Here is a 72,089-nt window from a genome sequence, read left to right as displayed (position 1 = left end):
AGAACATGCATGCATCCTGCAAGGATCTTAAGAAACACATTGTGTTCTGCAGGACCAATTTGTTTCCAATTTCGAAATAGTTCAAATTGATACTTCTTACTGTCAAAAAAATGTGCAAGTTTAACAAGACATTTTAAGCTCATGTGTGGAGTGAGTGATAGCAAGAGTGGTTGTTATTGATCTGTTTGACCTGCTCAAGACACCTGGGATTTTTTTAAGATTGGTAATAGAGATCAGCAGGTCTTCCGATGTAGACAGCAACTCTACAATCTTGAATAAGATAAAGGTGTACAAAAAAAACCTAATTAATGTAACAGAACATTAGGGCTCATGCTTTGGTTATAGATTCAACATCTCACACTGTCCAGACAATACCTTCGAAAGTAAGCACGTTGCTATGGTTCGAAGTATTTTAAGCAAGCTGAATCTGTCTTTGAACAAAATGTGTTTGCAAATTGATAAATGAAAATAACTAATTAACAATTATTCTGATCAATGAAGCGCATTCAGAACTGTCAGCCCAGCTGTTATGCAGCCAGATGCAAACATTGATGGCAAAACGTCATTAATCGATTCACTGTATCTACCCTGCAATCCTTCACATGACGTAAGTCAGCTTCTCTGACAACCTCATATACAGATACAAATAAGCAATACAGTGAGATAAGCAGCAGAAAAATTGCCCAGCTTTGAATGTGCTTGGCTAAATCTACATACACAATAATATCACAATGTTGGCATTGCACGCAGGCCAAGATAGAAATGGGGAAGACTCTAGTGGCGAAAGGTGATGAAGTTTATGAAGAAAGGGCAGTGACAAGTAGAGAATAACACATTGTCAGTGTTGCACTGGCTGTAGAGGGGAGCAAAACAAAACAAAAATGGCTGAATGTTGGTGTGTAAGTGTAATTGTGTACAAGAGGTCACAGCAGTAATTGTACACTTTTTCTTGTAAAATCCTAACAACTTAAACTGTCACCTTGTACGGCACTCAAAATGCACTAGATGAGGATTTGCTTGTATAAATTTAGCAGTAACAAGGCTCAGGTTGTTTTGGCTAATGAGATTCTAACTATAGATGTTCATTATGAGGTAATTCTTAACTACAACAAATACACAGTTTTGGCCTGCAAAATAGTTTGTTTTTGTTTTTTTTCTAGTTCATTAAAATGTTCCCTGGCAGATTGTTTATCCTCCTGAAATTGGCTGTTGACCTGCTCTGGGTGCTGATGTGGCCTGCCTTCACAGCTACAACTACATTGCTGCACCAAACATTTTTGAGTGCCTTCTTTGCATAACTCAGCCTGTCTATCTTACATTTGGTATTGTTGACCTCAAGCTACTGTCAGAACTGATTTGATTCTCAGAAGATACCTCAAATTCATGGGTGATGTTTAACATTTCTGTGATGAAAAATGGAACAATACCTCTACTCCCATCAGGGCAGAGATTTGCGTTATTTCCTCCCAGTGGTGCAGAAAAGTAGTCTGTCAGATAATTTATGAATGATTTTTTGAACTAAGATAATTGCAAGGCAGGCAGGGTTAAATGCAAGTCAAACTTTCAAGACACATACAGTAGGTAGACATTAACCGTTTTTGCACAGTAAGTTTGCTGAAGTAGTCGCTTTACTTAGACTGACAGCTACAGTGCACATGGCTGCTGTGTTTCCTGTGTATTGTTAGGATGTTAATTGGAATGTTTTATTGCTGTGACAAAAATTTAGAAAATTACACTTTTTAATTTTCTCCTTTTTCATAAAGAGGAAAAAGCATTTTGGAAAAATATTTTTTTATGTTGTTTCAGTTTTTTCAGTTTCTCTTGGGCAGGTCCAAATTCTTTGATTATGTCTCTTGTTTCCAGAATGTTAATAAACATTTCCATGTTATTGCTAAATTAAATCAAAGATAGCCATGCAAAAACATTGGTAGGCTCAGGTAACACAAGAGCTCCTAATAAAATGATGCTTTCATCTCAATATGATTCATTTAGTTTACTTTCACAATCTTTCAAGTTTATAATAACATTTTACCCATAATATTTCTATAATCCTTTTAAATGAGTTTTCCAATAACTTTGTATCCATTATGATGCAATAAACTCACTTGTAATTCTAGTGATTATTCTAATTGCAATATTTTGCTGCTGTTTACAGAGTTGGATCCGTTGCTTCTAATCCCATTTCCTAAAAACAGGTGTTTTTGGAGTGACACATTATTAATACACTCCATATATTTGTGTTTACTTTTGTATTTATTGCATTATTTAAGTATATTTAAGTATAAGTTTAAAGAGTTTTATTTACTAGATTGAACATTCAAATTAGAACAAACATATTTTGAAATGTGGCTGATATTGTCAAGGTTTGTGGAGCTGTGTGGACCCAAATGCAGGACGGAGAGGCAGGAGGCAGACCAAATGCAGGAAAAAGGTTTTTAAACTAAACTTAACAAAAAATCAGGACAGAGACAAAACAGGCAACTACAGATGAGCTAACACAACACAATGATTGAGCAAGTGGGAAAAGAAACTCATTCATTCACTAGAATTGTGCTGTTATTACATAGCAGCAAGTGTGAATGCGATAATGCGTAATTACTGATGTACAATGCAAAATAGCTAAGGATGTTACTGAAGTTTGTGAAAAACCTGTACATTTTCAAGTGGTGAAAACTAAGATGAATTTGTCATGGATGGCATGATGTGATAGTTTTAGGGTGATCTAGTGGCAATTTAAGGGAGCACTTTTAATTTTTTGAACTGCTCATAGAGCATTGGTGCAGCTTATTGAAATTATGGTGTGGAATTGTAATTTTTTATTATGATATGATTGTTTTAGGTGTGTAGAAAGCACAGCATAATTTTATTATCACCACCGTTGTACGGTAAATGAACCACCTTATACATAAAGAATCTCTGGATGTGCTTCCTTCTGACAGAGGACACTGCAGCATCCCATGCCAGCAGCTAGCAGACATGCAGTATTTTTTCCAATCTGATAAAGTATTACAAATAAATCGAAAGAATGAAAAAGTGAAGTAATAAAAATGTACAGAGAAGAATGCTTTCATAAAGATTAAAAAGAGAAAGGAGGTGGGAAGTTGTATTGAGCAGACATATTAGGCATATTGTGGAATTTGAACCTGTGACTTCCAAAGCCATAGTCCTGTCCCATTACCACTAGGCCACCTCCTATAACATGTATTTACGAATGGGAAAAGATACAAATCTTCTACTGGGAAGAGGATTCATTCTATATTAGTGCATGTGGAGATATCGTAGAAAAAAAAAAGAAAATTTGAATATAATGCAAAGGAGAACTAAAGACAGTTAAATTATTTGCAGAAATAATCATCATCATCATCTAATCTAATGAACGTCATCTAATCATAGAATTATTATGTTTGAATGTTGCATCAACCATTTGCCACACACTATTTAACTTGAGCTACTACAGAGACAGATCTGTTGATCAACAGAAAAGCGCCATAGACTGAAGAGCACGCAGTTTCATTTGATTTCTGGTCTTGGAGAGCCATCTAGTGGTTATATAAGGGAACACTTTTCAATTGTAGGAAGGAGCCAAAGTGTTGCAAAAAAGACAACTAAGTCAGACCATGATGTACCAGATACTGAGAAAAGGTCTTGGCTGCAGCCTGGAGAATGAGGCGGGGCTGGATATTGGGCAAGGTTGGACATCTAACCTGCCTCCTTCAACGTTTTGATTGGATTAATCCTAAACATATTGCTAACCCTAACCATTCCCATTCGGCATCCAACTCTGCCCATTTGACATCCAACTATGCCCACTGGACCTCCAAGCCCACCCAATATCCCACCCTGCCCCATTCTACAAGCTGCAGCCAGGGGTTATTGGATACTGAAGGTGGTAAGTTGCTACAGCATATTAGGTAAAAGAGCTACAAATTTTTAAGTGTTGCAAACTACGAATTTCTTAAGAATTGGCAGCAGGTATGATGTCACAACAGTTGTAGGGCAGATCTACGATCAAGGCTTAAACACTCCCCTCTGGCCCACAGTCTTACTTAACCTCCAGGCCACTAACATTCAGATAAAAAAAATTTACCACAGAATATTTGATTTTTTTTTTAAATTGTCTTCATTTTTCACCTTGAGTGAAACACTCTTGGTTTTGCAAATATTATCCACATTGGTTTGGAACTATGAAGACTTTGTCTTACTTATGCAGTTTTTCAGACTTTGCTCAATGCAGCACAGGTGCAGGCGATAAAGTAAACAAAGACACGTGCAGTGCTCTGTATGGCCTTTCTTTTTTTTAAATAATTTGCAAAAAGACTTAGCTGACACCAGCTATGCTCATTTAGATAGTAATAAACAGACACTGCTGGTTGAAGAACTCAGCTGGGAGCAATCATCTAACTTGACATAGTGTGAATGGAAGCAGCTTCAAAAAAAAAAAAAAAAGTGGAGTTCCACCATGAATTTATAGATAACTTGCTGGTTTCAAAGCAGCACAGATGAGAGTTAGAGGTAGGATCATCTCTATTTGTACATGGTTGTTGTGAGACCCTGCCACAGAGGCACAAGCTGAAAGTAGTCAATGTTATATGGCTGCAATGTCCCGGATACTGGAAACTGGTGCAAACAGCAAGAGAATCCACAAGGCATGCTGGGAAGCTACACCCATCAATCCCTAACAGGCTACCACTGAACTGACTTGACTTCTTCCTTAAATTGCAAATTGCAAAATCTTTGCTGATACTAATTATGCTGATGTTTACAACAGTAACAAACGGATTCTGCTGCAGCTCCCAGCTGGGAGCAATTAGCGCAACCATGCAACTTCAATATAACAGAAATACCACCATGAATTTATGGGAAACTTGCTGGTTTCAATGCAGCCCAGACAAACATATGTAAGAACTTCTCCATGTGTACATGAATGTCATGAGACACTTCCACAAAGGTACAAATAGAAGGTTTTCAGTATTAACAGGGCTGCCATGTACTGGACACTGGTGCAGAGCTCTGAACCCTGCTGAAGCCCTTTGCAGCTTGTGATGCAAAAACTGACCATTGGCAGAGCTTTGAAGACTTGTCATCCAATCACAAGTTTTTGTTTTTTTTTTATAAAATGTTAAATATCTATAAAAAAAATAAAAAAAAATTAAAAAAAACACACACACACACTACAAAAGTTTGCAATGACAAAAGTCAGAGCATAATTCTCCTGAATGTACTAAAGAGAATATTATTTGGATGGCTGAATTGGCACAAACGGTTGAAGAGGAGTTAAGTGCCAAAAGATCTCCAGTGGTGCTTTAGATCTGAGTTACTTGTGGCTAAACAAAGTGTTGAATTCTTAAAGTCTCTGACCAGCCTGTTGCACAGGAGGACCACAAACTGTGTTTATTGGGTCCCAGCTCCCAGTTGCTGGCTATCTACCAGATGCAAAATAAATACAGGGAAACAGAACACGACACAGGTGTATTGAATGAACTAATTGAGTCCAGGTGAACTTAATGAGTGGGAAGGCAAAACAGGAAACATGACGTGAGGGAACTTAACAAGGAAAACTATTAAATAAAACCAGAAACCGGAACTAAAGGGACAAAACAAACACAACATCATGCCATAAGTTTTTGTCTTTGGTCTAAAACCTTTCAAATATGATGCTGCTTTTATTGAAACCTTACAGCCCCTGTTAACCACATATAATGTAACATGCATTATTTTATCTTTAATTGCTGATAAAAAAAATTTTTAGTAAGAATTTTAGAAAAGTAAAAAGTCTTAGTTTGTAATGAGGTATTGAGTTTTTTTTTTTTTTTTTTTTTTTTGAGTCCTAGGATGACATCAGCTGTTCCTCTTATGGTCATATTATCTTTTTAAAGGCAATATTAACTTTTTAAATTGAATAAAATAATTCATTAACGACAATGCAATGAGCAACACTACTAAACTTTAGCAGCGTTTCACTCTTTGGCATCCTGTAATTCTACATGTTTCTTGCATCCTGTCTCTTCTCTCAACTCTACAAGTCAGTCCAATGTTGACTTATCACCTTCCCTCAAAGTTTTGATTTCTTTTCTTTTCTTTTCAGGACTATCATGCATGAATGTCAGTATGCCATCAAATAAATTTGAATAACAGTTGTATGGTCAGAAACTTACATAGTCTTCCTTAAAATAAGGATTTACAAGAACCGTACATCATCTCATTACTGTCTTTGGTTTCTTCATTTTTGCATTTTCTTTTTGTTTGTATAGTTGATGAAGAAATCCTCAGCTTCATGTGTGTTATTCAGCGATGGAATACAGACTTTTTGGCTTTTTGCATATCCAGCACTTGGAATTTGTGTTGTGAAAATCTTACAAAGTTTTTTGTAGAGGCATTTTAGTAGATATTTTAATCTTGATCAAGTTCTGTGATTTTAAAAAGTACAACACTGCAAAGTGCGATCAAAACCAAGAGGGGAGGAACGTGCATTGCTGAAATACTTAATGTTCTTGAAACACGAGTAGATGACTATGACACACCTGAGTAGCATGTGAATGTTGCCATGACAATACTGTGTGCAAATCCACAAGGGTAAATTAACCTTGAATTACATAACTGGCCTCTGTCTGTTGAAACACCCTGCACATCATCTTTAAGATCAAATCAGTGAAGTCAAAGCAGGAAAAGGCCTTCAATAGCTTGAAGGACAAATGTAAAAACCAGCATCACGTTTTTGTTATGAAGCTGAGTTTGAATGAACCCTGCTGGAAAAACTGGATATTAATTTAGCAATTACTAGGAGCTAAACAGGATGAAACAGGCGTATATGACAATTATAAGAAATGAGAAAATAAATGTGCTTGTGTATGCTCACAATGTCTTCTTGCATTACTGTATGATCTCATTATACACACAAGCTTGCATTTGCATGTGCCATGTGTTGCCTTTGTGCATACAGATTGTTTGCCTGCATCACCCAGGTGTTTCAACACCTGTCCCCCCGGGTTACATGTAAAGATGAGAGACAGCATTGAAGACAGAAGCAGAGTTGTCTATTCCCGTCACAACCAGCCATTCCATCTGACATGACTTTACAGACTTAGAGAGCCCATCAAACAAACACAAGATACACGTGGCTTTCCCCCACCAGCGTTTGAAGGGAGATATTTTGAGGTTGCTCTAAAATTCCTTTGATCTAGTCGGGAGCTGCCCAAAATAAAGAGGAGACATAACAACATGGATAGGAGAGGAGACATGTGGGAGGAGGAGTGGAAGAGGAGATAAGGGATGTCTGAGTGTGGGAAACAAGAGTTGAGAAATACAAAACCCAGCTTGATGCCAATCACTTCATAAAAGTGGATCGCCTTTGTTTTCCAGACATGGCTCAATATTGGTTGTGTATTTTGGATTTATAAAGATAGATACTGGTTGGTTCATGACCTGGGCACTTTTCTTTGTTTTTGAGTAAAAATTTGACACACACAAACATTTAAAAAAAAGGTTCCAGGATGGTTTTTGTGTTGTATCTAAAAGAGGAGGTTCACGCCTTACCATAAAAAAAAATTTAAAAAAAACTTATTTTCCTGCAGTGTGTAATTTTAATATGAATGGAAAAACCCCAGCTACAAACCCTTCTAAAGTTTCACAGTACGCTGCAGCAGGCAGGCCTGCTTAACATTTGATATTAAACACTATCCTTGGGTTCATTCTGTATTTTGCCAGGAACAAAGCAATTCAAGGCATACAGAGTGTGATCCCGGCTCATCCTGAAAGTGAAATGATGAAAGAACTTTCATTCATCACTGAGACCGAAGCTGATCTAATCAGCACCTCTGCTGTACTGCATGATACAGACTCACACACAGCAGCCCACAAATGTGCACAGGGTGAGAATGCAGTGTGTGAGAAGTCGGAAAACAAATGAATGATTCTCTCTCTGCTGACTGTGGTGAGCTTGTTTCTATCAGAGCTGCAGATCAGCTGCAGATCAGCAGCAGCTCTTGCTGCGTGCAACCACATGGAACAGAGGAGTACCACTTGTGTTTTATCTATATGTTTGGATGTCTATCTGTAGATAATTACCATTCTATTGCTTTTTTGCTTTTTCATGTATCGTATGACAGTAGTCTAGAACTTGGTTTTTGTTGTCCCAGTGCCTGTGCCAGTTATGCTGTCATTTGTATCTTCTGTTGAACCATCTTTTTGCTTCTATGTCAGCCTGGGGCAGTGATAAGCATGAAGTCATATAATCATATACTCAATATACACTTTTAGGTGTTTCATTGATCCACATTTGTCATGTGACAATGTTGTTATCTGACACTCACACACTGATTAGGACAAAAAAGACCCCTCATTAACAACAAGGTTAGGGAAGTCCAATTCTTCAACTCTGTTGTGTAACCTTTGTTTGCTTCTCTGTCTGTAGTTATTTTTCAACTTCACTCTCACTTTATGACAGTCAAGACTTAGTAATCCACATTGTGGGCTGTTACGCTACTTGACACACAACCTTTCAAGTCTGGATCATTTAAAGTTACTACATTTGGAACATTTATTTCCACTAATTTTAGGCCATTTTTTATCTTTTTTTTCATTGATAGTCATTTGATTCTGGTTTTCATCTAAAATACTGTGTGTTATTCGAAAAAAAAATCTTGTTTTCTTGTTATTCCCCTATCTGTGGGTTAACAGAAGGTTGGGAACTGCAGTGTCTGTTGTTGAATAACCAATACTTCTAGACAACAAAGCATGTCACCAAAAATGCTTTAACCCTATCAGTTTCTCTAAGTACAGAAACATGTCTGTGACTAGTGACACTTGTACCATAGATGGAAGGATTTACTTGCAGCCATAGCAGCAGATACATCTTCACTATTAAATTAAATTAACCAAAGTTATCATTTTACTATCCCTACATCTCACTCAAAATCTGGTTCTACTTTATGAATACAACACAATCAAGTGATTTTACCTCCTCCAATTATTATTAAATTTAGTGGCAATTTCCTTTTCTCCTGTTGTATTTTATCTGTGCAACTGCATTACTATTATATAAATATAGTTAATGTCCAAGACTTCTTTTTAAATTTTGTAAATCCTTCAAATTTTCTCTAACTTTATCTACAAGTAAATACTGCACTCTTCGATGCAGCAAATATGAGTTCATGCTAAGCGCACATCACTTCACATGAGAGTGTGGGCCTGACAGCTATGAATATAAAATGTAGTTCATGCAGTTGCAAAGCATTGTGTACACTTTTGTGTGTGTGTTTGGGATACATTGTGTCATGCTTTCATGCATCCAGGGTCAGTATGTGGACGCACTTGCTTTAACCTTACAGTCACATCAGTATGGATGTCAGTGTATCAGTCAGGGTATCAGCAACAGAAGACACTGTTGTGGACACAAATATGTCTGTCTGTCCCCTCCTTATATTTAACAGGAACAAAATTTATTTGATAGATAGATGGGTGGATAGAGTTAGATAGATAGATAGATAGATAGATAGACAGACAGACAGACAGACAGACAGACAGACAGACAGACAGACAGACAGACAGACAGACAGACAGACAGACAGACAGACAGACAGACAGATAGATAGATAGATAGATAGATAGATAGATAGATAGATAGATAGATAGATAGATAGATAGGCGAGAACTCCTGATGAGCACCTCTGCAGACCATACCATCCTTTGCAGCGACTTCCTGTCTGAAGCCCTGTAGCTGCCAAACCAGATGGAGATGCGTCTGGTCAGCACGCTCTCTATTGTGCCTCGGTAGAAAGTGGAGAGGATGGAAGGGGACAGCTGTGCTTTTCTTATCTGTTATAGGAAGCGTAAGGGCTGCTGAGCATGTTTGACCAGAGATGACGTCTGTCGCAACAAGTCGACACTATCTGTTATGTGAACCCCCAGAAATTTGGTACCTCTGTTCTCCTCTACACCTCTACTGTTTATAAAGAGTGGTGAATGGCCGAGCTGAATCCCTCTGAAGTTGATGATATTTTCCTTGGTCTTGCTGGTATTCAGGACCAGGACTATGGACCAGGATCATGCATGGTGTAATACAAGCTGATTGAATCTTCCTTCAGCTGAAAATGTCATTATTTTAATAATGGTAATATAGATCAACTTAGTTGTGTTTTTGGCATCTTCCACAGACTTCTCATGAGATATCAAGTAAACTTGAACAAAGTTTGTCATATCATTACAGTCTACTTTCTAAAAATAGCAAACATGTTTCTTATAGAGTATTAATAATCTAAAAGCCAATTAATCGCTGTCTTTTTATTCCCTAAGAATAAGTACTGATATCAATTTGCACTGCAGGGGCTCCTCCAAGTGAAAACAGCCACATTACTGTTATAAAACACAAAGAGATGAACAGTACTGTTCCGAGGGTGATGAAGAGAAGAAACACAGATGAACTGAGGCATTTATGCCAGTTCAGAGAATTGTGTGGAACTTTAGTCTTTTTATTTTTCCAAAGATCATTTAGAAATAGACGTATTTTTTCTGAAGTGCTGCTGTCTAATTGGGCTTGTCCAAACAAGGATTTTTGCCTGTCTTAACAAGCATAACTTCTACAGTAAGTTGGTGAGACAAATCCAGACAGTGCTATTGATGGAGGTTCTGTAACTGTTTTATCAATACTGAGGACTTAGTGGCCAAAATTGAAAAACAGCAAAGAGCGAGGAGACTGGATTTAGCACCAAGTGCAGATATTTTTTCGAATTTTTGCAGCAGGTTGTGTCCACATTTGGTGCCCTGCATGAACATCTTCAACATATATACCTGAATATATAAAAATCTGGCAACATAAGACAGTGTGCTCACAGTGTTTGTGACAGGGTTGATATCTCAAACACGATCTAGATGTGACTCCTTTTTTAGACTATTCCTATAAGAGCAGAGCATTCCAGTACTGATGTATAGATTTAAAGAAAGAAACTGATGTTGGGATTCAGCTTTGTTGTGCCACAGATCAAATGTAATTGTTTTCCCATAATTTAATCTTAGCTTGGCAGTCCTGCACTGTTTATACCAGCTCCCTATTCAAACAACAGAAATGGCAACCATGTATAAAAAAAATTGAACTACTGATCTTTCTCTGCAAGAGGCTACACAGTAAATGTAAAGAAGGTAAATGATGGGAAAACAGCAGCATCCATTAGGGATGCATTTCTTAATAGTTTCTGATTCTTTTATTGTAGTTCTCCTATTTTTAACTGTACTTGAACATTGATGCATTTACTAACATAAAGCAGTTGTGAGTAAGCAAGAAATAAACAATGATGCAGCAACGATGAGCACATTTAGGACAAGGTGAAGCCCTGACAGTTGTCAAAGATGTGTTTTTTTTGTTTTTTGTTTTTTTAATAGTTCTCAGCCCAGGTCACATGAACGCTGGCTGCTTCTCATTATTTAAAACATACAGCCAGAACCGCATTCTCAAGAGGACATGAACTACAATTCAGGCATTGCATGAGATCAGTCTAAATGAGAGCACAGTGATGGAAAACGAAGTGAAACAAAGGTCTGTTTAAAAGCTCACTTGCTTATATTTGCACAGCATGCAGTGAGGCAGGCAGTCTGCTATTGCTAAAGGGACAAAGCGTTTTCAAAGCCCACACAAAATCGAGAGGCGACTCTCATTTGCTGTCTCAAGCACACTTACACACACAGACAGGTCGTAGTATATGACAGCACTTTGCGTTTTCACACAGCAACTCGCAGATGTTTCTCACACATTTCATACTGCAGCTAATTGTCCATGTTATGTGTTTCAAAGGATTCCGAGGGTTTCCGGAAAATATTGAAAAAGCAGATAGCACTTCAACAAGCTGATGACACTTCAAAGTATTGCATTAAGGAATCTGTTAGAATGTGGATTACTAAAACACAAATCCTGTGTTTCACATGTGGTTTAAAGAACATCTCCTCCAGTTATTGCCTTTGCCTCATATGCTCCTCTCAGCCTGACATCAACTCCTCCTTAATTGATCCCACAATGTGGCTTCTGACAGGCAGCCGACACATGGTAATGTGAGACTAGCTGGAAGCCAACCCACTGAGTCATCACACCCGTAGAGAGCTTGTGGGGTTGCTAGCGAGGGAGTGAGGTGATGTCATCTTTACAAGCCAACCTATTGTGCTATCAGAGAAAGGAAAGGCTTAAGCTCCCAACCTTTCAACTTTGAATATTATTGTAGTAAATACAAGTGTGAGAAAACCGCAATCCACTGCTAAACATCCACTGAACTACAACCAATTGTTTCAAAGATTTATGCATGCAGGATTCATCCCAGGGAAGTCTGTAAACCTGATGATAGTCTGTAGAAATCTGGTACCAATCCATCAGGATGGATTTAGGGAGCAGAAGTTTCTCTGTGGAAGTGAAAACTTGGATCTGTTCGCAAGATTAAATGTCCCAGTATGCAAACCTTTATATAAGTCATTTAAAGGTTAATTCAATTCATTGGTAGTGAACTGTTAAACACTTAAGGATGAATTTTTTCCCAAGTGCAACCTGTTAAAGTTGCTTTGTGAGCGCCACAACAGCTGGCTGCGAAATACAGCACAAAGCAACTAAACTATTTATTAAGTTAATCATTTTTATATCATAATGGACACAGAGGGGATGTTTTTTTTATTTTTTATGAAGACTATCTTATTTGAATTGCATTTGTGCTGGTGTTATGGGTAATCGTACATCTACTATTGAGATTAATCATTTATTACAAGAGATTAGAATTATGATCCAGGTTAAGATGCCCTGGCAGTGCAGCTTTTAACAAACTCCAGATTCAAATATATAAATAATCTTAAAATCTAAAGTCAGTAATTAATAGTCTAATACTGATCTGCTCTCAGAAATGATCCGCAATTAAAAAAAAAAAAACAGAGAAAATAGTTTGAATCTTATCATATTTTTTTTTTTAACATACAGAGTAAAGAAATGTGTGTTTGGTTGATTATTTCTCTCTTGTTACAATTTTTTTGACAATAAATCCTATACCCTGATGTAAAGAAAAATATTTGCCGGATAAGCAGCAGATTTGAGTTTTTGTATATGAAAAAAATGCTTATTCTGTTGTTGCTGCCACCAAATTCATGCTTGGTGCCATTTAATTGATTCCATGAGTGAAGTCTGAATATGCAAATCAAATAGGCAATTGCTACATTTCACAAAAATAGGTCTCAGTAGCCTGTGAAAGAACCATACACAGCCTCTTCATACTGCTTACAAGCTTGGTCACACATTGCTGTGGGATAACATCTCACTGCAGTATGTGTCGCAAGTCAGCCAATGTGGCTAAGTTGGTCCGTGCCCAAGTATTATCCTTCATTTAAACAATCAAATGTGGCAAAAAAAAGTATTGAGTTAAAACTGGTTAAAACTGTTTGTTTGGATTTAAAATAAATGCTGTTTTAAAACCAAGATATAATCAATACATGTAGAAATAACCACTGAATATACTTTATTCTGTCCGCCAATATTTAAGCCCACATGTTACAGTTTTAGCAGCAGCAACAGTCTTCCCTTTCTATTTTTTAATACCTTTTTGTGTTGCCTCATCCTTAAATAAAAACTTCTCCCTACAACTGAGTAAAATAACTAGCTTTTTGTCAGTGGTTGCCATGGTAAATTCAGGTATGAGGGCTCCATAGATGATGGCTTTTTGGTGTTCTTAACTCTGGGTAACGATACTCAGAGTTGACTGGACCAACTCAAGGCAGCTGATCTGAAACTGAAAACTCAGTGTTGTTCATCTCAGAGTGAGTTAACCCAGAGTTTCTGAATAAACTCAGAGTTTGTTAAATCTCCTTTCTGGAACAGGCCCCTGGTTTCTGTCATGGGAATTGAATCCTATGCAGACCTCTTCTTTGTTGCTTGATTGGCCCTTATGTGTCCTTTTGTAAATAAATATTGGATTCAAACAAATTGAAAATTACTTCATTTTTATTTTATTTAAGTTTTTTAGATGTTTTGTAGATATTTTGTATATTTATGTTTTTTATCTGTCAGAAAAAAATATTTATATTTAGATTTATTTTCCCATCATTTCACTCACCTCTGTGATTAACTGTTTATTCAGAAATCCCAATCATTCATATTCTCCATGGTGAATATGGAAACCATCCCTTTTCATTTATTAGAATTCTACAGGCAGTTCTCCACTTTAGAGAGGTGATGGGGTTAAAGCAGAAGTGACACATGCAATATGAATTAAGTCATTTAGGGAAGACACATCACCAAATGTCATTAAACAAACTATGGTAATCCAAATTGTTTAGAAAAGCTTCGTTTTTTTTTAGATTAAGAAGCAGCTTTTTTTTTTTTTATTATTAATTTACTGACATGGTGCCATGGATAATATCTGACACTCTGGGCTACGTGGTATTTAGGAACATTATGTTTGGATGGTTTGGACACTTTACAAAGCATGGAAACAAAATCAGCTTTAAAACTGAAGAAACATTGTGACATCTGGTGGGAGTTGATAGGGAGGTGATTTTGAGAGGAGTTCAGGATATACCCCTTTTGGTTACACATCATGCATATGCATGTTTATAAACTAAGCATATGGAAATAATGCAAACTGTGTAGTAGAAACAGACTGAGGAAACATTATACATCATTACAGGATAAACAGATCTAGTTACGCCAAATCTTGATCCTTTAATCATCACATGAACCCACATGCTCACTATTATTACCCACTGAGGCCTTCTCTGTATACTGTCTCATTTATACTCAAATTCAGGGGATACAGCCTTCTGAATAACACATCCAATATTTATTTTTGACTGAATATTTGAGTATTTGGATGGTTTTAGGGGGACTGTATGATTGTAGCTGAATTTTTACATTCTCAGACATATAGATAAGAATTGGTTATACTGAAATGTCGCAGCAATAATTAAAAAAAAATACAAGTATTTTGAACACAGGACTTCTTGTGGTTTCCTTTAGACTTATGTCTTAATATCCTAACACATTGATTTGCACTCAGTCCATATGATTGTGTTACAACACTGCAGTTTCAGGTGAATATTTTTCTTTGTTTCCACCTTCTAACTGTAACACAGCAACAACTCATTTAGCTAATTAACATAAACCCATCAATAGATTGACTAAGTTTATCTTTAATCTCTGTGCCTCACATTTCATTCTTTTACACTCTTAGTCTGAGTGAGATTTTACTCAGAGCTTGCTGCATAATCACCCAACAGCATTTGCTCACACAAACTGAGCTAAGCATTGTATGTGCTGTGTATATTAATGCATATAAATACAGTGCAACATAAACGGGGTTATGGCATCTTCCTACACCATAGACAGAATTCACAACTAACTCTGAGAAGTTTTCCAAACACTCCCACACAAACTGCACTGGCTGACAGAATTATATCCCCATTAAAATGTGGAGATCTAAAAATATTTGGGGAAATAAATGGAAGGTTAGTTTTAGTTGTCCACTATGTATCTCTACACTGAGCCTGTTTTGAGAAAAACCAAATGTTATTGTTTGATTTAAAAATTTTAATATCCAATTCCAGTCAAGACAATGAAACATTGATCATCTTTGTTTATTCTAACATATACTTGAATAAAATTCAACCTGAATTTAAATAATTTTTGCTTTCCATCTTTGTGAATGAGGAAAAAAAAAGTCAGAGGAGACTAGAGTTTCATGTTTCACTCATTATTTGGTTCTTAGTGCATCTGTCTGCACACATCTGTCCAATGTCCCACCGGCATGACATAAGGAAGCAGAATCCTTGTTAGATGGCAAGAAAGGATAAGACAGTCTTTTTTTTCCCTGCTGCCTCTCCCCCCTTCCCACCTCTCTCTCTCTCTTCTTTTTTTTTTTTTTTTTGCACATTCATTCTTCAGTGTTCAGTTCATTGAAATACTGACTCATACATATTCCAGAAATGCCTTATAGTTTAGTTTTCTTTTATGCAATTTGTGTTAGAAGCTGAGATTACACACATACAGCTTCTTTGTCTGCATGACAGAGAATATTATTATTCTCTACCTATGTCTGTGGTTCTCACACACCCTTTCTATACACACTCAGAAAGAAAGAGAGAGGACAACATTTGCATTTAACCTGCAACTCTACAGACTCGCACAAAAAAATACAACAGAAACATGCCAGATGTGGGGACATAATTTCACATTTACAGCTTCCTCCTGAGAAGTTCTGTCAACCCAACCAGTACTGAACCAGTCGATGGGAGGAGCAGCTTCCTGCATGGGACCAGGCTATCATGCTGTCCTTTTCTAGCAATTTCTGCTGCTTGCTATAGGGTGCTCTGCAGCATCCTCCTCAGCTTGTGAATCAACCTCCCTCCTTAGTCTCCTCGAGTCCACTCCCTCCCGGACCAGTCTCACTCTGCCCAGTATTTATACAACAGCTCTACAAAACAACCCCCTACACTCTGCCTTCTCAATGAATTATTCACAGCCAGATCCACAATTTACCCCCGTTTCTTTAAGGGTAAAGAATAAACGCTGCGGAATGCATTCAGAAAAAAGGGGCTGCAATGGGAGGCAGTAGCAGCTATAAATACCTCCAGCCCCCCCTCCCTCTCCATTCAGCACCCCTCCCTCTTTCTCTCCCTCCTCCCCAGTGAAAAAAGCGCATCAGCTAGGACAGCACTGCAGGGCCTTTCCGCTGGATTGTTGTGCACTTTCTCTCTCTCTCTCTCTCTCTCTCTCTCTCTCTCTCTCTCTCTCTCTCTCTCTCTCTCTCTCTCTCGTTTTTCACAATGCAAGGCAGGGACACCAGTTATGTCATCGCCCCACCATTCGTGCCCGCTTGCTGATGCAATGAGAATGCTGCTATTCATTGACTTCCCCTGCACGCTGTTTGTAGCACATGTGCGCGAGCTACTGCAGTCTACAGTATGCTGCTGTGGGCATACGCTGAAGCCGTACTGCACATACCAATAAAGTCTGCACACACACACATGCGCGCACACACACACACACACACACACACACACACCGATGTTTACAAGCTTCACCAGCTGCAGAAGCATGTCCGGGAGATCAGGGGTTCATTTATCTGAATGGGGGTAATAGTCATTATTTGTCTTTGAAAATATATCAATAACTTAAAAAAATAAAATAAATTAAACAGAGTGATATGCTTAGGAGACAAAGATCTGGGAGCTCTCTATTGTTTTGTTTGGACTTTATTCTTTGCTTTCAGGAGACTTGAGAACGAGAAACTATTCCTGGTGCTGAACTTTCAAACATAAGGAACACGAGGTCATCAGATGCAACTGCACAACTCTCAATCAATTTAACTTTTACAACCCTGCACTTGTGTCATTATTGCTCAAAATAAGCTCCTGCAGACACTACGGGGACTGTATCAAAACGGATATTGCAAAGCAAAAGCAGAATGTAGGTGCCGCTATTGACTGTTGGATCAGGGAATGTAGGCCTAAAAGGAAACACAACCCTCTCTACCCACCTTACACAACTGAAAGTTTTCTGATATTAGCGTCTCCTGGACATCGATTTCCTTGGGAGTCGGCGCCGCGGTGGGAGTCCCAGCTGCGCTGCCGCACGATGGAGATCCAATAGTCCCTCCCGGGGAGGAGGTGGTCAAACCGTCCAAAACCTTCCGAAACTTTTTCATCTTTTATTGTTCTGTTCTATCTTTTAAGTGATGAGATGGAATGAAAGTGGATAAATATACTTTCTCTGTTTTCCCCTGTGCCCACTTAAGTGCAAAAATCCCAACTCGTTTTGAAAGCTAAAGGCAAACAAAATCGCTTCACTTCACGCAGAAGCAGCAGAGTTAAAGAACAAAAAAGGTGACAAAAAAAAAAGAATAGACCAACTGTCCCTTTTAGGTGCAATTTAAAAAGTCACATCGGCACCTCATCTTGAGCTCTGGCTGTTTACTCCCAAGAAATGAATGCGTCCGATCCACGTTGATCCGAGGATTTCAGCCAACGTTGCAGTTGCAGCTCGTCTATCTCATATCAGAACATGCACCAAAAGCTACTGAAACTACTCAACTTCATCTTCCACCTGCATCCTGAAGTAGCATCCTCTCCTGAGCTTGGCAGAAGAAGCCCACACTTCAACATAGTCCAGGAACGAAGCAGCGATGTTGAAGCAAACACATGGGAAGTGGACGACGAGGGGGAGAAAAAAAAGAAAAGAAGAAAGGGATGAAAAAGAACTTAGAGTGGCTGAATCCACTCTTCCCTCCGACAAAAGCACTTTCAGATCACTGTGGCTGTAAGTAACAGGAGCAGAATGAGGAGCCAACAGAGGCAGAGCTGCAGAGGCAATGCAGTTGAAGGAGGTTGGACTTCTTAGTCAGGCCACAAAACGAGACAACTCAAACCATCCAGAAAAAGGAGGAGGGGGTGAATGAGCGGGAGAGGAGGTGTGCGCGTACGGTGTGAACTCGGAGTTAATCTACGGAAAGATGAGTCGGTTTTTAATGCGATCCAGCGATGTCTGTCCGTCGCTTCCGTGCAGTCCACGTTGAAGTGAAGGGAGCTGTCCGCGGTGCTGAAAAACCATAACCAGGCAGACCCGCGCACCGCCCCGCCTCCCACCCACTACACACACACACACACACACACACTCTCTCTCGCTGTTTCTCCTCCTCTCTTCTCCTCAGCGATTGGTTACAAAGCTCTAAATCAGAAGAACGGGGAGATGAAGGTATGAAACAAATGGTACTGCAATAAAGGAGTAATTCAGCTCAACATGAATAGAAATTGGCTGCACGGTGGCGCAGTGGTTAGCACTGTGGCCTCACAGCAAGAAGGTCACTGGTTCAATCCTTGGCTGGTTTGGTCAGTGGCCTTTCTGTGTGGAGTTTGCATGTTCTCCCCGTGTATGCGTGGGTTCTCTCCGAGTACTCCGGCTTCCGCCCGCCATCCAAACACATGCGTGATAGATTAATTGGTCACTCTAAAATGCCCCTAGGCATGAGTGTGAGCATGAGTGGTTGTTCGTCTCTCTGTGTGGCCCTGCGATGGACTGGCGAGCTGTCCAGGGTGTCGCCCAAAGCCAGCTGGGATAGGCTCCAGCTTCCCCGCGACTCTGACTTGGAATAAGCGGTTCGGAAAATGAATGAATGAATGAATGAATAGAAATTGGTTCACCATCCAAACATGGAGAACTGTATGAGCAATGGGTCGGAAAGGAGGACTACAAACACCTAAGTGGGGTATTGTAAGTCATGTCTTTATTATTTTTCTTATGTGTTTCCTTGCCAATGTTTTGGAGACTTCTGCTCTTAGAAAAAGTAGATCCTCAAGCAAAGAAAAGAGTTCTGGATTGTCCCAAACCACTGAAGCTGTTTTCAGAAAGAATAGAAACACATTTACTTGTTAAAACACTTGGATTGGAGAAGGAAAAGATATAGGCCATATTTTCATTTTAAGCAGAATCATCAAATTTAACAGTTTTCCCTTTAAATGGTCATATTTAGCTTATTTCATAGCCCTCCCTTCAAACTTAATTAAATGTGGGGTTCTGAGCATCAAAGTAAGTGCTGTATATTGTCAAGTAAGGTCACTTTTGCCAAATATCCCCCTGATGTTTTTAACTGACACTGAGGGCATGAGACATGTACTTCTTTCTGTCTAAGACTCTGAAAACACTGAATTATTCTGCTCCTGGCAATATGAACAATATAATTTTTATCACTCTATCATTTATTCATTCTTAGAACCCATGAAATCAAATGTGGGGTTCCTCAAGGATCAGTTTTAGGCCCAGTATTTTTAGTTTGTACATGCTACCTCTTGGGGACATCATCAGATGACATGGAGTTGCTTTTCACAACTATGCTGATGATACGCAGCTTTACATCACTGTGTCTCCTGATAACCTAGACCCCATTAGTACCCTTTCAACTGCATTTTAGATATGAAGTCATGGATGGTAGAAAATTTCTTACAGCTCAATCAGGACAAAACTGAGGTTTTAATTATTGGTCCTGAAGACAAGAGAGAGAGATTGTTTCACGTAAAACTTTAAACCTTCTAACTCTGTGAGAAATCTGGGTGTTTTATTTGACTCTGAGCTTAATTTTATTCCACGCATCAGAAGTGTCACAAAAACTGGATTTTATCATCTAAAATCCATCACCAGAGTCCACCCATTTCTCTCTCTTGCCAGCACAAGAATGCTGATGCATGTATTAATTTCTAGTAGATTAGATTTTTGTAATGCCCTGCTCTATGGTCTTCAAGCCTAGAATTACTCCAGAACTCAGCGGCAGGAGTTCTGACAGGGAGCAGAGGGCGGGAACACATTACTCCAGTTTTAAAATCACTGCATTAGGCTTCATGCTCCGAAAGTGAGAACCAATACTTACGGCAAGGCCTCTTTCTTCACTATGGAACAGCCTGCCAGAGAACTTCAGGGCTGCAGAGACTATTGATGTTTTAAAAAAGAGGCTCAAGATCCACCTTTTTAGTTTGGATTTTAGGTGATTTTATCAGGTTTTTAGTTGATGTAAGGATTATTTATCTATTGTTGTTGTTCTTCTTATTGTTGTTCTATTGTTATTCACTTGTTTATTTTTACCTTATTTTATCCCTTTATTATTTAAATATGTTATTCTTATGTTTAATTCAACTTATTTGTTCAGTTTTTTTGTTTGTTTGTTTGTTTTTTTGTTCTTAGCTGTTGTTTGTAGGTCTTAGTCTTGTTTATTCTTTTAAGTTTTGTTATTCCAGTGTTTTCCTCAAGAGGAGCCTTTACACTGAGGGCTATGCCTACTAATTTTGCTGGGTCGTTGCCATGGTGACAGCCATTTACAGGTTGACCCTTGCATTGCAGCCATTTGGCTGTGGTGAGGATTTGGGCCAATCCTGAGTCATAGCCGTTCCAGTGGTGACGCTGTCCATGGCTGAGATAGCCCCTGGTATGAAAGGATCCCCAGCATCATCTTTCTTCACAGTTTGCCAAGCCAGATGCTTATTCTTTTATTATTATTATTATTATTATTATTATTATTATTAATATATATATATATATATATATATATATATATATATATATATATATATATATATATATATATATATATATATATATATATATATATATATATATATATATATATATATATACATACATAAAGCACTTTGCGCTACTTTATGTATGAAAGGTTCTGTACATATGAATTTTGGTTTGATTTGATTTGATTACACTATACTCTTCTGGCTTTTTATACTATACTATACTATACTATACTATACTATACTATACTATACTGTAGTATTGCCTGAATGGATGACATCATCTAGAAGGTCATAGAAGTGTGCTTGTGCATTCAAGCATTCATTGAAATCATTTAGTAAAGTGTCCTTGGCTTAATCTCAGCTTCATTCAAAGGGAAACATGTTTCAACAAGAACATCACATAAGATATGGTAGAGGTGGGTTATGGCCAGAAAGTCAGACAAACAGATATAAATTCTACAGCTAACTAAAGGAGGTGTGTACCTTTTCTTTCTGTCAACAGAGCAAGTAGATTTAGTCTGTTGCGTCTTTTCTTGAATCTTTGATGTGTATATCAAAAGTAATCACAGATATCAAAAACAATGTACAGAACACAACACCTGAATATTAATCATTCTAAGAAAACTTGACAATTAGGTGCAGCTTATTAATTAAAACAAAATGTAAAAAAGTAATATCCTGCACCTCTAAACCTTGAATAATTAAAGAAATTGATTTTTAAAACTCAAATGAAGATTAAGGACCTCAGGTTTTTACAGCACTCAGTATCTTGTATTTATAACGGGAGACATGGGTAATGGTATAAAGTGTTCTCCACTAAACTCCAGCGTGTCAGTGGGGTTCAAATCTGGACTCTGCGTTGGTCAGTCCATGTGTGAAAATGAAGTCTCAAGCTCCATGTACTGCAGCTTTTGCTGGATGAATCCTGGCACTGTCCTCTTGAAATGCATTTGCGCAATTGTGTGAAAAAACAGGGAAAAAAATCTGCTGATGCAAAAATTGGTTATTCCATCTATCCATCCATCCATCCATTCATCTATCCATCCATCCATCTATTTTCAACACTAATATGGATCTGAAGAAACAAAGAAACCTCAGATAATTAACAGCTTGATGACCCTTTTAGCCATACTGTTTGGTGTGGTGGTTTCCTCTTTCACTTTGTAGTTTTTTGTGTTTAGCCTTGTTTCTGTTAGTTTACATGGGTTCATTTATTTCAACCATTTCACCTATGTCTTGTTGTGTTCTCTGTATTTATTCCCCTCAGTTGCAGTTCTGAGTTGCTGGTTCATTATGTTGTTGTTGCCTTCCTTGGTTTGTTTATTAAAACAAGATTCTCAGCACCTACTCTGCATCCTGACTCCCATCTCTGCATTTGGGTCTCTACATCTCCATGGTCCCCTTGACACACACAGTGTACTTTTATTCTAAGTTAGATGTGTATGGACACATTCAGGCACAGTTTGATGGAACATCTACTACAGCTGCGCTTGAGTTTGAAGAAAACTGATCAAAATGATTGGCTTGTATGGACTGGTCAAACTAATATAAAGCAAGCATGATTATGGGTGCAGAAATGGTTTTCCAAGTTTGTGTAGTTCTAAAAACACTTCACATATTCTAAATCAAGTCTGCTCCTTGAGCTCTACAACTATTGCAACTTGTAGATGCATTTCTTCTCCAAAATACCTCATTCAAACAGCTGAATTCATTTTCTGCATGTCATCCAGCTCTGCGGAAGCCTGCTATTGAGACATTCATTTGATTCAGGTGTGTTGGACAAAGGTTGCATTTAAAGGTTGCAGGATGGTAGATGGTAGGATTGTTTTCAAGGACCAAACTTGGGCACCCCTGTTCTAAATAGTTCTGACACTGCATTATATTAACTTTACATTCACTTATTAACAAAGATTGCATTTGTTATTTCCCATGCAGGTGTTTTTTGTTTTTTTTTATCTTTCTGAACACAACAGAGATTTAATCTTTAAATATTGCATTTCAAAAAGTATTGACTATGAAATTTAAGAATGTTTCTCAACTCTCTACCAAGTTTCCTCAAGTTTTTCTTTTTGATTTTCGTTTAGTTATGCAAAAAAATAGATGGGCAGTAAACAAACATGCTGCAGTGATCGCATACCTGTGCATCTGCTCGAGCCTCAGAGGAGGAACGAAACATCAACCATACTTACCTCACTCAAATGTTCAAGACCAGTAGTGTTGCATAAGCACTTACATCACCAGCCACTGCCTGCAGGCTATACTTGATATTATAGTCAGAGCGCAGCGCACGTGGTTGAGCAGCTATAGTCTCTAATCAAAGGCTGGGAAATAAATATCCGGCATTGTGTGCACATTCTGCAGATGTGACACAATTTTGTAAAGGAACAGTCCTAGCTTTAAGATAGTTTTGAGTTTTGAGTCCATTCTGCCTATTTTTTTTAATCACAATATTGTAGAACACTTTGCGCCATATAGATGAAAATGGCAAAGGTTTGGTTTTGCTGAGATAGAAAATTGATTTGCTTTCAGATGCAAAAAAATGGGATTCCTATAGTTGTCAAGCATAGTTATAAAACTCTCAAGAGATTTCGCTCCGCTGTAAACTGTAGTTGTTTCAAGGTGCTGAAGCAGATCCATCCTAGGTATATATACCAAATGATGTTAATTCTAAATCCAGTGTAAATGACTAAATAATCTTTTAACTGTACTCAAACTTAGCCGACAATCAAAAGTGGTGCAAAAAGGCAAAACTAAATAAAGTGATAAAATTCTTCATCACACCAGCAAAATTCAAAACCAGTGCACAGAACTGCTAACCAGCATAAACACCTTTAACAGCAGCAATTCTGCAAACTTGTAGACATCATTAATATTCTGCAGTGTCTAATTCATGAAGTATGTTTTATCAATGAGAAAAGATTAATCACTAAATGACAGGAGCATTTTTTTTTTTTTTTAATCAAGATGAATGATAAGTGTCCTTAACGTTGCCAGTCCCCTGTTAAGAAGGGGGGGGGGGGAACACTGCTAAAAGGGCTATTTAAAAAGAGTTATGTGATGGACCAAGCAGTGAATAGACAGTCAGGCACAGACTATGGTTAAAAACAAAAAAAACTGACCTCTCATTGTGAGACAAGGGGGGAATCTTGAATGGTGGCTGATCAGCACAGAAAATACAAAAGGGGTAAAAGGTTAAAACACGCAAAAACCTGAATGACACTAACACAAACACAATCTCCTCCATGATGTTGAGCTTTGGTATGGTCCAGTTTCCTGTTTCATCATGTAGGCCCTGCTCCACCTCTTTGTCACCTTTTAGTCAGACAAGGTTCTGGAGCGACTGCAGCTAATGTAACAAAAAAAGAGAACTAATAATTTAAACAATTACCTTAAATATGACAAAGTAAACTAAATTGTGTGCACTTAGCCAAATCCAATTATTCATTGTGCGCAAACACAAATTCTTTCTTTATTGCACGGGTGCCCAAAGTCGGTCCTCGAGGGCCGATGTCCTGTGATTTTTGATGTATCTTTGGCCAATGAAGTTCTGCACAATGAGTGATTAGTTTGAGTCAGGTGTTAAATATTGTTTATTGCAGATGTGATGTTTGATGTGAGTTACCACAATCATGTGGCTGTTGATGCAGCGTGTACAACTTCCTGAGCATGTGCAGACATGAAAATGCACTACTAGGCTTTGTTTATAGTATTCTGAATAGATATGAGGTGCAGGGTTGATGTTTTTTATGTGTCTGCATGTATCTTGAGATGTCTTGGACAGCTACATAAACATACCAGTCCATTACATATGTTCCATATTAGCTTAACTCCAATGGGACACAACATCAGGGGGTCTTTTCAAGTGGGATTCAGATTTGTCCATTTCGACTCATTGTGAGTGAGGTAAAGAAATACAAAGTGTTTCTGGGTGCAACATGATTGTGTCCTGTTTATAAAGCCTCTAGCGATGGGAAGTGATTGTGCGGTAGGTTCAAAGACAATAGAGTACACAAACATGCACCCACAGAGAGATTGGTTTTGGATGCTGCTGGTAATTAGACTGCTTGCTAATTAAGGGTCAGGGATAATTTGCAGCCTTCTAAAAAGATGACAGGAAAAAAAACATAAACATACAATGGGATTACTTATTATCTTGTTTAGGAAACGATGACAAATAGGCTGGAAATTGTCCCATTACAACATTACCTTTTCTTTCTCTTCCCAACGTGATGTATGGCTGCTATCAACAGCCATCAAAGGGTATCTAAAAGACCTTTATGGTAATTATAACCCAGTGCCCACTGAGCAAAAAGGGCAACTCTGAACAATGATTCCACGCTTGGCTTCTGTATTATTGAGAATATTGCCCTCGTGTTCAGTCAGCTTCACCTCAGAGATGATTTGTCGAGGCTGATTAATTTTGAGGAGCAGATGTAATTAAAAGTCAGTCCAAGTAATTTTAGCTTCAACAGAAATTGGGCAAGTTCACACGTGAATGCACACGCAAACACTCACACACAATATACAAGGCCAAGAATAGAATAATGACTATTGATTAAGGCCAACTTGTTTGGTGATCGCATATGACAGATACGCAGCTGATAAAGCAATGTGTGGGAGACCAAATACTTTGCACAGAATATGTGAGGTTACAGTATTTTTAATTTTTTAATTATTTATTTTTTGTAATCTTTTCTTATTAAATTGAAACTTAAAGACAGGTGGGGAAAGTACAATTAAGCAAACTAACTGCCTGCTGTGACTCCAAGTGACTTGGAGCAGTGATCAGACATACATAGAGCCACCATGAGGTTGGTGTATACAGTTGTGAGTGAAACTGGCACATGTCCCAGTCCTGTCTACACAGCTGACTTTATTTTTGACCTCACTAAACAAGTCCTCCTTGACATTTAATTTTATGACATTGCATTTCAAAAACGATGGATGAATTTATCTAACAATATGAGCGTGTGGGCTCTGCTGGAAACATTCCCCATCAAGCCACATAGAGGACTCCCAGAATGAGACTGTCGCTGTTCACTGTGATGGCCAGCACAGTGCGGCAACTTTAAAGTAGATTGGCACAAATTGTTAAGAGGGCATAAGGGATTGGAATGGAATCTGATTGAATTATTTATGTTTGTTTTCATGATGAATTGTGGGGACTTTGCTGAGTAAATTACTTTTATTGTAGCACCACTACAGGGTCAATATATATATATATATGTGTGTGTGTATATAATATGTCACATGTATGCCAGGAGTATAAACCTGCTATAAGACTCCTATTAACCAATCAGTTGTTTTCTTTTATTTTTTGTTTATTTTTTTTTTTGTTTTTAGTTAGATATATATAACAGATAAGCATTGACATTTTAATCATTGGCAAGTTTAAACAAAGGTCAGAGCAAACTCATTTTCTGCATAGCAACTTTGATATAAGCTTGTTCAGTGTAAATTCATTCCACAGCTTTTTTTATTTTATCTATGTTTAATATCCCAATACCTCAAATGTCCTAATTGGAGAATGAAACAAAGGACTGATCTTTTTGTTTTTTTTTCCTCAGGGCAAGCACTCATAACATCATTGCAGCTATCACCAGAGCTTGTACTTTATACTATGAGGCCCATAGTATATGAACACATTTATTGTTATTGATTCTATCAAAGGTTTGTCTGTGAAGTAAAGGATGCATTGGTATTTTTGAAGTGATAGCTTTTTCCACCACTGTGTTTTAAATTTTTGATTATAGGCAGGGCTGACCTTTGGTTTACATTTGGATCACAGATTGAATCTTTTAATTATTTATGTCTTAACCTGTATGCGGCATTTTAATTTTGCCTTTGTGGTACTAAAGCTAAACTAGCTTGGACAATGTTAGCACACTGTGTCACAGAAATTTTTATTTTTTTTGTGAGATCACATAATGCATTTTTATTAACATAAAAGTGACAAGAAGTTTTCTATAAATATAACATAAGAGCTTTAAATGTACTTTTTTTTTTATACACACTTAAAGTGTAAGAGTTCAGCATAAAATATGTGTTATCTGTCACTATGATACAGAAACCAAATGGTGGTACGTGTCATCTAACTCAGACAGGATGTTTTCAGATCTCTTCCTCGTTGACTCAACCTCCCATGTGCTGTTCATTCATGTTTGCGTTTGGACATCATAACTATTTGTCCACCTGTCATCCATGATTCCCCTCACAAGGCTCTACTAGTGCAAACAATGTTTGTGAAACTGGTGACTGCAACATACAACATCACTGAGTGCAGTTTAAAGAAATACCAGGTAGGTTTGCAAATCTCAAAAGTGTTTTCTTCAACTTTTTTTGTACAGAATAAAATGACAACTCCAGGCCTGAAACTGGCCTGGAGCACTTTGGGGGCGGATACATCAAAGTTTACAACATCCCAATGTTTTCCTTGTGTGGTACCACACTACTTACTAACATAACCAGATAAACTAAAACAGCAAAAGAAACAAAGGAAAATGGAATGAACAAGCAAGACAAGACTGGATTAAACAATAGATTAGATTAAACTGCTACAGATAGCTCAGTAAGGAAGGAAAATAAAGATATGGCTGCAGAGCTTTGTTGTTAATACTATGTAATTACTAATCTTCTTTCCTGTTCCTGGTCTCATTTGATTGGCTTGCCTTGTTTATAAATGAGTTGATGCATAGGTTTAAAATCTAAATTTGACCATAATTGTTTTTCCCATTTGTAAATTATACAATAGAAGGGATTGTAGCTGCTGATTTGAAACTATTTAAACTAGTTAACACACTCAGACTTGTAGTATACTAATCTGTATCATGCCTGTCAGGAAATTACACATTACAGCAGCATCATGTTTATTATTTATCAGAGATTAAACATGATATAAAACTTTATTGTTATCATGTCTGCCTCACAAAGCCTCCGTTTCTTGCTTCAGTCCATGAATTTTGTGCCTTTGCAAAGCTTGTTGGCTCATTTGCATTGCATGACATTGTAATCTATACAAAGGGAATATTTCAAATGTATTAACACATTTGCCCTACTCAAAAGCATCAAACATAAAGAGTAAGTCAGTACTGAAACCAGGACAATTGTCTTTTTCTTTTTTATCATGCAAAATTCAGCACAGTACTCTGGGTAGATCTGAAGAGCCCATCTCATGTAAAGCTTTGTTTGACAGAGAACTTTTTCAACAACCAAAAAAATGTATTGTAAACATTTTAAATAAAATATCATTTATTTTTTGTGGTGGAAAAAAGAATATTTGGTCATTTCAGCTCATTTTGTTCGATTTTATCGAACAAAATGTGAAACAGCATTTGACAGATTGTTACACAGAAGGTCCCTGGTGGGTAAAAGACCCCTCTACTTGTTCTCCTTTAGACTTAGACAGCACAGACAGAAAACAATCATACATCATGCAGATATAAAGTGATTTATTTTTGTTTTGGTTTTTGTTTAAATGTTTTGCTTTATTCATCAAAATTTGGACTAGTTTGCATCTCTTAGTTATTAATATTTCTTATTCACATGAGTCTCGAACCATAAAGTTTTCCTAAAGCAAACAAACAGCATGTCAAGACAGTTGTAAACTATAAAAGTACAGCTCATTATGATGACATTTTAAAAACTCGCCCATCACACCTACATCACTTTTTCCCTGTGATTGGTGGTATCCGCCAGCATTCTTACATAATTAATTCCTTGTTGCATGTTTGTGCACAATGAATGGCTCGGATACCTGCTTGAACTTGTACCTTATGTCTGTGCTGAGACACCAGCTTATTGTTTTACGATCAAAGGATATGTTGTTGAATCCAGTAGTTTAAAGCCATTATGACAGATTTCTTCCCTGGTTTGAACAGTTTTGTGTGCTTCATTGACACTCCTCCCTCACCCCATCTCACTTCCACAACCACCTACCAGTCCACTGAGTTACTTTAGTCCAATTAATACCTGCTGGGTGATTTGATAAAAGAGCACAGGAGCAGAGTTTGGAGGCAAAGTGCAGCTGCGTAAAGTTGTTTCTTAAATCAATTTCCAATTAAAAAGCTTCCCTATCTGTATGGCCACTTGTAATTGAGTTGAGGTGGAGGAAGTGAAGGCTTGGGATGTGGCGCTGATCCTGCAGGGATTTTTCATTTCCATATAAATGAGCTGCTAAATGCACACCTGATTTTCAAGATTCATTATTGACCAATAGACGAATATAGGTAATGACCACTTTCCGTTTTTTACTTTAGCACTAATTTTTTAGATTTCAAAGCTGTTAAAGTCCCGTTTGATGTTTCTCTTGAGCAGTATGTTAATGGTGCTTGGCTTATACCGAAGCTAATGCGATGCAGTTATTCACCACCCCTAAGCAAACAAAAACCTTTATGGAAGAGATAACGAGTCACCATGGTTCTCAGGACCCAGTGGCATTTCCTCGTACGAGCCATCACGTTAAATGAGTGTCAAGACATTTCCTCATTTCTCAGCTCGATGGTTTATTCTAAATATTAGTCAAAATGCACACTGTGTTCGTTAGATGACCATTTCCAACAATTGATTAACCATCTCTATATCTATCTCTGCATCAAAAATGATACTGTTATTCTAACCCTGCTTACTCTCTAAATAACATGTGAGTTTTAAAAAAAACAAAAAAACAAAAAACGTTTTTCATCAAATACACAGTGCAATATACCTCGTATTATTTCATTTTCTATAATCATATTTTCATAAGTGTGGTTTTTTTTTTCCTTTAACCTGGTTCTAGTTTTTTATTGTGATAATTTTATGTGAGCTGCGTACATGAAACATTGTTCAACAAATGCATTTGATGTTTTTCACGGAATGACAATAAAGGTTTCTGATTCTTTTGCTGCTTTTAGGTGCCTCTGAAGTACCGTGTCTGAGTGCAGCCAATCAAACACCACATGAGGTCTTATTGACATCTTTCTCCCTTGGAATTGCTTCTAGATTAAGTACATTGTGGGTCTTCAAAGCCAAAAATTCTGGGGTTCCAGCTATGGGCAACTGAAGCGCAGTATAATGATTTTTGTATTTTATCTTATTGTGGATTAAATGAGAACAAGTTTCAAACCTAAACTACTTTGACTCCATTTATATATGTCCTGAAAATCCATGTCAACAAGGAATGTTTCTAGTTAGTTACACTTTCATTTTGAAACAATGCCATTTTGTTTGTGCGTATAAAGGAAACAGATGTGTGTACCTGCCGTAACAACAATGTTGACTTAACTGGTGACTAAGGTCAAAGTCACAACAACTAGAGGTTGTTCTTTTCAATTCAATTCAACTTTATTTGTATAGCGCCACTTCACAACAATGTTGTCACAGGGCACTTTACATACACGAATCAACATACACATTATTTCGAGCCAATTCATACATATCCTATAATAGAAACCAACTGATTGCATCGAGTCATGACTTCGATCCAATCCCCCATCCTGAGCTGCACGTGGCGACAGTGGGAAGGAAAAAACTCCCCTTTAACAGGAAGAAAACCTCTGGCAGAACCCGGCTCAGGGAGGGCAGCCATCTGCCTCGACTGGTTGGGGCGAAGAGGACAGGAAAGACAGATCAACATGTACAATTGCACTTAATCAGGAAGACCTGCTGAAAAAAGGAGAAATAAGTTAGAGATGGCAATATTGGCATATATTTATACATGAATATATTAGAGAAATAGAGCGAGGTACTTCTCGGTGCATCAGGTAACATCCCCATTGCTACATGAGTAAAGGTTGGCTAGACTATCCATAACTATAAGAGCAAAGAGCATAACCTGGATAGTTGGGTCCCGTACATGTAGACTCCAACTCAGGAGATGCTCATATCCTAACTATGAGAATCATGAAAAAGGAAGGTTTTCAGCTTGATCTTAAAGGTATGGAGGGAGTCTGCCTCCCACGGTGGGAGCTGGTTCCATAAGAGAGGAGCCTGATAGCTAAAGGCCCTTCCTCCCATAGTCCTCTTTGAGACTCTAGGAACCACCAGTAAACCTGCAGTCTGAGAGCAAAGTGCTCTATTTGGAATATATGGAACTATAAGATCTTTTAAGTACAATAGAGCTTGGTCATGGAGCGCTTTATATGTGAGGAGAAGAATTTTAAACTTTATCCTGGATTTAACAGGGAGCCAGTGTAGAGAGGCTAAAACTGGTGAAATATATCTCTCCTGCTAGTCCTCATCAGAACCCTCGCTGCAGCATTTTGGATCAGCTGGAGACTTTTCAGGGCATATTTGGAACAACCCATAAATCAGGATGATCATGGGTCACTGTTACAGCAGAAACGAAGGACCCATCAAGTCATATCTGATGGGATAGCAGCCAGATGAGACAGTTGATGCTGCATTATCTGCAGAAGAGAAATTATTTATTAACACAAAAAGCGCAAAATACTGGAACCAAAAACATTCAGGTCACATATGACACATATTAGGACTCCTGGTTTTACTGAACATAGAAAAAATGAGTGTTTCAACTTGACTGATGAGTCACATTGGCATTGAGTAAAGTCTGTCAGATCACAGGCTCTTTATCTAATGGAGTGAGATGAACAGAACGGATCTGAGGGTTAATGAAAACCCACTTTAGAGATGACTGAGTCACACATTAATGAATAATTGTTTTCCAGAGGGGCCTGAAAGTTACATTTTGCCAGGAGACAGAAGCGAGGCTTTTGTTTGCTGGCATGGCAACAAGTTCTGTTGTTGGTCAACTGTTGACTTAATGAGGAGGTGACGTCAACGCTACAAACTCTTGGGACCTTTCCCACAGGGCTCACAGGTGGGCGGGGAAGATGTGTGAAGCCAGAGTGGCACCAGACAATTAAAAAGAAACAAGATTGTGCAATTGGAAAGATACATATTGCCAGCCATTCATGTTAAACCTGCTAAAAGTTTTTCTGCATTGAAGGGAAACAAACAGGATAGGTTTCAGAATGAGCAGCTGGCTGGTCATCTAATAAATATCTAATCAGTTCACCTGATTCATATTTAATTTATCCAGTGTCTTTCTTGCTTTCCTTTTCTTTGGTTGTTTGTTTTCTTCAAGTTACCACTTTTGGACGCTCAGATAAAACTGTAGATAAATATGTAGTATGACGCTAAAAATAGTCTTTTATTTTTCTGGATTGTTGAGAATATACTGTAAAAAGAATAGTTTTATGCACTTAAACATGGAACAATGGCTTAAAAACTGCAAAACAGAGGGAGTCTCAATACTTTGAGGTGTTTTTTTTCTCTTTTTTTTTACCTCTTTAGCAATTTAAAACAAACAGCTGAACAAAGTGCCGTAACAGCAAATGCTAAAAAAAAAAAAAAAAAAGAAAAACAGCACAAGTAAATAATTGTAAAAAAATTGATAAGTAAAATAAAATAAAATAAAATAATAATAATAGAAGAAAATGAAAAAAAATTTAAATTAAGAAACATATTGTAGCTTGGTATACACAAGCTCACAATCTCTCTCTCTCTCTCTCGCTAGCTCGTCATTTTAGTTACTAACAAAAGGATATTCCTGCTACAGCTTTGTAATGAATATAGTCTTAATCTGCAGAATTTTTACCTTAATTTGAAAGTACTTGAATCCAAAATTGTGAGAGAATGTTGAGATAATTTTATTAGGTTATTATTCCTCCTTTATTTATTTCTTTACTGATCATTTTAGGGGCTTGGAGGTCTGCTTTTTCTTTAAAGTCTCTCAAAGTCTAGTTAAAGGTGTTGCTCTGCACCCACAACATGCTATCATCCTTAAATTACTGAGTAACCTCAAACAGTTAGAACTTTGTGAATGGCCAAATTAAGAGGTATGTGCAGTCTGACAAAGAGGAAGGTTTGGTGTTTTCAGTGATGGCAGGCTCCTCTTCATGATAATTAGTTAAATCCCGTTATAACATCCTTTAAAGATCTCAAGTGGACACAAATGACAAACTAACAAAAATATCCTGAAGTTGCATTGCAACAAATTGAAATGTGATCAAATCAAAATGAAATGAAATAGAAAAGACGACACATATCCATCTTACGGTCAGTTTTACTGAACCCAGCTTTTAGTCTTGATGGCGTCAACCAATTTCAATATGTTAACACATCAAGGTCATTGCTCGGTGGGAGGATAGAGCATTTCACACAACATAGACACTCAGCAAATAGAAGCATTGTAGCATGTCTGGTTCGCAAAGAGTGAACAAAAGCAGACCCAGGGACTTGACAGTTAGTATAAAGGTGGTTTTCTAAATCAAGGATCATCAGGTTGAACAAGCAGGTGATAAAGCCTGGGAGACAGGAGGGGCAGGATGCAGGCGACAGCCAGGAGTCAGACAGATAACAGGCTGTGGCACCATAGACAATCTGGCAAACACATAGTGAAACCTGTCCTCTATATACTACCTACTGAGAGGCTGATAAGAGACAGCTGAGGTGGGTGATTGGATCATGCGAGTGGATGGAGCTGGAGGCCCAGAAAGGCCAACTAGTGTGGCATGTAGGAAGACAAGGTATGGAAAGTACTGTGGTCATAATATTACAAGGCCTATTTTTAGTGTATCTTTTTCAGCAACTTTACAAAAAATTAAAAAAATAAAAAAGTGGCGCATCCATCCTCTTGGTCATTGGACAATCCCATTCTCCATTGGAGAAAAGCTTGATCAAAAGGTCAATAGGCCATTCAAATCAACTCTCAGGGGCCACTTTGCTTGCGTCACAGGAGCAGTGATGCACCGTGACATGTAAAGGCATGTAGAGAGCCAGAAACACAACTGTCTCATCAGTGCCCGTTGATTGATTATGCGCCTCTGTATTCATTCATCAGGCTGCGAAGACCTCCGGGAATTCATTAGAGATCACGTTTATGTGGACACACTAATCAGTTGTTTGCTCTTTTCAGTGTGATGCTTTTGATTTTGTCCTGTCTGGGTCAAACATTGGTTTGATTTATGTGCCAAGCCACTGAGGCCTCAGCAGGCTGCTAACTAGAAAACAAATACTAAATTTGCTGAATGAAAAAAAACATAAATATATATATATATATATATATATATATCTTCAAACAAAATAAAGTAAAAAAGAGGGGGTGGTTTCAAAAACAGCAAATTATTCATGGAAATGTGCACTTCAACTGCACAGCAGAGATACATGATGAAGCATAATTGCATGGGTAGAAATGACCAAACTGTTTGTAAGGCTGAAGTGAACACACCTCCTCAGATGAATTACTGTCCTTGGCTGGTTTAGATGAAATCAGGGATTCTCATGAATAAATAAAGGGAGTGATGGATATGAAATGCTGCAACAAAAGGTTAACACCTGCTAAATATGGACAAACATTTGTCATGGCTTCTGGGCCACAGAAGCAATATTAGAAAAAAAAATAAAATAAAAAAATAAAATAAAAAAACAACCATTACACACAAGCCCTGCTTACAATTTGCTAATCCACGTATGATCGTTTTAATTTCACCCACAGACCCAGCACCTAAGGTTACAAAATCTATTTCGGTGTTAGCTGATAATCAAGTCATATCACCACGTAATACATCTTATCATATTATACCACAACATATATTGTAGTAAAGTGTAGCACATGCTTGATGGATTGCTACTATCATTTTATGTTAATTTATGGTTCAGAGATTGCATCAGCTGACAATCGGCCAAAGGTGGGTTAGCCCTCGGCAAGTTGCCAGTTCATCACAGCCAGCTACGCATGCTCACTTTCACAACAATGGTAAATTTAAAAACAGCATCTCTCTGCTTTAGGAAAACAAAGGATGCTCCAGAAAATAGATTTATGGAGACAAAGGGAGAACATAAGTTCTCCAGAAAAAGCCCTGGCGGATCAATTCATTTGAACCCTGACCAATCCTCAGTAAAGTCAGATCCACACAGAGGTGCCATGAAATATAGCACATCTATTTGTCTGCTGCATGCATAATTTGTAAACCCCCTTAATCTGCTTTAGTGATGTCATCATGTCCAAAAGAAAAAAAATAACATCCCTATTACCAGTGTCTTCCCTTTAGCAAGTCGATGCAACAGAATGCCCCAAAGATGACATCTCATATCAGCAGAATGTCCTCCAGCTCTACACGACATTGCTCCGGCTTGCAGAGACGTGCTCACCAAATTCTAACAACATCAGCCAGTTTTCACCATGATTGCAGAAGAGACATTTTTTCAGGATGTTATCAATAGTGACAGGTCAACTTGTGCTCTATCCCACTCCTCATTGGAAGTTTGTAAGACTTGACAAATATCAAGAATGGCAAATATTGGATAAATGCTTGTTGAGATGGGAGGGAAAAACATCCTTGGTTAGTTCAGAACCATAAACCAAAATAAATGAAATACTCCATCAAACATGACTGAGCAGCGGGTCTCCTTTTTAATTCCAAATGTTGTGCTACTTTTTTTTTTTTCTTTTAATGATAAAACATTTTATTTGGCAAACTTCTCTCTTAAGACCTTCATTTCTTCCAAACAGTGAAGATTTGTGAATTGATTAAATGATTTTCTCGCCTCCGTTAGAAGAAAGTAGAGCTTATGTCACTCAGTATATCATAGCGGAATGACATATAAACAAGGTCGATTATGAAGCTGTTAATCTCCAGACTTTATTGGATCAAGAGTGACAGACACCGGCAAATCAATCAATCCTGATGTAATCTTCTCAAGGAAAACCTCATGAAGCATCGTTCATTACAACCCGTCTTTGCGAGTGCCAAGTAAAACACAAGGAAAGCAGCAATTATGTTGCAGGGAAATCCTTTTTGCTGCTTTCTTAAATTACTTTTGATCACAAATAAATGTCATTAAACAACATGGGTCATTGTCACACAAAAAGCATCAGGAAAGATGTCAAAGCAGGGCCTAACTAACTGACTAACCCATCTTTCACCACCTCTCAATACAGCGCAGCCATCCTCGTTCTTCAAGGTCCTCTGACTTTTTGCAGCTTTACTGATTCCCTACTGAGCTCTTTTTACCCTCCCTGTAACCCAGACCTGCCTTGGTAGATCAATGGAACAGCATGAGGTTAGGTTTTTAATTGAGTTGTCCTGAAGGGCAGGGAATGTTTTAATGAGCCCAGGTCCTGTTTTCATCCTGACCTTTGAGGTTCTTCCCTACAGGTGTCCATCCTCCAACTTAAAAAGAATGTATGGGCTTGTAGGGTTATCCCAGAGGTCTTTACCTCACCAAGCTTCTCTGCAGAGCTTGACATTTTCAATTGAATCTATTACATCTAATGCATTTTTTTTTTTTTTTTTTTTTTAAAGCTATTGGGACACAATCCGATGCAGGTGGTGGTGAAAAACATCTTCACAAAATTATGCGACATGCATCAAGTTGGACTCAAGGGATTGTACTAAAGATGTGATAGTCAAAGTCCTGTTTCCTCCCCACACAATCTTGTGATTTTGTTCAGTCATTGCTGGCTTGGCTTGGTCTCAGCTACTTCAAAGAGTCATGATATGGTTTTAGATTAATTAACCTGTTATCTTAGGGTCAAAAATTGCCCAAAACTGTGTTAAAACTGCAAACAAAACCTGTTATTTTTCCACAGTGACCGCAACACTAGAAAAACTTACTTGGATGGGTGTACCATCACCTTTCCACAAATCATAACACAACTTTCAGAGATCGAAGTTCAAACAGTACCAGGCACAACCAACAAGACATTGTTTAGTAACAATACGTCCACTTTCATTCTCAACACCTGCTGCAGGTGACAGAACCTTTCTGACTTAAGATATTTTACAAGCTTTGCACGATCTGTGATGCACAACCCTAACATAGATACAAGGCAACCAGTGTTGGACTAGACACCCACCAGCAGATGCAAGCTGTGTTTTATGCGAGAATTTCTTCACCACTCATGTACTGACAGCTGTTTATCAGGAAAAGAGCACCATGGTTGGCTTATTTACAATGAATAAACCAGAGTTTCCACCTGTGCTATGAGAGAGAGACCCTCATCAAATTTTCCCTTTTTACCCCACTGCAACATTTCATACATACCATAAGAAAAAAAACAAAAAACAGACGAGATGCTCTCTCCCCCTTCCTGCATGCACATGTAAATATGTACACATATATCTGTGTGTGTCTGTTCTCAGGAGTTAAAGATCTGTGGTCCAAATCTTCCCCAAGAAAGTTTTTTCATTTAGCAGTTGAGGTGAGCCTGTCACAGCTGCTGCAAAATGACACTTAAGAGTCTCCAACGTCTGTGGTCAAGCCACAGAAGTGAGCAGAAGTGTTAGCTCAGGGCAGTGAGGTATGAATGTGTAACCTCAGATAGAGGCTACTGAATGAGCAGAATATGTTACAAGTCAGTGACCACATGCTCAGTCTGTCAGATGTGCGTTAGTACGGCTGCCACGACTTCATTTGCAGCTGAAGACACACAAAACATTGATCTTTACAGCGCCCCAAATGCATCTGAAAAAGGAAAACTTTAAATAGATGAATCATTAAAAGGGTGGAAATAACACTCCCAAACTTTTTTTATTCTCTGGCATGGCCAACTTTAGAGGCTGGAAGAAATAACAATGGTCTCAAATAATGGTCAAAACTATTCTTCATGTGTAAAAAGTATCGCCCAAAAAGAAAGATGGTGGAATTTTCACTACAGCTGGAGGGCTTTAACATTTATTTGAGAAAGCCTCCAAATACCAATCCCCACATCAGCATTCAGACTTTAGCTTTGAGGCAACATTTCACACATTATCAGTGGGCGACCCAGTGCTGCAGGTTGCTGTGGCTACATCAAAGCAGTCCGTATCGAGCAAAATGACATAAAAAAAAAAAAGCTATATCCTGGTGGAACACGTGTAGGAGAGCTGGGTGTGTGTGCCTGGTAGGCATACGTCTCATTAAGTGATGCTGCTTGAATGTGACCTGACACGACAGAAAATATCCCAGTAGGGAGATTTCACTATTGTCTGGAATGAAATGGAGGTCTCTAAGATTTTTTGTTTGACAATTTCTTTATACCAGACCATAAAAGACAAAATCCAAAAGAAAATTTGGATTAATGAGCAGCTACAGGCTCTGTGTAGGAAAATCTGTAAATTTAGTTATTTTTCTCATCTTGAAGTGATTTCTAACAGTGTTGATTGGCTGTGTGTTGCTCATCGTCAATGCATTCACAAGGCTGTCTTCTGAACGATTTGCGAGTCAAGGTTTTGCTCCCAAATGCTTTCACACTTGGTTCTATCGGTTTCCATGTATCAATATTTATTACGCTTTCCTTGTTCTGGCTGTACAGCAGCAGCATTTCATTACAGAATGCTCAAAATTACTAAAGGTTTACTGAATAACTGCAACAATTTACCAATGACATCTATGGATTTATTTGACTTAAGCTGTTGACTTGCTCCAGATGAACAGAAACCAGTTATTCCCAACAGGCGGCCCAGTGAGAGCGGCACCAGTTTGTTCAGTCTTCCACTTTTCAGTCCGAGTACGCAGAAATTTTGACAGTTCTCAAGAAATCAAAGCGTTACATCCACTCGAAAGAAATTCCATGAGGAATTTAGGAATATGTTTGTGTGTATATATCTTTTAAATGGAAAACAAAACTAAAATAAATGCGTTTAGACAAACTGATAAGTATATAAGTAAAGAAAAAACATGAAAAAAGCAGAAACAATTGGCACTGTGCAGCTAACCACTGTCCTTTGGTTTGGTGACTTATGAAACACTTGTGAAAGAATACTGCAGGTGAGATCAGTGGAGGAACACTGTTGAATCCCGACTTTGCTTCTTTTTTTCCCCCCTTTTTAATAACAGAATGATTTTGTGTGAGCAGCGTCTTCTTTTCCTTTTCTACACATTGTGTGTGCAGACATCATCCCCATCTACTTACAGTGTGAAGCCAAATAAGCATCTTTTGAGTTGTTTGTGTGAAATTGCATCAACAACTGATGTGTGTTCAGAAGTACATGTCTTGGAAGAGGTTTTGTCCCATTTCTATGTAGGCCTCTTTTTCCTGCACGGACATCTGCTCCACCAGCTCGGGCCTCTGGCTCACCTCCCTGTATGTGAACGGCCGACCTCCCACCGTCACCATCGGTTCATCTCCCACCTCCTCAAAGTCATCGTCGTCCTCTTCTTCATCCTCTTCGTCGGCGCGATGCTGAGTGATCGTGGCAGCTGGAGGACCCGAGGGAGAGTCGTCATCTGACTCGCTTGTGTCGCTTTCGGAGTCACTGGCGTTAGCTGTGGCGGATGTGAGACCCCTAGTAGCAGCGCTCGCTCCTCCCACACCTGCAGCGCCCTTCTTCTCGTGGATGAGCAGAGCACGCATCACTTCCTCGTTTTCGTCTGCCTGACCCATTCCAAGTCCAGCGGCTCCGTCCTGGGCTCCAGGTACAACCTCTCCACCTGTGGAAACAAAATTACTTTTAATTTAGGCCAACAAAGAGAAACAACAGTCCTAATACAGCACAGTCAGCGCACTTGGGACCAGGTATCCTGGTGTTCCCCCTGTGGAGGAGTTGCCTCTCACTGTAAACCATCTTGGATGTAAGAAAACATGCTCATGTCAGAGGCATTATCTCTTCGTTGGGAGGAAACCACAAATCCAACTTCAGCTTTCATTTGTAACATTTTATCTTCTCATTGCCATTTATATTTATACATCTTAAGGAGAAAAACAAATATATTGTGTGGGAGATTTTGTTTGTGTTTGTCATTTAGGACAACCTTTCCTTCCAGGAGAAGGTTTTGTTTCCTGCTGACCGCTTTCTAATACTTATAATAATCAAAAATAAACAAAAACATGTATTCCTAGAAGCCCGGTCTGCTAAGCACTATGATTAAAGGGTAGTCAAACTGAAAGATTTACTGATATGGGTCAGCGCATCCTACCACACAGTAATTCCCTTAAAAAAAAAAAAAAGTGTTTTTCACTTGCAGAGCAGTTTCCACAGAGGCCGTCCAGATGGTTTTCGGTCAGAAACCATCTGCTGCGTTAGATAAATAACCTGAGACGATGAGACAAATCTCTTAACAGATCTAGGAAATCAGGACAAAAGCGTGTAAATAAAAGCTTTCCATGTTCAGCTCCTGCATTTCAGGTACATTTACCAGATAAACTTCACATTGTCAAAGTTAAATTATTGTCATGATTCCATAAAGTTAAGTTTTTGAACATAATTGACAAAGGATACCTGAAAAAAAAATAGCTCATGAAATAAGGGCACGCCAACTTTAATGTCCTACAACACGAATTCAGTTATGAGATTTACATTAGTTAACATAAGTACTGGATAAGAGTCCTAATGGGCAGCCGCAGGTCTATTATTGATAATTCTACTAACAAAAATTGCTAAACTATGGTACAAATATATCCCATGTCTTTTTCCAAAGACATTTTCACAGACGAATGCATAGATACACCACAAAAACAGGATGTTTGGAAGTCACAATACAATTAATCTCCACAAGAAATTTATTTTATTGATGAACAATCCTTGTTCAATCAGGTAATAATCAAGTCTGATTATGTTGGTTGGGCAATTATGGAACAATGGAGGCCTGACCGTTTCTGATTGAAGCATGCTCTTAGTTTAACAAAAACAATACAAGTATGAGATGCTTTTTGAAGGACCACTCTGAGAGAAGGTGATAACCTTGGTTAACCCCCAACAATCTGGCTTCACCTTTTTGACCTCTGGCTTCAATCACTTTTCAGAAAGAATAAAAGGACGTTTATGGTCTGAACTGTTCTTTTCTCAACCCATGTCTCCCGTTTCTCAGAATATTCTGATAAACAATGTGTTTAGCAAGCCCCACCTTGAATAAGTGACGCTATTTTTATGACAAAATTACATGAGAAGCAGCTGCAGAGTGGAAGCGGGTTGAGTCAAGGATGAAATAACCTCTGACTCATGGAGCAAGAGGAAATGAGACTTTATGACTAAAAAAACAAACAAAAAACAATCAACCATACAGAATGTTTCAGTACTACAGTTTTAGTAAAGGCTGTAAATGCTTCCTGGCTTTCACCATGTAGTTTTCTTTTTTTCCTCTGTATTTGGTCAATAAATTAATAAATCAGTAATAAAAGTGCTTTTAACAAATAAAGAAATGGCACGTGAGGTTATTAGTGTAAATAAAAACCTTTTAAAGGTCATGAATTCATGGCAGTGTTATGAGTGAATTCAGGCTTGTTGGAAATTTTTCTTCTTACAACAGTTTTGCTTCTTCCAGAAGAGACTGTCAGCAAATTCCCACATATTAAGAAACATGTTTAAATGAGCCACCCGGACAGAAGGAAAGAAAGTTTTTTAGTAAATGTATTTAATAAGATAAATAAATAAACATGAAAAGAACTTGGAGAGTGCAGAAATCCTCCAAGCAGCTCATTTCTACCTGTGAACAATCCTTTTCAAATTTCTGCATTCACAATTCCTTCCAGATCACCTCCCAAAATACAATGGAATCCAACTTTGATCAAGACCCATTCAGGAAAAAACAAAAATAACAAGTCTAGTAGTTTTTGTGTGAAGAGCAGAATAATCTAGAGGGTTTTGGCTGCAGACGGGAAAATGGGGCGGGGCTGGATATTGGACAGGGCTGGATGTCCAACCCCACCCCCTCAACATTTTGATTGGTGGCCATTGCTAACCCTAACCATAACCCCTAACAACCATTGCCTGACTAACCACGCCCATTTGGTATCCAACTCCGCCCCATAATCCAGCCCCGCCCCATTCTCCAGGCTGCAGTGAAAGAGTTATTAGAATAATCTGACAACCAAAATGCTTCTGGTTGCAAGCGAAGGGAGTAAATGATAAGAACAACACAACAAGTTAGGAACAGCAGTAGTGTGACAGACTCTGAATTAAAACCAGCCCCGATGAGAATGACAGCCATGACTGACCAGACTGGACGAGGCCGTCTGTTGGCGAGGGAAAATGAGGGAAATGCATTCAGCAAGAGCAAATTAAACTTTGCTTCTTTGATTTTTATTTTGTTTTTTTTAAACTCAGGCAAGACGTAAGCCGCTGTTCGTATTTATGCTGCAAATGAAACAGACATAAAACTAAAAATAAATAAAAAGTTTAAAAAAAATTAAGTCTACCCTTTCCACAAAGAAGGAAAGTTACTTGTTAAAACAATGTTAAAGACACACCAATTCAGCTAAAACTGGATTAGTCACTAGGTACAGTGTAAGAAAAATTAACTTACGACTCTTAAGAGCATCGTTCTCATTGTAGGCACCCTGTACAGTGCTTTGGGTCAACCAAACAGGCCGCTCTTTGGGTGCCTTGCCCTCATTGTCCTGCTTCTGTTGGTCATCCTGTTCCTCCATACTGATTACCACGTTCTGGGTGTACAGGTCAGCGTAGGACGATCCTTTGTTAGACCAGGCTTCCCGATGTTGTCCGCCAGCAGCGTTTGGTCCAGAAGCCGCAGAACGTTCTCGGCTGCAGCACATTTAGCAAAAACAAGAAAACAATGTTCTGGACAACTGAAATAAACCAGTAATGTAAAACACATTATAGTTATTTGTGTTATATATATAGTTATTTGTGCTATTACACAGAAAAAACAATTCCATTACAACTCAAACAGCTTTGAAATGAAGCCGAAATTACTTGTGATAAGGACAGAAAAAAACTCCCATTCAGAGTTACTAAAGCTGGCTCAGGATGAGTCTCAGGAGGACCAATAAGATACTGAGAGACATGAAAAATGGTGCGCTGCCTGAGGACTTGTTGTGAACTAACCTTTGTTTGAGAGCAGGGATCTCAGCAGGTTCGGGCTCCAGCAGGTCATGGGACAGGTTAACATCTTCTGTCTCACGTAAGAGAGCGTAGATGGGTTCAATTTGCTCATTAAAACGTGCCACCAGTGTCCTGCCGTCGGGACAGACAGATTCATCTTCTTCTACTTCTGTCTGGCAGAAAGTACAGCGAAATGTACCTGCAGATCAGGGAAGACAAAAAAAAAACAAAACAAAACATCAGGCTGAAGCAAGCCAATTAATTCTCCAGTTCCTGACATTCACCACATCTTTATGTTGTCCTTATGTTGTCCAACCTCATTGAAATAAAAAGAATTTTTATACACTGTGTAGCATTAGGCTTTTAGTACGGCAGCTTAAGAAGCTAAAGGTAACTAATGCGCATTGTAGTTTTTTTTCAGGCCTTGCAGGAATAAAAGCATCATAATAAACTCAATTTTCAATGATCATTTCGAAGCTTTGATTTAATTCTGTGTGCATAAACAATATGCAAATATTAAGGGAGCCTATGGTCTATGTAAGCCATCATGTCGGAAATGCAGACCGGCAGGAAAATTCTAGTTCGGGCAATATTGCGTCGTCACAGAAAACACAGCAGGTAACCGCGGGTACCAGAAATCACTTTATTCCACTGTGCTGATCTCTTTCTGGGGAGATTTCTGTCAACACTCCATCGTACTTCAAAGGCTGCAGGAAACCGTATGCAATTTGCATCATCCACTCGCTGCCTACGAGTAAGCGAAGGACATGTTAGGCCATCTGCTTCTCTCGCTGATCTCAGTTTCAAAAATGGGAGCTGTTCCAACTTTAGCGCAGACCCCACCCCCATGTCTGCTCCGTCTCTGTTTAGATAAGAGAGAAAAAAATAAAGAGAGCTAGCATGCACGCACATGCATGAATCTCAGGCAGAGAGCAGACAAAAATATATATTAAACATATAAGTGTGTCTTATATCGCTAAATATCAGGACAAACAATTCTGGATCATCATCAGAGCCATCATCATAAGTGAGGTCACTTCCTGTACTTTTAAGATCCAAGGAGGAAACAACTGATGCCCTTTTAAAAGGAAACGGTAAAAAAAAAAAAAAGGAGAGAGAGAGACACTTTTTATAATAGCATAACATATTCTGTTACTATTTTCAAAAGGTGGCGCACTAAAAATTCAGAGCTGCAGGGTTTTAGTTCCCCTTTGTGGGTCAGATTGAGCTGTAAGACCAACAGTGTCACTTCCCATCCCTATGAGATCACTCTGAGTGTTGCTGGCCCTGCAGAGGCAGCCGGTCCATCAGACTACCATGTGAGCTCTGTGTATTCAGTTTGTCAGCCTCTGTCAGGGGGATGACTTCATGCCTTTACAGCAGGAGCAGATGCCAGTTGTGATCTAACGAAACAATAATCAAATGAAAAAGGAATTGGCAAGATAATTGTAAAATGAGTCACCGTGAAGATACTGCTGGTTTGAAAACAGTGTAGGAAAGCTGGAAAGATGAATTCTTTTCCACATGGAATTATACAGACCGCCATGCTGTGTGTACTTATCCAGTGTGGTGTTAATGACATTTCTGTATAAATTATTCAATGACAGAATACATCTTGTAGTTCCAAGTCACAATATTTTAAACCTCACTAAAGCAGCAAACAGCCATTTGCTATGTGGAAATACGTTTCCATGTCATCAAAAGCACACAGCCTTTCTCCATCCCGCGCTTTGCCTTTCCTGCTCATAAGGGCACGTTTACATTGACTGTGGTCTGCTTCCAGGGCTAACATGTCCTTGTTGTCATGAGGCGTTCTGACAACACAAAGATGCATGCACATCTTTTTGGAAGGAGCCATGATCTTATTTTTTCCTCCACTGAATAAACACAATCTCCTTTATTAAGAAGACTTCTACCTGACAAAGGGATTATAGAGTCCAAAATTTACCTTTTTACTTCAAAAAGAGATCCTCATGTCTCACTTAAAAAGGTTTCGCTTTCAGTTTTGGTCTCAATTACTGCTCTTCACGGTTGTTTTAAACTCAAGTACTCTTTGCTGAGTTTCTTTGTCAGGACATTGAGAATGCTGCTTATACGCTAAAAAATTAAACACTGCAGAATTCTGAGGATTTCCTTAATTCATATCCAGTAGAGAGAGCACTGGTTTGTCAGGAGGTGATGTCAGTCGACAAATTGTTTAAAAACCCATGTCTTCATAAATGATATAAATATTTGAGTTCATCATCATGCTATCTCTGCAACTATTATCGGAAGTAAGACATTGAGGCTGCTTCTTCCACTAACATGTCAAAAGCATGCACTGCTCAAAGTGACATGACTGATGCGATTATAGTTTATAGGCAAAGTTCTGGACAGCTGTCAATCCTTACTGAAATGTGGTACATCAATGTGAAAAAGGCATAGAGGGGGAAAAAAAAAATCAGCCTCTTTTCTGCTGTAAATACAAACAGCCATTCTGTCAACGTCAACATGTGACTTCAGGACCTCAATCTGTCCATTTTCATCTCTATAAACACATCGTCGTATTTAGAATGACGCCCTGCAGTTATGCTTAAACATTTCAAACCTTTAACACATTTAATGCTTGAGCATCAAACGAACATACGCCTACAACATAAGGTCACATTCACACAAACACGTTTGGCTGCTCATTCGCTCTGATTACATGACGTCTTGAATTCCAGGATGGACTAACGGATCTGTTGATTTGCTGTAATGGTGTAGATTGCAGCAGAAAGTTGAGAACAGTTACAACTTTTTCCAGTGTCGGCACAGGCGCCAGCCACTTAGACTGCCAGACCGATCAAGGTGTCTGATCTCATGACAAACTCTTGCTATGATATCAAGAGTCAGGCCGACCTCAGCACTCAGAACAGCCAGATGTTGGGGATGAATGCAGTCCTGAATATGAGGTCTTTTAACAGTGCTAGGATCTCATTTTAGGGATCCTTTTTTATCCTGTGGGGTAAAACAAAGGGGAATAAAAAGCAAAAATTACAAACAAACAAACAAACAAACCAAAAAAAAAAGACTAAATAAATGGTGATCTCATTGATATCACCAGATAAATTGCCAGTAAAAGAAAGAAGGCATTAGTTTGCCACTTAAAATTGCCAATTCATGCGGATAACTTTCTCCATTTGTGAAAAAAAAAAATCAAGAGAGGGAAAATAAAAACTTGAAAAAACAAAGGCAGCATATTTGTATGCAGTTTGGAGTATATATGATGGAGGCGATTCTATTAATTGAAACGTTCATGTATGGAGCTTGTGGTGGATGCACTGTCATGTGAGGACCTGTTTCATGCTATGTTGCTGCCATCTAGAGGTGAACTGCTCAGCACACACAAAAAACAATACACTCTACAAACAATTTTTATATTATTATCAGGAACTCTCTGCAGGTCAGATTTACACAACAAGCATCATAGCCTGCCACAACGCAAAGCCTGTAAATCTACTGAATAACCTGCAGTTACTAAAAGAAGAACATGTTTTACAGAGAGCCTTCATGACAAAAAAGCTTTTCTCCCTGATGTGTTAAGTACACTGCACCTTCTACATACCTAAAAAGGTAGACAGTGATTTCTGAAGTAATTACTCGGAATAAGAAAGTGAATTAAATACAAAAAAAAAACAAGTCATCCACTGAGCTGTATAAGATCCTGTGCAGCCTGAGATGATCTATAACAGGGTTCCTTAACCCTGGTCCTCAAGGACCGATGTCCTGCAGGTTTTCCAAGTGTTCCTGCTAGAAGACACCTGACTCAGACTCAGACAAGCTCTGCACATGTCTGCTAAATAGGTGTGTTGCAGCTGGGACACTTGGATAACCTGCAGGGCACCTGTCCTTGAGGACCAGGATTGGGGATTCCTGATTTATAACATGCAACAATTTATAATAATGTGGAATGTTGTAAAGATTTTATTTGCTTTAAAAGTGTTGCAAAGTAACCTGAAACCATATTCTGATCAGTTGGAGCGAGAGAATATCTTAAATTTATGCAGTTTTTTTACAGTCTGCGTTTTATTATAAACACAAAATACTGGAACTTTCTTCTTTAAAAAAAAAAAAAAAAAAAAAAAAGAATGAGCCTTTATGTCCCAGAGGAAGAAAGAAACATGGGAGCATCTACTGGAAAATGTTTAATCTTTACATCAAGATTAACAAATGAAAAAGTCTCAGGACACCAAAAGTTGTTTGTCCTCTAAATTTGAGCATTCTGTACTTTTCTTTAACCAGATATCAATAACATACCAACAGGCCTGAATTTTAGTTGCCTCACTTCAACACTCTTCCTTAATGTAACACGACACAACTTCTTATTTTAAAATGGTGTGCTTCTGGTTTTAGTTTTGTTTTTCCTGGAGCATTGTGCTACAACACTGCTTCACTTTATGCCCACATGACAACAGATGTTGCTTTTATTTATTTATTTTTATTTATTTATTTTTTTATCAGGGACAATGACTGGTTCAAAAAAAAGAAAAAAACAAACAAAGAAAAAAAACACCATTAAAAAATAGAAAAGCGAGAGAACATTAAAATAGGATGGGAGGAAAGGGAAGAAAGAAAGTAAAAGAACAAGAGATGAGCTAAGAGGCAACAGTAGTCAGGCTTTTACTAGCTGGAGAGAACTCATACAAGACAGGATGCAAGTAAGATGCCAAATTATCTTTCATTTGGGAGCGCCACAGTATGACTGTCGGCCAGAATTCAAAATTGTGGCTTGAACAATTTATGTGAAGCTTTGTAAAGTATTTTGAGAAACACCGAAATGTAAGAGATAAGATACTATAAGATCTATTAGCCTGAACATTCCCAGGTCATCAAAATAACGCAGTAAAGCCCCTTTTCTGCATTTAATAGGAATGCAACACCTTTGAAAACCATGTTTAATAACATCCAACAGAAGTTTCCACAAAACCATCGGAACATTTCACTTTTGAGTTTAATACAACAGCAACACTGTAAATGTGCTTTGTGTTTACCTGTCATAGGGTCAAACAGCTGGTTTGCTTCCAGGTCAGTGAAAGTGGAGAAGCAGCAGGGGCACCTGAAGGAGGCGCGGTTGGTGGAGTCTCGTTCATCTGTCTCAATGCGCCTTCGCATGTGGTCCAGTTTGTACTTGACAACATTGACCAATACCCTTAAGAGAAAAAAAATCATTACAATTTTTATATGTTTAACATCGCTGCAATTGAATGCAATCTATAGATATAGAAAAGGATGGAAAACCTGTAGTTGATGAAATAGTAGTTGTGCCGTGTTGTCTTGCCATCAGGGGCTGTCTCCACTCTCATACGACACTTCACAAACTTGTCTGTTTTCAGAGTGTTGAGAACAGATCGTAGCTGTTTACGGTCAAACTTGAGCAGCTCCAGCATGTCTTCCTCACGTACACATGGGTTACGGATCAATACATCAAGGGCCAAGGCATGTTCCACGCCATAAAACCCTCTTACAACCTGCTTAGCTAGTCGCTTCAGCGCTGCAGGGACCTCTGTCAGTAGCTCTGGTTCATTCATGTTTGACTGTGGAGAGAAATGTGGACATCTGACTACTAAAGCAGACAGGTAAAACAGCAGAAAGGATTATCAAAAAGCTTGGACTACAGAGGAGTGCCAGATGCTTAGTTAAGCTGGTGGAGGACCTCAGGTGTCAGATTAGTTTCAGAAAGAAATGCAATAACAAGCTGACAAAACTGTAGGGACAGAAAACAAGTAAATAGTTCTCACTTTTCCCCCTGAAGACTGAGCACAAACATCAGTCATTTGAATTTCCCTTTGGGGATTAATAAAGTATTTTTCATTTCATTTCATTCATGAACAACTCTTAAAACTAGTTCAGCATCTACATACCAACACATTCACAGCGGTAGTTAATACAAAATAACTTGACGTATATGGGATCAAAATGGTAAAAAGTAAGCATTTCATTTAGTTTAGCGGGAGTTAGCTGAGTTGGACAAAGACAACTACAGATAATGAATAAAATTATCCATGAATACAGATAAATAAGTAATAAGCAGCTGGCTGGCAGTTGTTTACCGTTTGATCTGTAATCTAACCGTATTTAAATACACGCCAGAAGAAATAAACCTCCACGCTGAGTAAATATTAACAGGCAACGTGAAGTTTGATTATCTTTAGCTTTTAGCCGGTAGACACAAATCTTACCTTTAATGTTTCTTTTTCACCAGTACACACATGAACCACTTCTTTAAGTCATTTTAGAGTAATTCTATATGACCTGGATAGAAATAAATACAACTTAAACTTAATGGACACTTTTGCTGGTCGAAAAGCTTTTGGCTATTACGATAGCCTCCGTGACCGACCACTTATTTTGGGAAGATAACCCCGGAAAGACAACGAAACAGGAACGGGACTCCTTTTAAAATTCTCATTGGCTAGTTCAAAAACTTGACAACGAGTACCCAATAGAAACAAAGACTCTTGATCGATTGCTTTGTTAGCGAATGGGGTTGTTTTATTTGTGTACACGTGACTTTTTGTGTAACCAATCAATGAAAACATTTGTTTCGTAGGCGGGGATTTTACCGTTCATTTCCGGGACACTGTTATTAAAAAATGGCTTCGCTTGACAGAGTTAAAGTGCTAGTTTTAGGAGATTCTGGTAAGTAACTTAGTGTTTTCTCAAATGAAACATTCCGTATTAATGAAGCTTTTTAATTAATCAATATACTTATTCGCAACACGACATTCCTAGTTAATAGACCCATTTTCTTCAATTAATAGTAACTGGAGTTCTGGAGCAGCGGGTCCAGAGTGCTCACGGAGTTAATGTGTTGTGTATTGTGACACAAATAAAAGTAAACATCAAACGATGACTACTTAATAAGTAATACATGCTTTTTCTTTATTAGATTGATTTCATTTACTGTTTATCAAAGTGATGTAGTCAGGGCCGGATTAAAAGTGCACAGGCCCCCTGGGCCCAGAATGTTCCAGGGGCCCCCTTCCCCACGCCAACGTTGTTGAAATTGAGATTGATACACTGTGAAAGGACATTTCTAACATCTCTCAGTCAGTGGTACCAGTAGAAATACACTAGACACTGCGGTGTTACTATCTGTCTATTTTGTACATTTTGGTTTTGTCCAAACTGCTTGTATATGCCCCGCATAGGCCCAACATAGGCCCCAAGTGGGCGTGGGCCCCTGGGCCTGTGCCCATCATGCCCATTGGATAATCCGGCCTTGGATGTAGTAAACCTAATTATTTTCAAAAGAAAAGAACCCTTGGCTCAAACTACATTGTCCAAATTCTGAACTTTTGTAGGTATTTCTTAATGTCAGGCAAATTTAGCTGTTTTGTAGTAGACTATGGTTACTCTGCGCTTGGACAGTGTTTCAGTGGTATTAATTTTCTGACGTTTCACCTTATATTTGTTGGAAGAAGCAGATGTAATGTCAGAGCAATCCTTTAAATGGCTGAAAACACTGATAACCTATCTACAAGGCTAAATAATTTTTTTTCCAGACTTTGTTGCGTTTATAAAGTCTGCAAAAACTGTGATTTGCTATTCATTTGTGTTTGGTCCGTTTAAGGGGTGGGCAAGTCATCTTTGGTCCATCTGTTATGCCAGAATCAAGTGTTAGGAAATCCATCTTGGACTGTAGGATGCTCTGTGGACGTACGGGTAAGCATATCAAGCATAAACATATACTCAAAGCTGTTGGAACAAAATTAGTTCAAAACTTTTTCATTTTCAGTTTCAGATAGGTCTAATTTTATTAATTTCAGATATGTTATGTATATAGTGTAATAACTGTTTACCAAAACAATTTTTCAATTTCAGGTTCAAGACTACAAAGAGGGAACCCCAGAGGAGAAAACCTTTTACATTGAACTTTGGGACATCGGAGGATCTGTTGGCAGTGCCAACAGTGTCAAAAGCACCAGAGCAGTCTTCTACAATTCAGTTAATGGTAAAATCGGCTTTATATGATTATTAAAGCAATCCTAAAATCAAGAGTCTGATGTATTTAGATGTGTTCTTTCATTTTGTGGATTTCTGCAGGAATTATATTGGTACATGATCTGACAAATAAAAAATCCTCCCAGAATCTCTATCGATGGTCATTAGAAGTGTTGAATAGGGATTCCTCTCCGACTGGAGTCATTGTCTCAAACGGGTAAGCTTTTCTTTTCACAACATTCACATATTTCAATTACCCTTGATGGGCTTAAAGTGTTCCTTTGTTTTTCTTTTATTGGCTGTAGAGACTATGACAGAGAACAGTTTGTCGAAAACCCAGTGCCTTTGCTTCTGATTGGAACCAAGTTTGATCAAATTCCAGAGAACAAACGCAGTGAAGTTCTCACCCGGACAGCTTTCCTATCTGAAGATTTCAATGCAGAGGAGATCAATCTTGTATGTGATGGTTTTTTTTTTTTGTTTTTGTTTTTTTTTTTTATCTTGCATTGACCTGTTACACACTTTGATCCTTATTCAATAACCAATTCATAAAGACAACCTTTGTGACCAGCATAAGTGTAATGACAAAATTACAGCCTAATTTATCAGACTTAATGCACTTTAAGTCTTAAGTCTAGCTTTTTGCACAATGTTTATTAGTAATTTACTATTACTTAAAATTGACAAACACATAATCAAATCAAAGATACTTTATTTATCCCTGAGGGGAAATTCAAGATAATTGTAGAATCAGTGAAGTTGTTTTATGAAGAAAAATTTATAAAAATTGATGGGTGATCTATCAGTGTAACAAATATGATTATAAATGTTTGGTTATTCTCCATGTAATGAATAAGGATAGTTTAGTCAAAATAACATTTATGCAGCATTTTCTTTAAAGAAACTTTACAGTGTGAACAAAACTACACTGTTTGAATCTACAGCCAAATGATGCTGATCAACATTTCAGACCTGACAATAACTGGTGATTATTTTATTTATTACACTAATGAATGCATTGGTAAAATAATAGCTGACTAAAAGTTATTAATAGGGTTTTACAATGCAATGCATTTATTTATAAATACAAGTTTTAATTCTTTAAAACAGACAACCCTGCATCATCTATGCCTCAGGCTGTCCCTTTCTGGTTTCATTGTACTAATAAATTCAGTTAAGAAGGTGTTTAAATAACTTTTGAGTGTATCGATCATAGTTGCACATAAATATTGTTTGCAAATTAATTTAAATTTCATTAATAGAAATTCAGTCTTTATTTTAGACATATGTCTCAAAAGACCATCATATTTTAGCAGGTGTTGTTCTATGTAAACATCTGAATTTGCTGACAACTAGTGGTAATATTAAGACAGTTATCCTGACAAATGGATTGTTTTTAAGGATGAGTATCAAATTAATCAAGATTTTTTTTTGTCATTATGTTTTGTCATCTGTTTGCTGTGTTGCTATAGACACAAAGACCTCTTATACAGAGAACTGTTATTGGCTGTGGAGGTTTTAGTTTGTGGTTTAAGTGTTGTGTTGTTTTCTCAGGACTGCACCAACCCAAGATACCTTGCTGCAGGCACGTCAAATGCTGTTAAACTTAGCAGGTTCTTTGACAAGGTGAGAATCATCAGTTCTTTTTTTCTGACACCAGGAAACCAAGCAATTAAGATTCTTAAACTAAACATTTTATGGTTAGTCATGTCTCTGCTGATTAGAAGTTTTTGTTTTGTTTTCTTTTTTTAATTGATTTATCAGCAATGTTTATTATTTGTTCACTTTGGATTCCAATGTAAAGTAAAACCCAGGTTTTAAAAAGCAAAACTGAAAACATAAAAGAAAGAATCTCATCTTGACCTCTATGGTGCTCACAAATGGGTATTCTTTACAACTACCCCAATCTCTAACACCGGGACAAATTAGGTCTGTTCAGATTAGGGAAATATGACAAAATAGGCAATTTCTTAAGAATACTCACTCCTTTTGCCACAATGTTTGCGAAAGTATGAGCCGGGTTTCTGTCCTTCATCACCAAAGAGACAGAAAGTAATTTACTTTTAAAAATGACAAAATAAAACCCTGAAAACGTTGCTTTAGTTTAGGTGGAAATGGTATTTTTGTTGTAATAAGGGAAGAGTACTTCTTTACTTTCCTCTTATTTATCAGAAAATCAACAATTCCTGTCAAATACACTGTTACTATTTTTTCTAAGGTGTTTTTGAGGAAAAAAAAACATTTGTTGTATAGCAATACCGAGTACAGTTTCATTGTTAATGAGGTTTCTTTACATCTCTGTTTCTCAATCCTTGTCCTCAGGACCCCTGCCCTGCATGTTTTAGACATGCTCCTCTTCCAAAACACTTGAGTCATACTGAACTTCATCATCAAGTTGTTTGCAGCCTGTTAATGAGCCATATATTCCATTCAGTTGTGTTAAAGTGTAGTTGTCTGTAAAACATGCAGGCAGGGGATCCTGACGACCTGAAATGAGAAACACTGCTTTAGATGAACCCTTCTGTAAAAACAGCCAAATTAGGTCATTGTAAATGAAGCAAGTGTGGCATTGCACAGTGAATTAGACAAAAATAACAAGATGTAGGGGATAAACATGTCAGTTGCAGAGCATTAGGTAGCCTTATCGGTTGATGTAAATGTGATTTTTCTTAGCAGAACCCTCAGATTCACTTCCTGTATTGTACCTTACAAGACGAGTATAAATCCTATTCTGGATATAAGCTAAAGGAAAAAAAAAAAGCAAAAGTTCTCATTTTTATTACAGCGCATCAAAACAATTATGATCTAGATAACAAATTGATAGGAACAAAAGTGTTATAAAAAACTTTGGAATTGTTTCACCCGCAGACCTAATTAAACTTGAAGACCTGTCAAGGAGGAAATATTGGCAGATATTAAGAAATGGTCACTGATACCTTTATTTGAATCGGGTGTGTTCAACTCTGGTCCTCAAGGGCCACAATCCTGAGGTTTTCCATGTTTCACTGCTCCAACACACCTGACTCAAACTGATTGCTCATTGCGCAGAACGTCATTGGCTGTTGGATCCATTTAATTGAAGCCAGGTGTGTTAGAACAGTGATACATCAAAAACCAGCACTACAGTGGCCCACAAGGGCTTTATTTATTTATTTATTTATTTATTAGAATTTATTTCAAACTAAAACGCTTTCAAACAAAACAAATATTAGTCTTAGTTTAGTTTAGTTTTAATATTTATTTTCGAAAGAAGATAAGAAAAGAATAAATATATGTACATACCTATACATACCAATGTACATACACACACTTATACATACATATCCCTACTAAGGAAGAAAATAATAATATTCAAAATATTGAATATTATTACAATAACAATAATACTAATCCCTCATCAATTCAATAATTAAATAAATTCAAGAAGGTAAAGGAGTTTGAAAAAAAGGAGTGGGAAGAAAAGTACACTTATTTGGTATTCCCACCCCATTTCTACTCATCTAGTTTTATATTCTGTGTCGCTGCACATCACAACATACTTATTCAAATTACGATACAAATTTATATTCACATATTTACACATACACACACATTTCCATATACATACATGCATATACACACACATATACACAGATATACTACAGACATCCACATACTTACATCCATATCCGTACTGACTTTCTGTAAGTAAGTTATGTCTTTCAATGAACTTTCAACAAATAAAACAAGCTTTTGAAGTCTGAAAAGGGTTTTGCAAGAAGTTGAGCACTTGTCTAGTCCAAAACCCCCTTATGACGAACAGCCTTAACACTTTCACAGGGTCTCAGAATGGTAATACACTTTATATCCCATTATGACAAAACTTAGACAATACACAGTAGTAATCCACATAATAAATCATAATATACAATTTAAATATTAAGTCACGTAAAGATTTGATAAAGACGTGTCTTTACAAGACTTTTATATTTATCCCTGTCAATACCAACTGGGAAACCTGAATTTTTCTTAGAGTGGGATAAGATTATATCTGGATATATTTGGGGAGGGGGTGAGATCAAGGATGTAATATAACATGTTGCAGTTACCGAGGGAGACTGTGGGGCTTGCTCAGATTAGTCCACAATTTGCTGGTATAATCCTAAATATGAATCAGATGGAGAGAAATAGAAACTTCAGTGGGAGAGGATGTGCCAGTTTTAGGCCTGATTGGACATCCTTCATTACGGAGTCACCTCTCAGATAACCAGCTTCAAAGGCATGGAGGGAGGGCACTCACTGGGCCTACATGTGTGAATGGTTTGCACATGACCCTAATTTTACACCGAGCATGTAGGAACATGTAGGTTTAGGTTTTTTTAATTGGTGTGTCATTATATTAACACTCAACTTTACTCTTCCAGGATCTTAGAAACTATTTTGATTTACAAAATCAAGACCACTTCAGACACTTATAAATTGGAGATTTTATGGGTAAAAGTTTGGATACTGTTTTTCAATAAATGTCTCCTTTATGTGCTTTATGTAAAATATCAAATTTCTTTTCCTGGCATATAACCACCACCATTTGTAAATTATTTTACCTTAAGTAGGGGTATCTCAAAAACTAAGACCTGCTGCTAGAGGACCACTGTAGGTGACAACTAAGGAGGAAGGAAGCAACCATTGTCATTTGTTGTAGATTATTGTTATTATTTGAAATTATGTGAAATTATTTGGGTTTCATGTTGAAATCTTTATTTTAACAATTACAAATGAAGAATAAAAGAATTCCAACTTCCGTCGACTCATTGCACAATTAAAATAATTTAAAAAGACTTTGGTATCAAGTTGAGTTCAGGTTATGTGTTTTGTTAAATTACCAGTATTTTTTATTTAGAAGTTCAGCTCCAAAATGAAAGATAGCTTTTCTTCCTGGAGCAATCGGCCTCTATTTATATATTACATATATATTATAATTAAATGTAACGTGGGTATTAAAGATCTGTCCTCTGAATGAACTTCTTTCTGAATCACTTCTTTCAACATAATCCAATGTGGTGTGTGTGTGTTGACAGGTGATAGAGAAGAGATATTTCACCAGAGATCCAAGTCAGGTGAGTTTTTAATTTTTGATGCATTTCTTGTGAATAAAAGTAATTTCTCATCAAGAAATTATTTGTTGAAAATGCAGTTTGTTAATAAACACGAAAGTGTAAATTTAAAGAAATTGTTTCTATTTAATCTTTGCAGATGACTGGTTTCACGGACAGAAAAAGGTTCAACTTTAAAAGTTTACACTATGACTGACAGACTGAGGACAGCAGTGTGATGAGCCCATCTCTTGGTTTATAAGTACCCTCACCGCTGCATTAACAGGCTTAAAACTGTGGGATAAAAGAATAGATTATATATATCAATGGTAACTGTATGGATAATTTATATAAAGAATTTATTTAATTTCAGAAATAAACAATACTACGTAAGTAATTGTTTTTATTGCAAAATTTGTAAATATGCTTTTTTTTCTTTCACATGAGAAATCTTTACACTGTTTGTCAAAACTAAGGCTACACATATTCAACATAGATGTTCACTAGCTTCATTATTTGATAAGCAAGCACAGACAGCACAAGCAACATTCCTTTATTTCTGCATTATCTTCTTAATCCAAGGGATAAAGAAATTGATTTTGGTGAAGAGATGTGGATACTTTGGATTATTACAATCACCATCCACTGTACAAGTTGTTATTCCTGCAGCGTTTTTGTTGCAGACAAGGGGTCCACCGGAGTCACCCTAAAAAAAAAAAAAAAAAAAAAAAAAAAAAAAAAGAGGCAGCAAGAAGATTCATTGTAAACTGCAAATAAAAATTTGCAACATTTCTAAGAGCACTATAAATTTTGTACGTTATTTGATGAAAAGATAGCTGGAATCTTGATGTGCATCATTACCTGGCATACTCCTCCATTCTTTTTGTCAAACTTTGTGCAAATCAGGTGCTGAGAATTAAAATAGTCTGGCCAAATGTTTTTGCACTCAAAGTTAAACTGCATTTTCTCTGTGGCCTCCTTTAGAACTTTTGATATCGAGCCTTTGGCTGAGGTTCTGCCCCATCCAGCCACGGAACATTTGATGTTGGCAGGGATTTTCCCATCTTTCCTGGGCAGTCCGATAGACTTGACATACTTGTTGAGTGTGGCGTTGTTTTTTAACTGTAAAGACAAGATCATAACTGGATGAAACAGCGGTTATATTTTCATAATTTGTCACTTTGGTGTTTTCTATCAAAAATCTTGAATGTTTAAAATGTGAGTCCTTGTAATGCATCTGTCTCTGCAGATGCTTGAAATTTACAGTACACTGCCCGTGCTCGACAAAAACAGACTTAAACAAGTTTCTATATTCATGCATGGTTTTTAGTTTGTTTTTTGCTTACCTTCAGTAACATAAGGTCATTATCACATTTCTGATTATATTCTGGATGTTGGTAGTACTTTGCCACTGGGATCCTTTGCTGACTTTTTTCTTTTTTGGTGATGTCATGTGCTCCGAGTACCACTGTCATGGCTTGAGAAGAACTAATAATGATTAATAAAAAAAAAAAAAAGAATTTATATTATGTTGCTTTAATTAATACCTACTTGCTGGAACAAACTCATGGGCAATATAGAGAGCTTTACACTGAGATCTTCATAGAACCGTTTCTACATGAACATAAAGCCCAAAAATCAAAGGAATAAATTAATTTCAAAACATGTTGACATAAAAATGTTGATGAATAGATAACTTCAATATTAATTGCAACCTGCAAAAGGAAAACAATATTGTTGTTGCAACTCACTCTTTGCAGTGTGCAGCAGTTAAAACATAGTCCTCACGTATAAGTATCCCCCCACATGAATGCTGTCCTTGATACTGCAGCGATGCCATGTAGGGTCTGGAGTGGGCCTTTGCAACCCTGCCACCTACTATACCACTCTCTGTGGCCCCTTAAGAAGCAGAAAAGTTCAGGTCAGTACCAAATTTAAAACTAACAGTAGTCTTTCCCAGGTGTATACAGCTGATGGTAAAAAATAAATAAATTGCTTCGACAATGAAAGCCTAAAAATCTACTCCAGAGATGCGAAAGTTTAGACCTCAAGATCTACTATCCCACAACTTTTAGATGTGTCCCTTCTCCAACACACTTGAATGGCTTGTTACCAGGCCTCTGCAGAACTTTCATGTGTATTGGATAAGGGTTGTATCTAAATGTTGCAGGATAGTAGACCTCAAAGCCCAGACTTGGGCACCCCTGATCTACTCTTATTGAATTGATTTGAATCCTTAGAAAATTTAATCTCATCTTACCTGTGATGGTGACCAGAAGCAGGGCGTAAACGATGCAGCATGAGTGAATCATGGTTGCACACAGACAAAGACCGAACAGTCTGACTTGCATCAGCCCCCCCCACCACCTTTTGTAGTCAACCTCCAAACTTCCCATATGAAACTTTGTGGGCAGGTGTCAGAAATGTTCTGCACAAACACGAGCTGCCATCACACATAACTGCTGCATGTGTGAAACACACCTCTTTGAATAACTCTTTACTTTTTTTTTTTATTTATATAAAGAAATGTTTTTTTTATTTTTTGGAAATGTGTCAAAATCATTCTTCAACTATTAAGCATGTAGTCCTGTGTGCCTCTCATCTGAAGACAGAGCAGTAGATGCAGCAGTAAAATTACTTGTCAACTGTAAAGACAGGATTATAACTGGAATTTTTAACTTTGACTTGCGAGTCCAGAAAAAAAAAAGTTTAACATGTGAGTTTTTGTAATAAAATAAAATAAAATATGACAAAAAAAGAAAAAGTAGTACCAACCAACTATGGATGTCACCATAGTTTGGCACCATATTCTTGTCTTTTGGTTAATTATTGTATCTCTAAAGGAAGATATAAAGAAGGGCACAAGTGTTTCAGTGAAAACTGTATTCAGGATAGATTATTTACAATTATTTTATTATTTTCTTTTCAGCCAATCAAATATCCTAATTTGTGTATTTATTTTCATATTAATTATGCTACCAAATAGCTACAACAGACCGCATAAGCTCTTTGTTTCTGACCAAATCTTCAGCTTCTTCACAAGGTTGTACTGAAGATTCAGATCAGTATTTAGAAAAGAAAACAAGTCAAAGTGAAGACAAATCAGTCAGAAGAGAGATAACTGACTGGTCACTTTACATCCCAACAATATCTACAGATTTTTTTTTTTTTTTTTTTTTAAAAACCGGTGCAAACTTATATTACCTAAGTCTAGTCATCAACGACAACGTATTCCATTTCCTGAACGAGTTATTTCTTAAATTTTTATAGTGAAAAGCAACAAAATCACGTTGTATTACATTTTTGGTATGAAAAGTTGAGTATATAGTCAAAACAATCACAATCACATAAAAGTATCTCTCAGGTTACAGAAAATGGATATGATCAAAGTATAACCATGGCAACAACCACAGTGGCTGAAGTGGAGCGGTATGGATGCTGCTTTGGTTTTCGTGTGTGTGTGTGTGTGTGTGTGTGTGTGTGTGTGTGTGTGTGTGTGTACTTGTGTATGTATTAAATCTCAGTCATTCATTCTTTTTTTTTTTTTTCCTTTTGACCAAAAGAAGGTAAAATGTCTTTTATGTGGAATCCTTATTGAAGTAGGCAAATATACGGACACTGGCCACTTTATGAGGCGCACCTTACTGGTACTGGTACTGACCTTCAGAACCACCTTATCTGTCTGTGAACTACATTCAGGAAGTCAGAAACCTTCCTCAGAGATTGTGATTCATCTTTACATGATGGTGATACAGTTGCTGCTGAATCAAGAAGTTATAGGCATTTTAACATCAATGTTATATGGAAAATCTTTTCATCTGTAAAGTTTTGCAGTTTTTGAAGCATGACCCCAGTTTTTGAAGCATGTTAAAAATTGCATTGTTTTTTTGTTTGTTTTTGTTTCTAAATACTTTTTTTTTTATCATAAGGCTTAAACCCTTTTGGAAAATGTAAAAGAAAAGGTATAAACAGTAATAATACTTTGCCTGTATGTGTACTTCATTGTAATTACTGAATTTTAAGGTGTCCAACTGGGGTCAGAGCACAACAGTCAGATTATATACAACAAGGTGATGCATTAGGTTTATATTACCCATAATATGCATTAAGGGTTAGAGACAAACGGCTGTTCTGAAACAGGTCAACAATTGTTCCAAAATAGGACAACTCACCACAATCACCTTTTTCCGTTTAGCTTATAACTTTGTGTGAGGCAAAGAAAAACAACTATAAAAATAGTTGATAATCTTTCACAAACCTATTTTCAAAAGAGAGCATAGATCACTTTAGAAATGAAGTGGCATAAATCTTCAGAATCGGTTTTATTTGTAGATTTAGTCAATTTCTGCATTTCCCCCTACAAGTAAAGCTTGTGTACTTTTTTTTCTTATACTTAGACTACTTATATTCTGCAGGTTTCATCAAGCCTTATTGTTTAATTGGTAAGAAAGCTTATTTAGCATTTTTCTATTCCTCCATCACTTCCTTAATCCAAGGTATGAAGAAACTGATCCTGGTGGAGACATGTGGATACTTTGGATCATCACAAGCATCACTCTTGGTAAAAGAAGTGATGCCTTGAAGCTTCTTCTTGCAAATAAGCGGCCCACCAGAGTCACCCTAAAGAAAAGGCAAGTAAAAGACTGCTCAATAAAAGCAGGATACTTATTTGTCATGAATAAAACCAGTTAGCGGCCTTTTCTATGAGCAGCATAACCTGTGTTGCAGGAATTTATATTCTTTGATTACCTGACATATTCCTCCGTTCTTCCTGTCAAAGTTTGCACAGAACATTTGCTGAGACTGGAAATATTCTCCCCAAATATTTCTGCATTTGAAGCTATATTGTATCTTCTCTGTGGCCTCCTTCAGAACTGTTGACACAGGCCCATCGACTGCAGTTCTGCCACCATCCAGCCACGTCACATTTGATGTTGGCAAGGATTTTCTTATCTTCCTGTGGTAGTTCAATAGGCTTGACATACTTGTTAAGTGTGGCATGGCTTTTTAACTGTAAAGACAACACAATATTAAGAATTGAAAAAAAAAATAAAATAAAAACAGCAGTTATATTTTCCTTTCTGGTTGTGTTAAATTGTGTTCCAAGAAAATGTTCATTCAACATGAGTTTGAATCTAAGTTCTTGTAAAGCAGCTGAGTTTGTAAGGTAAAACTCTTCACAACCACATCCTCAGTCTCCTTACTGCAAATGTGTGAAACGTATAATGTAGCTGTAACTGTCACTAAAAGTGAAACTTCAGTACACTGTGTAAGACATAAATGAAATTTTCATTACCTTTAGTAGCATAATGTCATTAATGAATCCTCCATCGTATTTCGGATGTGGGTGGTATTTTGCCACAGTGATCCTTTGCTGACTTTTCTCATTTTTAATGATGTCATGTGCTCCAAGTACCACTGTCATGGTCTGAGAACTGACAGAGATGAGAAAATCAAGTTATATTTATTATGCTTATAAATCATATTTTAATGTTCATAGAAAGTTAAAAAGGACAAAGAACCCTTAATAGCTATTTTCTTTCTTTTAAAAATCTTAAGAATCCAATTCAGTGACACTGATCAGGTCATCCAATAACTGCAAACTACAAATCTAATAGTGAGCTCAAGATCAAAATTAACTTTATTGTCCCACTAGGGGAACTTTAACAGTGATGGCAAATAATTAAAACTCAACCACAAAAACAGACCAGATGAAATACGGCAAAAAAATCATTTACATAAAACCAGTGATGATGAAGAAGAAGAATTTTACATCTCCATAATGTGAAAACATGGAATTCATTTCAGGTGAACTTTATTTCCAATCTTTTGATCATGAACTTTAAACAGGGTAAGTATGAAATCACTGCTTCTTTAATGTTGGAAAATAAACTCACTCTTTGCAGTGAGCTGCAGTTAAAACATAGTCCTCACAGATAAGTATCCCCCCACATGAATGCTGTCCTTGATACTGCAGCGAGGCCATGTAGGGTCTGGAGTGGGCCTTTGCAACCCTGCCACCCACGATGCCACTCTCTGTGGCCCCTTTCATAAGAAGAAACGTTCAAATCAGTGCACACACACACACACACACACACACAACATTATTCGAAATTTCCACAATTAAAAAAGAATCACTGGAAAAGACTACTTACCAGTAAATGGAGCTAAAAGAAGAAAGTAAAAGTAGCATGTGTGGGTCATGGTCTTACACACACAGATCCAGACTAAGTTGTCTGACTTGCATCAGCCCCCCTACCACCTTTTTTTAATCACCTTTCAAACTCCTAACAGAAACTTTGTGGGCAGGTGTCAAATATGTTGTTGCACAAACAGGAGCTGCCATGACACATTGCTTACTGCTGCATGTGTGAAACATGTCTGTGTGATAATCACCTTTCATCTCAGGAAACTCTCAACCTGTTTTTTTAATTACCTCCATTTTAAATATTGTTTAACCAATTACTTTAATTCTGAGGTCAACAAGGCTCAAATTAACAAAGTCATGAAAACTCTTAGCCAGTGCTGTTGTAATATAGTCAGAGTTATACAAGTCAATAAAATCCTTACATAAAAGGCAACAAAATGTCAACGCTCTACATTCTGTCACAATGCTGGTGGTGGTGACCCAAATGCAGAGATGGAGAGGCAGGCAACCCAGGGAATACAGAAATATATTTTAATCACTAACTAACAATAAGCAAACACAATGAACCAGCACTGAGAACATAAACCAAGCGGTATAAATACACAGAGGGAACAACAAGGAACAGGTGAAATGAATCAGAAAATCAAAACCACGTGCGCTAATTAACAGGAAGTAAAAAAATGTGAGACGATACAGAGGGGAACAAAACTACAGAATAAAACAGGAAACCAGGAACTTAAGAGACAACACGAAACATAACCTCATGACACATACTTGGTATGAAGAGCTGAGCATCGAGTCAGAACAATCACAGATCAGTGGAAGAGTATTTGTCTCATACAGAATTGATATTACACAACATAACCAGGGCTGCAGTCATAATGGCTGAAGTGGAATGAGCTCTCTAACCATCACTCTTGACTCTATACACCTCAGAGCTCAAATGTAACTCTGAATCCTGCACCTGCAGAAATAGAAACTTATGACTGCATGTGTCGGATGGATATGTGATGGAAAAAGGGAACTTCCCAGCCGATTTATGACATGGTGCAGAAACATTTAACTCATCTTCACCATAAACACAACAAAATAGATGATTGTTGACTTCAGGAGTAACAGGAGTAAACAAAGCACTGTTTATATCATATGAAAAGAGATGGAGGTGGTGGAGCAATACAAGTACCTCAGAGTTCAGATACGCCACAGACTTGACTGGAAATGCAACGCAGTAGCAAATACAAGAACACAGAGATGTGTGATGCTTTGGAATTAGTTTTATATCGAGTAAATAAAAAATAGAAATTAAATCAATCCCCAAACTTTCTGGGAATGGTTTTAATTTAATAAAAAAGTGTTCTTTTCCCCTAAATCATGAAGTGAAATCCAAATATAATTGCAGCTTTCCATTTTAAATGGGAAAACTGGTATTTGTATTTAGAATTGTCACATACTCTATATGATTCAAGATTCAATCTATTAGTTGTCCTCAATGGGAAACTTGATTCACAGACAGGTTCTTCAAAAATCACACAGTAAATCCAGTCACTCACAACAATCATAATTTAAACAATTTAAAAACCATTTTAAAAGAATAATAATAAAAAAAAAAAAATACACATAAAAGGGAGTAAAATTATCCGAGCCTATTTAAGAATGTTATGGCACAAGGAACGATGGGCATCAATGTTATTATACAACTATATAAGGATCTTTATGACCACAACTTTAAAATGCTCTTAGAATGCAAATAAATAAGAGTTTCATAAATGTTAAGCTCTCCTCACCACATCAGCAGGCTGAGCTAATACAATCACACTGACAGTGTTTTCATGTTATTTATACTAGTTTCACTAACTACATCATAATATAAACAACAGAACAGTAACGTCACTAGTTTTATCTGTGGTACCTCAAGTCTACGAATTAAGGGGCAATAATTAGAGATATCGAGGAGTGTGACACAATAAGGCCTGTCTAACTTCTTATTTTATTACCGTGCAGCTGACATATCCGAACTGAATTACTGAATTTTAATGCACAAAAGTAAGGCAGGTCAAATGTGGGCTGCAATGGAGCTTACTTTAATACAACACCGTCACTTTTGAAGCATGACATAGAAATGGGTTGGTGTTCTTCAAGGTTCTTTTATTAGATGGTCTGTTTGCCTTGTTTGATCAATGGCAAAAAAGATAATAACTGTCAGGGATCTGGGTTATCTCTATGGGAGTATTATTTTTCAGGTTCCAGAGGGTGCCAGTGGAAGCGAATCCTGGACGGTGATTTCCTGCTGTCCTGCACACCTGTGGAGGATGAATGAACATGCTTGAGCATTTAGCCCAGTGGTAAACCCAAGCCCTCCTGTGTTTTCTCACCTGTATCCTTGTGCAGTGTTGCAAAGTCTTTGTGTTTTCCTAAAACCTCCCTCCTGGATTCTCCTGAGCTCCCTGAGTTTTTACACTTGTCATCATCTCCAGAGATCCATTCTACAATAACAACTAACTTGGTAGCTTCTACTTCTGGCAGCCCTCAAGATCTGGAAACAACAACTCTGTGCAGCCTGTCCACCCTCCAACGATTCACCATCACTGGTTCAGACTGTCATCACTCTGCCCCTGGTTTTCTCGACATCACTCAGACCTTCTTCTCCCTCAAACAAGTAGGAAATTAAATCCTTTTCAATAAATCTTTAAATCATACCTTGGCTAATTCTCTGTCTTTACAGTGAACCTATGGTTATGACCCTCAGATTTTTCCGGACATCCAACCCAAATATTTCAGTAATAAAACATTTTTCAATTCTCCAGAACTGGCTTCATTTGCATTTGGGTGAAATTCCTGAACAACATGACAATAACATTTCTTAGAAACACTTCAGTTCTCTACGGGTGTGCAGATTTGCTAAGAAGTATGGAGAACTAAGTTGGCATGAGAGGAGGATTTAAGTACTGTGTTGTCTGATGAGTGATTGTCTAAAATGCATACATAAAACATCTGTTTGCATAAACATTGTCTTATTCATTGTTTAATTGGGCATTGATTGGACTATTTAAATCACATGCTAGCCAAAATATGCCCTGGCATTAATCCCAATTCTTGGTGCAGCCACAATCCAGGTACACTGGGTCACAAATGAACCCTTTCATGCATGAATTAATAAACAATGCAACATTTTCTTTAAATACAGTGCTTTACTTCTACAGACATATGCAGTGATACTTTTTTAAAAGATCAAATATATCATAATTTATTTGAATGTATTCTATAAATATTTATATTTTGTAATTCTTCTATAAAATAGTTGGATTATTTTCTTATTGCAAAGGCAAACTTGCATAATGACGTTATCTTCAATTATATCATATATTTATTCTCCAGTGAGTGGAAACGTATCGGGTGACTCACAAACATCCACTGAAGTGGTTTATTTACAAAAATACCATCCTCATTTATGAATATGCCAGAAAAAAAGCTTGTAAGTAGGTGGCCACTATATGGCAACTATGCATGAAAGGGTTAAATTCTATGAACAGGTGAGATTTTTTGCTTTTGCTGTTTTGTGCCAATGACCAACTATTTACTTTATATACATTGCAATGTCATTATTTACCATAAAAGCAGTTTCCTGTAGAAATTCAAAGTGTGCACAACTGTTAGAAAAAAAAACAGGTTTCTATCAACATGACTCCAACATACAAGGTCATCAGAAAGGTGAACCAAAATGGCAAGAGTTACAGGTGCATGCACACATACAACTAAGTTAACTATTAGTTGGTGGTCTTGAACTGCCACTTCGGCAGCATTTTAGGGTTAATTTGATTATACTTTATTTTTGACGAAGGATTCCTCTGAGTAATGATAAGCCAACTTTCAGTCTAACATCAAAATACCACTTTAGATAAAATCAAACAACCTTTTACTTGAACTAAAATTTGTAGATTTAATTTAAAACAAGATTAAATTATTCATGGTTAAATTCAAGCAGCTGCGATGGACTGGCGAGCTGTCCAGGGTTTACCCTGCATTTTGCCCAAAGACTGCTGGGATGGACTCCAACTTCCCTGCAAACCTTCATCGGACTAAGCGTTTAGGATAATGAATGAATGAAATTCAAGCAGTTACTATAACAACACATAAAATTGTGTCACCACTTATATCAAATTTGTAATGAAAATTTACCCTTGAACGTTATAAATCTTTCAGACTGATGAAAACCAAAGTGTAAAATGTATTTTTTTAGCCCTTAGAAGATGAGTTGCAATGCGGTTGCATTTGGTCATAGTGCAACTGTTGCACTATGACCGAGTGGCCATGAATGGAAAAGCAGCAGTCTGTGGTTTGATCATCATATCTGTGCATTTTAACAAGTTAACCATTGTTCCTACTGACAACAACTCACCATTAGTTCCTTGCTCTGAATGGGTTATAACTAAAGTTAGTAAAACTTATCATAAAAGTTTAAATCATTTCAGAGGTGAAAAGGTAGATAATCAAAGTATTTTTATTGTCAATTTTGTGAATATAATCACCTGTGATTTTCTCTGACAAGTTAAACATTTGCACTGTTTCCACAAACTAGTGTAATCAATTTTACTTTCCACATTTTTGTTGAGTATAACAGAAGGAGAAAAGCATCCCTTACATTTTTTTGCAGCAAAAAAGATGAAAAACAGCCAAAAAAGGGATGTACTGTGTCGTATCCACATCCCAAAGTTGCCTGGTTATGCTTTCAGTGAAACTTTGAGTTGTATCAAGCTGTGCAGAGTAAATGAAGATGACAAATATATTAATTTAAGCACTTTCTAATAATAATCATGTTATTTGCCCTCCACAGTCGATTTTCCAACATCCTATAAAAATTATACTGCATATGAAGAATGGGGATTAATACATTTCAATAATGAGAGAATATAATCAGCATTATTGCCGTTTAGGAAGTCTGGAAAGGAGGAAATGAATCACACTCCAATGACAGAGTCAGAGAGAAGGAGGGAAATTGTAAATGTTTTTACTGGGAGACAGCAAATAAAACTGGAAATGCCTTCGGAATTGTGACCAATTGTAAATGATAGATCACAAACTATCCATATACATGCTTCACTAAGCCCATTATTACATATGTTTAGAAAGCCTGTGCAGCATTCATCTATTTCTGCATCACTTTCTTAATCCAAGGTATGAAGAAATTGATTTTAGTGAAGATGTGCGGATACTTTGGATCATCACAAGCGTTGCTCTCGGTAGAAGAAGTGATGCCTTGAAGCATCTTGTTGCAAATAAGCGGCCCACCAGAATCGCCCTAAAGAAAAGCCAAGTAAAAGACTGCTCAATGAAAGCATGATACTTGTTTGTCATGAATAAAACCAGTCGGGGTCATCTTCTATGAGCAGCAGATTGTATATGTTACATTAAATGATCAATTATCTTTGATTACCTGGCATATTCCTCCATTCTTCTTGTCAAACTTTGTGCAGATCATTTGCTGAGACTGGAAATGTTCTCTCCAAATATTTTTGCACTCAAAGTCAAATTGTATCTTCTCTGTGGCCTCCTTCAGAACTTTTGACTCAAGCCCATTGGCTGCAGTTCTCCCCCATCCAGCCACGTCACATTTGATGTTGGCAGGGATTTTTTCATCTTTCGGTGGTAGTTCAAGAGGCTCCACATACTGGTTCAGTGTGGCATTGTTTTCGAGCTGAAAAAGACAACAGAGTGCAACTGAAAAAAAAAAAAAATCATCATAATTGCTTAATTAGTTACTTTGACCTGTTTCAAGAAAATATAGTTTCAACATCAGTTTAAATGTGTCAGCTCTTGTAAATGCAGGTTTGACTATTTACTGAATAGTTTAATTTATTTTATGAACAGTGAAGTCGAAGTGATTAAACTACTCCCTGTATATAAGCAATATCTGTGATAATATTTAGTATTGTAGCAAGAGGAATATTTTATTTCTCCTTTTGTTTCAGTATATAGCTGTTGTCACTTTAACAGCATGAGGTGGTCACACCATAGAAGGAGAAGCCTGTTTCATTAGGTCTGTTTCACCTGGTCAAGCTACTAAAATTTGCAAAGTAAGCTTGAACTTAAGCTTAAACTTAGTTTAGCTAACATTACCAATCTGGGTTTTTTTTTTCCTTTGTAAGGTGTATTAGCATCGTATCACTTGCTGATCTAATTTAATTTAAAAGTTCTTTCACATATAGGCTCACCTATTAACTGTACATCAGATTTTCATCTCTACATAAAATAGTTCTGTAGATGAGGTGTTAGGGTATCCTTCGACTCAACTGAAGTCAGCAAAATAAAGTAAAATATATATATATATATATATATATATATATATATATATATATATATATATATATATATATTTATTTATTTATTTTATTTATTTATTTTTTTTTAAAAAGACAGTAAAGGTAACCATCTCAAAAATTACATTATATTCTATGTGGTGGCACCTGTGGTGATAGACTAATTTTGGACCTCACTTAACCTGAGGATCCAAACAGTGAGGCAAAAAACAATAGGCCGGGCTACTTAACCTTCACACAGAAACTTGAAGTCTGTTGCATTAGCTATCTACTTTGTTTTGCAGACCAACTGCTGAATAACGTACAACTGTTCTTTATTTATACATCCATACGTAACACTAAATTGCACTACCAGTGCAGTCTTTGAAAATTTCTCAAAAAAATCCTTCCTAATGCCTGATTGATATGAATAGACTTCTCTTCACATACGCAAGGTTTCTCACTTTTGTTACCCCATTCAGTATAAGACAATGTGACTTAAATAGCATTTATTTAAATGAACATGCGTTGTTACAGTTAATTGCCATTAACAATGTGAAGAGTAACTGTGTTTATTTGTGCTTAGTAGAGCTGACTCTGCAACCAAATAAAAACAGGAAGAAAAGAGAGGATCATCAAAATGGAGTGAGGACCTGGATTCACCAGTATTTCATCAGATATTAAAGGTGTGTAAAGTGTGTTCTTCTCAGAAGGAACATTAAAACAATGTTAAACACATTTCATTATTCTCCATTTTTATTTTCTTTCTCTCTTGAACAGTTTGGACCTTTTCTTTCAAAGCCTGTTTCTCTTTATATTTAACCAGTGATGTTGCGTTGCTAAGTTTTTGTTTGTTTTACAGGCACTAGTCATCGATGATTGAAGGAAGCAGCCAAATTCTGCAGTCAAGTAATTGTCAAGTGTTACCTTGTTTGCATCTACATGTGTAAAAGACATGTTTACAAGCCAGACTGGTGTGTTACATTACTCTTTATAAGCTAATTCAGTGTTACTGCTCTTGATGCTACTTCATTGCAGTGTCTGAAGTTATGCCTCTTAGTAAAGCCTGCGATTAAGGATTTTAGTTTTATGTACAGTTTCTTTGACACAGGTTATGGAATGTCTTTTTCTTTTATGGATCACAAATTTTGTTAATGTTATTAGTATTACAATGTCTGAAGAGGGTTTGTATTAAAGTACAGCAGTGCTATGGAATATATATTCTCTTGTGTTTTATACCTGGGGTTCTCAAATTTGCTACCTAAAGATCTGATCTTATTTTTATTCTAGGTTAGTGTTCAGGAATGATTGGCAATAACATTTAATCAGCATTAAATCAGTTCAATTATGATTATTCAGGAAATTGGAACAAGGGTGTGAGCACTCTGTACTCTGTCAGTTCTTTATTCTTGAAAACAGCATCATGTTGTGGCAGTGAGGAAGGTGAAGGTGTAGACCCAAATGCAGAGATGAGCAACCAGGAATGCAGGTTAAGGAGGGATTTATTTTAACTAAGGATATCCAGGGACTACAACATACAAACTAGTGCAACAAAATGATCCAGCAACCAAGGAATGAAACTGAGGGGTATAAATACACTGGGGAACCAAACAAGAAACAGGTGTACGGAATGAACTGAAACAAGACCAGGTGACCTCAATGAACAAAAAAATCAATACAGCTAAACAGCAAACAAGGGAACCAAACAGGAAAAACTACTAAACAAAACAGAAAACCTGAACTAAGGAAAAACACAAACCACCACATCATAACACATCAGAGTGAGAGGTCATTACATTCTACACTCTATTACTCTCATCAGTCTCCTTTTAACTTAACCTGCTGTTTATTCAAACGGCAAAACAGGCAAAAATGGTGTATGTATGTAACTGAATATTTGTGAAAGGCTTAGGGTACAAACACAAGGTTCGCAATTTAAGTAAAATACAAGAAAAGTAATATTGTGTCTGGTGTGTTAAGACTTGTGGATGTTACTTGCTAGGATAAGGCTGAAAAGTCTGCTGCTAAGTTTTCTGCAACTCTGCTGGAAGTTGTGGAGTGGCTACATAACAGGACTTGGGTTTGCAAGGAGCTAGTTTTAAACTCAGTTTTTTTAACTTTTGTTTTAACCAGAAAACAAACTTTTTTATTTATTTATTAATATTATTTTAGAGAACCAGTTTGTTTTTAATATTATTCACTTTTTTTCTTTAGGTGCTGGAGGAGTGAGGCGGTGGTGGCATCCCTCTTTTTGTGTGAATGTGCTGTGTTTAACCCTGCACTGCTATAGAGGCGGTTTTCCCTTTCTGTGTGCACATGAATGTGAAGCGTATGTGTTGTGCAAATGTGTGCTGGGGATGCTGATCCTGACATGCCAGCATCACTGCCGGTAAGCCTGCCGGTACTAAAGAGCTTGTTTTTATTTTATTGGTTCTCTTTTAATTTTTGGAAATAAACTGTAATGGTTTGGACTGTTTATGACTTTAGTTCTAGTTTCCTGTTTTATTTTTTTAGTTTTCCTTGTTTAGTTCCCTCGTGTCTTGTTTCCTGTTCTGGCTGTTGTTCATTAGCTCACCTGGTTTCATTTAGTTAAGTCATTCCACCTGTATTTATATATATATATATATATATATATATATATATATATATATATATATATATATATATATATATATATATATATATATATATACATATATACTACTTGGTTTCTGTTCTTCAGTGCTGGTTCAGTATCCTGCCTCCCATCCCTGCACTTCCACCACTCCTTGACATAAACAATGTTAAACTGGATCCAGTCTCTTGCTTTTTAAAGTGAACCTAAGTGCCATTACTTTTGGTTATCTTCTATTGTTAGATTTATTGCTGGTTAGGATTAACCAACCCACCCAATATTACTTTATTTTAGCTTACCTTCAGTAGCATAATGTCATAACCACATTCTTGATAATACTTAGGATGTGGGTAGTATTTTGCAACAGTTGTCCTTTGCTGGCTTTTCTCTTTCTTGCTGATGTCATGTGCTCCTAGTACCACTGTCATGGTTAGACAAGGTCTGAAAATAAAGAAAACGTAGTTAGGTTGTATTCTAAATCTATATTCAAGGATAATTCAATGATAAGGGAAAATGAAATTGCAAAATAAACTCACTGTTTGCAGTGTGCTGAAGTCAGAACATAATCCTCCCTAATAAGTATCCCCCCACATGAATGGTGTCCATGAAACTGGAGTGATGCCATATAGCGTCTGGAGTGGGGCTTTGCAACCCTTCCACCTATTACACCACTCCGTGTGGCCCCTTGCAGAAGAGAAGGAGTTCAAATCAGTACATATAACCTAAAGAACAATTTTCCCAATTACATCTAAAAAAATATTTTCCAGGTAACATACAGCTGTTAACAAAAGAATTAGATAGCAGGAAAAGAAAGTTAATACGACTCTTGAAGCCACTTGAATCAAGAATTAAATCTCATCTTACGACTAATGGTGACCAGGAGAAGGAGGTAAATGATGCAGTATGGATGGGTCATTATTTTACACACACAGACAAAAGATTGAAGAGTCTGGCTTGCACTAGCTCGTCTCCCCCTTCTGCAGTCAAACTCTTAGAAACGGAAACTTTGTGGGCAGGTCTTAGAAATGCTTCTGCACAAAAAGGAGTAACCATCATGTTGTGTTTCTGTTCGATCCGTGAGATGCATCTCTAAGATGATAACTTTTTATTTTGGTTTTGCCTTTATCCTTTTTTTTTTGCATGATTAGTACTTTTTGTTAAAGCAGACAGAGATTTATAACAGAAATGTAAGGTTTTTAATGTTTCAAAACACTGAGA

The 72,089-nt window shown here is 37.3% G+C and overlaps 4 protein-coding genes across 4 annotated transcripts in view; 1 reads left to right on the top strand and 3 right to left on the bottom strand.

Moving 5' to 3' along the window:
• Positions 1–17,654, bottom strand: part of stxbp5l (syntaxin binding protein 5L) — a gene marked incomplete at its 5' end in the record, with an annotated part of 175,901 nt that extends 158,247 nt beyond the window's left edge. The window contains one exon of the mRNA XM_079253891.1: positions 17,487–17,654. Coding sequence (XP_079110017.1) covers positions 17,487–17,654 — 168 coding nt within the window. The remainder of the gene's footprint in view (positions 1–17,486) is intronic.
• Positions 17,655–37,935: 20,281 nt separating this feature from the next.
• On the bottom strand, positions 37,936–49,140 carry gtf2e1 (general transcription factor IIE, polypeptide 1, alpha). Its single transcript, XM_079253997.1, has 6 exons — positions 48,980–49,140; positions 48,039–48,334; positions 47,792–47,949; positions 42,783–42,978; positions 42,241–42,479; positions 37,936–39,429 (listed from the first exon to the last, which is right to left on the bottom strand). Exons 2-6 carry the CDS (start codon positions 48,326–48,328, stop codon positions 38,978–38,980), a joined length of 1,335 nt encoding a protein of 444 aa, XP_079110123.1. The 5' UTR covers positions 48,329–48,334; positions 48,980–49,140; the 3' UTR covers positions 37,936–38,977.
• A 236-nt stretch (positions 49,141–49,376) lies between these two features.
• On the top strand, positions 49,377–56,314 carry rabl3 (RAB, member of RAS oncogene family-like 3). The gene is made up of 8 exons (XM_079254447.1): positions 49,377–49,439; positions 50,374–50,465; positions 50,625–50,754; positions 50,847–50,961; positions 51,050–51,200; positions 52,299–52,370; positions 55,802–55,840; positions 55,977–56,314. Exons 1-8 carry the CDS (start codon positions 49,394–49,396, stop codon positions 56,031–56,033), a joined length of 702 nt encoding a protein of 233 aa, XP_079110573.1. The 5' UTR covers positions 49,377–49,393; the 3' UTR covers positions 56,034–56,314.
• A 35-nt stretch (positions 56,315–56,349) lies between these two features.
• Positions 56,350–71,787, bottom strand: LOC306766890 (transmembrane protease serine 9-like; the record flags this gene model as incomplete). Its single annotated transcript, XM_079254742.1, has 11 exons — positions 56,350–56,522; positions 56,678–56,938; positions 57,163–57,304; positions 57,568–57,715; positions 60,692–60,827; positions 61,113–61,251; positions 67,175–67,260; positions 67,396–67,656; positions 71,171–71,312; positions 71,408–71,555; positions 71,736–71,787. 11 exons carry the CDS (start codon positions 71,785–71,787, stop codon positions 56,370–56,372), a joined length of 1,668 nt encoding a protein of 555 aa, XP_079110868.1. The 3' UTR covers positions 56,350–56,369.
• Between the last annotated feature and the right edge of the window lie 302 nt (positions 71,788–72,089).

Source organism: Telmatherina bonti (genome assembly GCF_933228915.1).
Source record: "Telmatherina bonti genome assembly, chromosome: 15".
NCBI lineage: Eukaryota > Metazoa > Chordata > Actinopteri > Atheriniformes > Telmatherinidae > Telmatherina > Telmatherina bonti.
Note: the sequence above shows the minus strand (reverse complement) of the source record. Positions and strands in the feature narration are given on the sequence as shown.

What these genes read in the sequence shown, in the direction of transcription:
- rabl3 (XM_079254447.1), top strand. Translation starts at nt 49,394, where the DNA reads ATGGCTTCGCTTGACAGAGTTAAAGTGCTAGTTTTAGGAGATTCTG. An exon ending in ATGCAGAGGAGATCAATCTT is followed by an intron (nt 51,201 to 52,298) that starts GTATGTGATGGT and finishes TTGTTTTCTCAG; the next exon opens with GACTGCACCAACCCAAGATA. An exon ending in TTAGCAGGTTCTTTGACAAG is followed by an intron (nt 52,371 to 55,801) that starts GTGAGAATCATC and finishes GTGTGTTGACAG; the next exon opens with GTGATAGAGAAGAGATATTT.
- gtf2e1 (XM_079253997.1), bottom strand. Translation starts at nt 48,328, where the DNA reads ATGAATGAACCAGAGCTACTGACAGAGGTCCCTGCAGCGCTGAAGCGA. An exon ending in GCTGTTTGACCCTATGACAG is followed by an intron (nt 42,979 to 47,791) that starts GTAAACACAAAG and finishes CCTGATCTGCAG; the next exon opens with GTACATTTCGCTGTACTTTC. An exon ending in ATCCCTGCTCTCAAACAAAG is followed by an intron (nt 42,480 to 42,782) that starts GTTAGTTCACAA and finishes AATGTGCTGCAG; the next exon opens with CCGAGAACGTTCTGCGGCTT.